The sequence below is a fragment of the Bos indicus x Bos taurus genome, chromosome 22 (genome assembly GCF_003369695.1).
Source record: "Bos indicus x Bos taurus breed Angus x Brahman F1 hybrid chromosome 22, Bos_hybrid_MaternalHap_v2.0, whole genome shotgun sequence".
NCBI lineage: Eukaryota > Metazoa > Chordata > Mammalia > Artiodactyla > Bovidae > Bos > Bos indicus x Bos taurus.
The window spans coordinates 57,384,398-57,456,486 of record NC_040097.1 but is presented as its reverse complement, the minus strand read 5'-3'; the positions used below and the strand labels follow the sequence as shown (position 1 = coordinate 57,456,486).

The 72,089-nt window shown below is 41.5% G+C and overlaps 1 pseudogene; it reads right to left on the bottom strand.

Annotated features, from left to right (window-relative positions):
- Positions 1-37,281: 37,281 nt before the first annotated feature.
- On the bottom strand, positions 37,282-38,193 carry LOC113880474 (annotated as a pseudogene).
- Positions 38,194-72,089: the final 33,896 nt, after the last annotated feature.

Sequence of the window (72,089 nt, the reverse complement as noted above, 5' to 3'; positions counted from 1 at the left end):
GTTTCCAGCAGTTTTTCTGACTGTTTACTGACAGATACACCTACATGGCACGACCCATTTCATCCTTTTGTTTCTCTAACAGCAGCATTTCATTTTAGAAATATTATGTGAATATTTACAGGATCACCTGCTGAAAGCTGTGAGATTTATTCTCTTGAGTTGGCCTGGTGGGTGGTAATCCTTTTTATACCCTTAGCCCACTCAGGATAATTACTTTTCTTCTTTGTGACTCATCCTTTAATCCTTCCCTTTCAACCTGTGTTTATTACAAAAACCTTTGTCTTTTCTGTCTGCAATATAATGAGCTTATTGGCTTCTGTCTTTGAAAGTCCCTCCACCAGTTCTCAGCCTGATGTAGAGGATGCAATTGCAGCTCACTTCTGGATTCCAGCCTTGTATCTTTCTCTGATGTTTGGTGTCAGCAGAACATTCAGAAAAAAATACTGAGTCATGTATTTATATTAATACTTGCTATGACTACAATGGATCATTTCCTATTTGTTTTCCAAACACCATTTGCAAACCTTAGATAGACGCACACATAGATACAGTAATGGGTAGATCAGTATACACGACAGGCACCTACTCATTTGAAATTAATATCATCACTTTTCCTTCATAATTGTTATCATCACACTTAACATTTATTGAGCACTCACTATATGGTGTCTGCTAATTTATTTACATGTACTATTTCATTAAGACTTTCACTGTCTCTAGGATAGAATGCAGTATTTTACAAATGAGGGGACTGACAGCCTGAAACTTTAATTAACTTATCCAGTAACATAGGGCTAGTTTCATCAGATTCCAGGATCCTAGGCTTTTAACTGGTGGGCAATACTATTTCTAATGTATTTAAACTAATTTAAGGCAACTGAAAAGCATTTTAACAAATAGTTCCATTTTGAGCTGAGCAGAACACAACTTTTTGGCCTCTAGGTACTATTTCTCCTCTGAAATGATTTTGCATGGTTAAGGGTTTTTTTGTTGTTCTTGTTTAAATAGGGTCTTATACCCACTATTTGCAAATAGGCAACATCTAAAGCATAGACTATAAAATATTAATTGTTTTAGTTAAAAATGCACCATTGCATCTTTCATTTGGAATAATCTGAAAACATATTTGTAAGAAGGAAGTGAATTCTCCCATTGCTTTGCAGTTTGTAAGGAACACACATAAAGTTTTACATGCTTTGAAAATATCTACCAAATAAAAATCATTGTATGTTGCACTTTGAATAAAGGAAACAGACAAATGAGAATGGTGGCTGTCTTCAAATCTGGAATATGAAGTGATAAACTGGAAGTGTGATCATTTTTTAAATGTATATTGTGAACTTCTCTTTAGAAAAAGTTCAACCCTCCCATTTAATTTTCCCTCTCGCATTCAGAACATTTCTTCTAAATATCAAACAGCTATCCGCCTGTGATTTAGAAATAGAAAATTTTTTTCTTTGGGTAATTGTCACAAATCCAAGCATTCTGTCTTAAAAAATGTCAGTGTAAAGTTTTGGGCAGAATGATCAATTGATGAATTGATGACACTTTAGCTCTTTTGTTAGTATTCTGTGTGTGTGGTTTTCATCCTGTCTGTCCTCTGATGGATAAGGAAAAGAGGCTTAAGGAAGCTTCCAGATGGAAGAGATTGACTGTGGGGGAAACTGGGTCTTGTTCTGATGGGCTCAGTTCAGTTCAGTCACTCAGTCCTGTCTGACTCTTTGTGACCCCATGGACTGCAGCAAGACAGGCTTCCCTGTCCATTACCAATACCCGGAGCTTGCTCAAACTCATGTTCCTTGAGTCAGTGATGCCATCCAACCATCTCATCCTCTGTCATCTCCCTCTCCTCCTGCCTTCAACCTTTCCCAGCATCAGGGTCTATTCCAGTGAGTCAGTTCTTCACATCAGGTGGCCAAAGTAGTGGAGTTTCAGCTTCAGCATCAGTCCTTCCAATGAATATTCAGGAATGATTTCCTTTAGGATTGACTGGTTTGATCTCCTTGAATACAGGGACTTTCAAGAGTCTTTTCCAATACCACAGTTCAAAATCATCAATTCTTCAGTGCTCAGCTTTATTTATAGTCCCAACTCTCACATCCATACATAACTGCTGGAAAAACTGCTTTGACTAGATGGACCTTTGTGAGCAAAGTAATGTCTTTGCATTTTAATATGCTGTCTAGGTTGATCATAACTTTTTTTCCAAGGAGTAAGCGTCTTTGAATTTCATGGCTGCAGTCACCATCTGCAGTGATTTCAGAGCCCCCAAAATACAGTCTCTCTCTGTTTCCACTGTTTCCCCCATCTATTTGCCATGAAATGATGAGACCAGAAGTCATGATATTCATTTTTTGAGTGTTGAGTTTTAAGCCAGCTTTTTCACTCTCCTCTTTCACTTTCATCAAGAGACTGTTTAGTTCCTCTTCACTTTCTGCCATAAGGGTGGTGTCATCTGTGTATCTGAGGTTATTGATATTTCTCCTGGCAGTCCTGATTCCAGCTTGTGCTTCATCCAGCCCAGCATTTTGCATGATGTACTCTGCATATAAGGTAAATAAGCAGGGTGACAACATACAGCCTTGATGTACTCCTTTCCCAATTTGGAACAAGTCTTTTGTTCCATGTCCAGCTCTAACTGTTGCTTCTTGACTTGCATACAGATTTCTCAGGAGGCAGGTAAGATAGTCTGGCATTCCCATCTCTTGAAGAATTTTCCATAGTTTGTTGTGATCCACACAGTCAAAGGTTTGGTGTAATCAAGAAAGCATAAGTAGATGTTGCTCTGGAATTCTCTTGCTTTTTCAATGATCCAGTGGATGTTGGCAATTTGATTTCTGCTTCCTCTGCATTTTCTAAATCCAAATTGAACATCTGGAAGTTCACGGTTCCTGTATGCTGAAGCCTGGCTTGGAGAATTTTGAGCATTACTTCGCTAGCATGTGAGATGAGTGCAATTGTGTGGCAGTTTGAAGATTCTTTGGCACTGCCTTTCTTTGAAGTTGGAATGAAAAATTGACCTTTTCCAGTCCTGTAGCCACTGCTGAGTTTTCCAAATTTGCTAGCATATTGAGTGCAGCGCCTTAACAGCATCATCTTTTAGGACTCGAAATAAGTCAACCAGAATTCCATCGCCTCCACTAGCTTTGTTCATAGTGATGCTTCCTAAGGCCCACTTGACTTCACATTTCCAGGATGTCTGGCTCTAGGTGAGCGATCATACCATTGTGGTTATCTTGGTTATGGAGTCCTTCTTTGTATAGTTCTTCTGTGTATTCTTTCCACCTTTTCTTAACATCTTCTGCTTCTGTCAAGTCCATACCATTTCTGTCCTTTATTGTGCCCACCTTTGCATGAAATGTTCCCTTGGTATCTCCAGTTTTCTTGAAGAGCTCTCTAGTCTTCCCCATTCTATTATTTTCCTTTATTTCTTTACATTGATCACTGAGGGAGGCTTTCTTATCTCTCCTTGCTACTCTTTGGAATTCTGCATTCAGATGGGTATATCTTTTTATTTCTCCTTTGTCTTTAGCTTCTCTTCATTTCTCAGCTATTGTAAGGCCTCCTCAGACAACCATTTTGCCTTTATGCATTTCTTTTTCTTGGGGATGGTCTTGATCACTGCCTCTTATATATTGTCACTAACCTCCATCCATAGTTCTTCAGGCACTCTATCAGATCTAATTCCTTGAAGCTATTTGTCACTTCCACTGTATAATCATACGGGATTTGACTTAGGTCATACCTGAATGGTCTAGTGGTTTTCCCTACTTTCTTCAATTTCAGTCTGAATTTGGCAATAAGGAGTTCATGATCTGAGACACAGTCAGCTCCTGGTCTTGTTTTTACTGACTTTATAGAGCATCTCCATCTTTGGCTGTGAAGAATATCATCAATCTATTTTTGGTATTGATCATCTGGTGATGTCCATGTATAGAGTCTTCTCTTATGTTGTTGGAAGAGGGTGTTTGCTATGGCCAGTGCATTCTCTTGGCAAAACTCTGTTAGCCTTTCCCTTGCTTCAGTTTGAACTCCAAGGCCAAATTTGCCTATTACTCCACATGTCTATTGACTTCCTACTTTTGTCTTCCAGTCCCCTATAATGAAAAAGACATCTTTTTGAATGTTAGTCTAGAAGGTCTTATAGGTCTCCATAAAACTGTTCAACTTCAGCTTCTTCAGCATTAGTGGTTGCGGCATCGAGTTGGATTACTGTGACATTGAATGGTTTGCCTTGGAAATGAGCAGAGATCATTCTGTCATTTTTGAGATTGTATCCAAGTACTGCATTTTGTACTCTTGTGTTGACTATGAGGACTACTCCATTTCTTCTAAAGGATTCTTGCCCACAGTAGTAGATATAATGGTCATCTGAATTACATTCACCCATTGCAGTCCATTTTAATTCACCAATTCCTAAAATGTCAATGTTCACTCTTGCCATCTCATGTTTGACCACTTCCAATTTACCTTGATTAATGGACCTAATAATCCCGGTTCCTATGCAATGTTTCTCTTTACAGCATTGGACTTTACTTCCATCACCAGTCACATCCACAAATGAGTGTTGTCTTTGCTTTGGCTCCGTCTCTTCATTCTTTCTGGAGTTATTCCTCCACTTTTCTTCAGTAGCATATTGGGCACCTACCGACCTGGGGAATTCATCTTTCAGTGTCATATGTTTTTGCCTTTTCATATTGTTCATGTGGTTCTCAAGGCAAGAACACTGAAGTGTTTTCCCATTCCCTTCTCCAGTGGATGGATCATACTTCGCAGAACTCTCCACCATGACTCGTCCGACTTGGGTGGCCCCACATGGCATTGCTCATAGTTCTACTGAGTGAGACAAGGGGTGGTCCATGTGATCAGTTTCATTAGTTTTCTGTGATTGTGGTTTTCATTCTCTCTGCCCTCTGATGGATAAGGATAAGCGGCTTATGGAAGCTTCCTGATGGGAGAGACTGACTGTGGGGGAAACTGGGTCTTGTTCTGATGGGCAGGGCCATGCTGAGTAAATCTTTAATCCAATTTTCTGTTGATGGGCGGGGCTGTGTTCTCTCCCTGTTGTTTGACCTGAGACCAAACTATGGTGGGGGTAATGAAGATAATGGAGACTTCCTTCACTAGACCATTCAAGTATGACCTAAATCAAATCCCTTAGGATTATACAGTGGGAGTGACAGACAGATTCAAGGGATTAGATCTGATAGAAAGAGTGCCTAAAGAAGTATGGACAGAGGTTCATTGTACAGGAGGCAGGGATCAAGACCATCCCCAAGAAAAAGAAATGCAAAAAGGCAAAATGGTTGTCTGAGGAGGCCTTACAAACAGCTGAGAAAAGAACAGAAGCTAAAGGCAAAGGAGAAGAGAAAAGATATACTCATTTGAATGCAGAGTTCCAAAGAATAGCAAAGAGAGATAAGAAAGCCTTCCTCAGTGATCAGTGTAAAGAAATAGAGGGAAAACAATAGAATGGGGAAAGACTAGAGATCTCTTCAAGAAAATTAGAGATACCAAGGGAACATCTCATGCAAAGGTGGGCACAATAAAGGACAGAAATTGTATGGACTTATAGAAGCAGAAGATATTGAGATGAGGTAGCAAGAGTACACAGAAGAACTGTACAAAAAAGATCTTCATGACCCAGATAACCACAACCGTGTGATCAATCATCTAGAGCCAGACATCCTGGAATATCAAGTGGGCCTTAGGAAGCATCACTATGAACAAAGCTAGTGGAGGTGATGGAATTCCAGATGAGCTATTTCAAATCCTAAAAGATGATGCAGTAAAAGTGCTGCACTCAATATGCCAGCAAATTTGCAAAACTCAGCAGTGGCCACAGGACTGGAAAAATTCAGTTTTCATTCCAATTTCAAAGAAAGGCAATGCCAAAGAATATTCAAACTACTGCACAATTGCACTCATCTCACATGCTAGTAAAGTAATGCTCAAAATTCTCCAAGCCAGGTTTTAGCAATATGTGAACTGTGAACTTCCAGATGTTCAATTTGGATTTAGAAAAGACAGAGGACAGAGATCAAATTGCCAATATCCACTGGATCATCATAAAAAGCAAGAGAATCCCCAAACAACATCTACTTATGCTTTCCTGATTATGCCAAACCTTTGACTGTGTGGATCACAATAAACTGTGGAAAATTCTTCAAGAGATGGGAATGCCAGACTATCTTACCTGCATCCTGAGAAATCTGTATGCAAGTCAAGAAGCAACAGTTAGAGCTGGACATGGAACAGACTTGTTCCAAATTGGGAAAGGAGTACATCAAGGCTGTATGTTGTCACCCTGCTTATTTACCTTATATGCAGAGTACATCATGCAAAATGCTGGGTTGGATGAAGCACAAGCTGGAATCAAGACTTTCAGGAGACATATCAATAACCTCAGATATGCAGATGGCATCATCCTTATGGCAGAAAGCAAAGAAGAATTAAAGATCCTCTTGATAAAGTGAAAGAGGAGAGTGAAAAAGCTGGCTTAAAACTCAACATTCAAACAACGAATATCATGGAATCTGGTCCCATCGTTCATGGCAAATACATGGGGAAGCAATGAAAACAGTGAGAAACTGTTTTTCGCTCCAAAATAACTCTAGATAGTGACTGTAGCCATGAAATTAAAAGATACTTGCTCCTTGGAAGAAAAGTTATGACAAAGTAGATGGCATATTACAAAGCAGAGATATATCTCTGCCTCTATGTTGGACTTTTGAAGTTCTGGGAGTTTTGCTTTTGTTTTTCCTGTTTTCTTTCTCCTTCCATTTTTTTTTCTTTTCTATAATTTTAATTGTTTGAAACCAATTATAATTTTTCTGTGTTTATTCCTTTCTTTCCCTTTCCTACTGTTCTTTTCCCATTGCAGTTAATCTTTAATGTATATAAATCTTCTTCATGTAGCTCTCTTTAACTTTGCATATCTATTCTTTCTTTCTTTTCTTTCTGTCCTTTCCTCTCAACATATTTCTTAGTTTTGTTTTCATTGCTTTACTCTCCACTTGGCACCGTGCTTTAGTTTTGTTTTCCAGTTTGTGCTTTAGTTAGTTTTGTTCTTCACTGGTAAATAAAATGTTTTCTTTACTTTGTTTGCTGGATCAGTTACTGTACTTTATTTTTGTTGGGCATTTTCACTTTGCTCATATGTATTTGTATATATTCCATTGTTTAATTATTATTTGCCTGATTTTGTAACTGCCATTTCTCTGGTGTTCATCTTTGGTTTCTCATTTTTGGATATTTGTTTTAGTATCACTTAATGACATAACAGGAGAAGGCAATGGCACCCCACTCCAATACTTTGCCTGGAAAATCCCATGGATGGAGGAGCCTGGTAGGCTGCAGTCCATGGGGTCACGAAGAGTTGGACACGACTGAGCGACTTGACTTTCACTTTTCACTTTCATGCATTGGAGAAGGAAATGGCAACCCACTCCAGTGTTCTTGCCTGGAGAATCCCAGGGACGGGGGAGACTGGTGGCTGCCGTCTATGGGTCACCCAGAGTCGGACACGACTGAAGTGACTTAGCAGCAGCAATGACATAACAAACCACTTGTGGAATCTTTGTTCCTGACCTGAGATCAAGACCTGAGCCTTTGGAGTGGGAACACTGACTCCAAGACCATAGATTACCAGAGAACTACCCCTGCTGCTGCTGCTGCTGCTAAGTCATTTCAGTCGTGTCCGACTCTGTGCTACCCCATAGACAACAGCCCTTTAGGCTCTTCTGTCCCTGGGATTCTCCAGGCGAGAATACTAGAGTGGGTTGCCGTTTCCTTCTCCAGTGCATGAAAGTAAAAAGTGAAAGTGAAGTCACTCAGTCATGTCCAACTCTTAGCGACCCCATGGACTGCAGCCTACCAGGCTCCTCCATCCATGGGATTTTCCAGGCAAGAGTACTGGAGTGGGAGAACTAACCCTGGAGAGTATCAAATAGTGAGAACTCACACAAAGGAAACCACTTGAATACAAGACCCAGCATCACCAAACCACCATTAGCACCCTGTGCAGAATGCCTCATCTAAACAGCAATTAAAATAAAAATACACATATACACCTGTGGCGGATCCATTTCGATATTTGGCAAAACTAACACAATATTATAAAGTTTAAAAATAAAATAAAATAAAAAATAAAAATATGAACCCAGTCTTTGGCAGACAGGATTACCACCTCACTCAGCCTTGCCCAACAGAGGAAAAACAAACAAACAGAAACTCAGCACAAAGCTTAAACAAACCACTGGGCCCACCTTAGGAGGGCAGAAACCAAAAGGAAGAAAGAATTCAGCCCTAAAGCCTGAGAAAAGGAGACCTCAAACACAATAAGTTAAAAAAAAATAATGAAAAGGCACAGAAATACTATACAAAATGAAGGAACAAACTAGAAACACAGAAGTCCAAATAAATGAAGAGGAAATAGGCAAACTACCTGGAAAAGAATTTAGAATAATGATAGTTCATTTCAGTTCAGTCGCTCAGTTGTGTCCGACTCTTTGTGACCCCATGAATCGAAGCAGGCCAAGCCTCCCTGTGCATCACCAACTCCCAGAGTTCACTCAGACTCACGTCCATTGAGTCAGTGATAATGATAGTAATGATGATCAAAAACCTTGAAAACAAAATGGAGACTATGCAAGAGTCAATTAACAAAGACCTGGAAAAATTAAAGAATAAACATACAGAAACAACACAATTACTGAAATTAAAAATACTCTAGAAGGAATCAATAGCAGAATATCTGAAGTAGAAGAATACAGTGAGCTGGAAGATAAAATGGTGGAAATAACTTTTGAAGAGCAAAATAAAGTACAGAATGAAAAGAACTGAGGATAGCCTCAGAGACCTCTAGGACAATATCAAACACACCAACATTCGAATTATAGGGGTCCCAGAAGAAGAAGAGGAAAAGAAAGGGTATGGGAAGATTTTTGAAGAGATTATAGTTGAAATTTCCCTAACTTGGGAAAGGAAATAGTCAATCAAGTCCAAGAGGCACAAAAAATCCCACTGAGGATAAACCCAAGGAGAAACACACCAAGACACATACTAATCAAACTAAGACTAAACACAAAGAAAGAATATTAAAAGCAGCAAGTAACGTACAAGGGAAACCCCATATGTATAACAGCTGATCTTTCAGCAGAAACTCTGCAGGCAAGAAGGAAATGGCAGGATATATTTAAGGCACTGAAAGGGAAAAATCTACAACCAAGATTTCTGTACCTGGCAAGGATCTCACTCAAAACTGATGGAGAAATAAAAAGCTTTTCAGACAAGCAAAAATTAAGAGAATTCAGTTCCACCAAACCAGCTTTACAACAAATGTTAAAAGGACTTATGTAGTCAAGAAATACAAGAGAATAAAAAAGATCTACAAAATCAACCTCAAACAATTAGGAAAATGGCAATAGGAACATATATATCAATAATTACTTTAAGATAAATGGATTAAATGCTCCAACCAAAAGACACCGACTGTCTGAATAGATACAAAAACAAGACCCATATATATGCTGTCTACAAGAAACCCTCTTCAGACCTAAAGACACATATAGACTGAAAGTGAGAGGATGGAAAAATATATTCCATGCAAATGGGAAGATGGGGTAGCAATCCTCATATTAGACAAAATAAACTTTAAAATAAAGAAGATTACAAGAGATAAAGAAGGACACTACATAATTATCAAGGGATCCATCCAAGAGGAAGACATAACCATTGTAAATATCTATGAGGCAATGGCACCCCACTCCAGTACTCTTGCCTGGAAAATCCCATGGATAGAGGAGCCTGGTAGGCTGCAGTCCATGGGGTCGCTAAGAGTCGGATGCGACTGAGCGACTTCACTTTCACTTTTCACTTTCATGCATTGGAGAAAGAAATGGCAACCCACTCCACTGTTCTTGCCTGGAGAATCCCAGGGACGGGGGAGCCTGGTGGGCTGCCGTCTATGGGGTCGCACAGAGTCAGACACGACTGAAGCGACTTAGCAGTAGCAGCAGCATGCATCCAACATAGGAGCACCTCAATACATAAAACAAACACTAACAGACATAAAAGGAGAAATTGACAGTAATAGTAGGAGACTTTAACACCCCACTCACAGCAATCATTAGATCATCAAAACAGAAAATTATAAGGAAACACAAGTCTTAAATGATGCATTAGATGAGATGCATTTCATTGATATCTTCAGGACATTCCATCCAAATGCAGAAGAATACACCTTCTCAAGTGCACATGGAACATTCTCCAGAGTAGACCACATATTGGGTCACAAATCAAACCTCAGTAAATTTAAGAAAATTGAAATCATATCAAACATCTTCTCTGACCACAACACTATGAGACTAAATATCAATTACAAGAAAAAAACTATAAGAAACACAAACACATGGAGATTAAACAACACATTTGTAAATAACCAACAGGTTGCTGAAGAAATCAAAAGGGAAATAAAAAAAATTTCTAGAAATAAATGACAATGAAAACACAACAACTCAAAACCTATGGGATGCAGTGAAAGCAGTTCTAAGAGAGAAGTTTATAGAAATACAATCCTACCTCAAGAAACAAGAAAAACATTGAATAAACAACCTAACTTTATGCCTAAAACAACTGGGAAAAGAAAAACAAAACAACCCCAAAGTTAGTACAAAGAAAGAAATCGTAAATATCTGAGCAGAAATAAATGAAAAGGAAATGAAAGAAACAATAGTAAAGCTTAATAAAACTAAAAGCTGGTTCTTTGAGAAGATAAACAAAATTGACAAGCCTTTAGACAGACTTATCAAGAAAAAAAGAGAGAAGAATCAAATCACCAAAATTAGAAATGAAAAAGGACAGGTTACAACAGAGAATGAAGAAATACAAAGGATTATAAGAGACTATTATGAACAACTATATGGTAATAAAATGGATAACCTGGAAGAAATGGACATATTCTTAGAAAAGTTCAATCTTCCAAGAGCGTACTAGGAAGAAATAGAAATTATGAAAAACCCAATTACACACACTGAAATCAAAGCTGTGATCAAAAATCTCCCCAAAAACAAAACCCCAGGACCAGATGATTTCACAGGAGAATTCTGTCAAACATTTAGAGAAGAGCTAATGCCTATCCTTCTAACACTCTTTCAAAAAATTGCAGAGGAAGGAACACTTCCAAACTCATTCTACGAGGCCACCATCACCCTGATACCAAAACCAGACAAAGACAACACAAAAGAAGAAAACTAGGCCAGTATCACTGATGAACATAGATGCAAAAATCCTCAACAGAATTTTAGCAAACAGAATTCAGCAACACATCAGAAAGCTCATACACAATGATCAAGTTGGGTTTAATCCAGGAATGCAAGGATTCTTCAATATATGCAAATCAATATAATACACTATATTAACAAATTGAAACTTAAAAAGCATATGATCATCTCAATAGATGCAGAAAAAGTCTTGGACAAAATGCAGCACCCATTTGTGATGAAAACTCTTCAATAATGGGCATAGAAGGAACCTACCACAACACAGAAGAGGCCATATATGATAAGCCTACAGCAAACATTATTCTCAATGGCGAGAAACTGAAACCATTCCCCCTAAGATCAGGAACAAGACAAGGGTGTCCACTGTCACCACTACTATTCAACACAGTTCTGGAAGTCCTAGCTACAGCAATCAAAGAAGAAAAATAAATAAAATGAGTCCATATCTGAAAAGAAGACGTAAATCTGTCACTGTTTGCAGATGACATGATACTGTACATAGAAAACCCTAAAGATAGTATCAGAAAATTACTAGAGCTAATCAGAGAATTTTGCAAAGTTGAAGGATACAAAATCAACACCCAGAAATCACTTGAATCTCTATACACTAAGAATGAAAAATCAGAAAGAGAAATTAAGGAATCAGTCCCATTCCCCATTGCAACAAAAAGAATGAAATATCTAGGAATAAACTCACCTAAGGACACAACTGAGCGGCTTCACTTTGACTTTTCACTTTCATGCATTGGAGAAGGAAACGGCAACCCACTCCAGTGTTCTTGCCTGGAGAATCCCAGGGACGGGGGAGCCTGGTGAGCTGCCGTCTATGTGGTCGCACAGAGTCAGACACGACTGAAGCGACTTAGCAGCAGTAGCAGCAGCAAGGAGACAAAAGAACTGTATACAAAAAATTATAAGACACTAATGAAAGAAGTCAAAGATGACATAAACAGATGGAGAGATATTCCATGTTCCTGGGTAGGAAGAATCAATATTGCGAAAATGACTGTACTACCAAATGCAATCTACAGATTCAATGTGATCCCTATCAAATTACTAAATGCATTTTTCACCAAACTAGAACAAAAAATTTCACAATTCATATGGAAACACAAAAGACTCTGAACAGCCAAAACAGTCTTGAAAAAGAAGAATGAAGCTGGAGGAATCAACCTTCTTGACTTCAGATTATAGTACAAAGCTACAGTCATTAAGACAGTATGGTGCTGGCACAAAAACAGAAATATAGACCAATGGAACAAGATAGAAAGTCCAGAAATAAGCCCATGCCCCTATGCATATCTTATTTTTGCAAAAGGAGGCAAGAATATACGATGGGGCAAAGACAGCCTCTTCAATAAATGGTGCTGGGAAAACTGGAGAGCTACACATAAAAGAATGAAATTAGAACACTTCCTAACACCTACACAAAGATAAACTCAAAATGGATTAAAGAACTAAATGTAAGACCTGAAACTATAAAACTCTTAGAGGAAAACATAGGCAGAACACTCGATAACATAAATCAAAGAAACTCCTATATGACCCACCTCCTAGAGTAATGGAAATAAAAACAAAAGTAAACAAGTGGTACTTGATTAAACTTAAAAACTTTTGCACAGCAAAGGAAACTGTAAGGAAGGTGAAAAGACAACCCTCAGAATGGGAGAAAATAATAGCAAATGAAACAACCGACAAAGGATTAATTTCCAAAATACATAAGCAGCTCATACAACACAATGTCAGAAAAACAACCCAATCAAAAAGTGGGGAAAAGACTTAGACATTTCTCCAAAGAAGACATAAAGATGGCTAACAAATACATGAAAAGATATTCAACATTGCTCATTATTAGAGAAATGCAAATCAAAATTACAATGAGATATCAGCTCACACCAGTCAGAATGGCCATCATCAAAAAGTCTACAAACAATAAATGCTGGAGAGGGTATGGAGAAAAGGGAACACTCTTGTACTATTGGTGGGAATGTAAAGTGATACAGTCACTGTGGAAGATGGTATGGAGATTCCTTAAAAAACTATGAATAAAATTACCATATGCCCATCAATCCCACTCCTAGGCATATACCCTGAGGAAACAAAGGGTTGAAAAAGACACATGTATCCCATTGTTCATTGCAGCACTATTTACAACAGCTAGAACATGGAAACAACCTAGATGTCCATTGATGGATGAATGGATAAAGAAGCTGTGGTACATATACACAATGGAATATTAAACCATAAAAAGGAACGTATTTGAGTCAGTTCTGATGTGGTAGATGAACCTAGAACCTATTATACAGAGTGAAGAGAGTCAGAAAGAGAAAGATGCATATTGTATTCTAACACATATATATGGAATCTAGAAAAATGGTATTGAAGAATTTATTTACAGGACAGCAATAGAGAAATAGACATAGAGAATAGACTTATGGACATGGGGAGAGGGGAGCAGAAAGTGAGATGTATGGAAAGAGTAACATGGAAACTTACCTTACCATATGTAAAACAGATAGCCAACAGGAATTTGCTGTATGGACCAGGAAACTCAAACAGGGGCTCTGTATCAAACTAGAGGGGTGGGATGGGGGGGAAGATGGGAGGGAGGTGCAGAAGGGAGGGGATATATGTATACCTATGGCTGATTCATGTTGAGGTTTGACAGAAAACAATAAAATTCTATAAAGCAATTATCCTTCAATAAAAAAGTAAATTAAAAAAAAGCAGAGATATTACTTTGCCGACAAAGGTCCATCTAGTCAAAGCTGTGGATTTTCCAGTAGTCATGTATGGATGTGAGAGTTAAAGAAAGCTGAGCACTGAAGAATTGATGCTTTTGAACTGTGGTGTTGGAGAAGACTCTTGAGAGTCCCTTGGACTGCAAGGAGATCAAACCTGTCAATCCTAAAGGAAACTAGTCCTAAATATTCATTGGAAGGACTGATGCTGAAGCTGAAACTCCAATACTTTGGCCACCTGATGTGAAGAATCCACTCATTGGAAAAGACTGATGCTGGGAAAGATTGAAGGCAGGAGGAGAGGGAGACAATAGAGGAGAAGATGATTTGATGGCTTCACTGACTTGATGGACATGAGCTTGAGCACGATCCGGGAGTTGGTGATGGACAGGGAAGCCTGTCTTGCTGCAGTCCATGGGGTCACAAGGAGTCAGTTACGACTGAGCAACTATTCAGAACTATCCCTTTTGTGGACTTCCCCAGTGGCTCAATGGTAAAGAATCAGCCTGCCATGTAGGAGTTTGAGGAGACATAGTTTCCATCCCCAGGTCAGGAAGATCCCCTGGAGGAGGGCATGGCAACTCACTCCAGTATCCTTGCCTGGATAATCCCATGGACGGAGGAGCCTGGTGGGCTACAGTCCATGGGTTCACAAAGAGTCGGATATGAGTGAAGCAGCTTAGCATGCACACAGATAGCCCTTTCATAAACTTGGTCTTTAGTAAACCATGGTAGGTGAGAACCTTACAGTTAATCTCCTTAATATGGAAAACCAGTGAATCAAAAAGAAAAGATATGTTAAGAAGTAACAATTGAGAATTCAACCAGGTATCCCAGGGTTGTCATTTTCAGTGGCAGATAAAACTGACAGCATTTAAGGGTGAGAGCAGATGTCCGAATGATCTGAAGAGACTGGTGTTACAGGAAGGAAGAAAGAAGCATTTCATTTATTGTGTTTTTGTTGTAAGAGAAGGAAGAGATCTGGTGATACACGGCTACAGTGAGTGTTTTTCCTAGATCATATATTGTTCTCATACCTGCCTATGAAACGCCCTGTGCTCAGTTTGTGGCTGAACTCAGTCCTCAGCTCCTGACATGTCTACGGCATGAATGAATAGACACACTATAGGAAATGCTGGAAGGAAGCTCTCAGCCATTAGTTCCCACCTTCTCCTTCCCTGAGGCTCATCAGAGCTGATAAACGGGGTAAAACACATTTCTCTTCATCACTGGTGTTGGTTTTTATCACTGTGGTGGGAGGAGAGATGGCCAGGGGCCAGGAGAACCCATACTCCCATCCTGGTCATTCTGATGTTGTATGCTGATGTTATCTTCATGATGGACCAGGCAATCCATGATGTGGGGGATGAGGGGCTGGGGTAAGAGAGACTTGCTGTTGGGAGGGGCTCACAGTGAGCTGTGGCGTTGGGTTGGGAGGTTTTGGTCAGAGGCGAGGAGGTGGGTTTACTCTGGAGTGAGTGCTTCTGGGAGGTGAGGTTACATTGTCTGGGGAATGTTTGGTTCGTTTTCTGATGTGGATAGTGGTTTTTATTTTCCTCTCTGCTTGGATCTAGTTATGGAGTCATGTTGTTTTTGTCTTATTCAGTAATGTTTACAGAGGAACCTTGTCTAATCTGAGTCATTTTCCTAAGTAAGGAGCTCATTGGCCTTGCAAGTAATGCTAAGCTGTGAACGTTAGATGGCTGTATTACATGTACCTACAGACAGACACATACTCACACACACACATACACATATACCCCACACATACACCCACACTCGCACACACTCCCCTATACACACCCACTTCCATATTCACACACACACCCAACCACCCACACCCACCCCAACCCCAAACAAAATTATTTGTTTGATTGTGTATGTGAGGTAGAAACCTTGATCTACCCTCTCTAATCCTTCCATTCATCCTGATACTTGCATTCAGATATTTGACTATCTGGCCAGAATAGCAAAGTGATGTTCTTAACTAGAGTTGACATCCTAGCATTTTAAATCCAGAGATCAGGGAACCTGATACCGGTTCTTATGCATTTGCAAACTGTCATGGCCTCCACAGTTTCTTTAAAGGATAAGGACAAAACTGTGGGGAAACAAACTCGACCAATATAAACCTTACAAATGTGGACTTGCGTTTGAAAATGAACTATTCAGAGTATAGGAGGTTAGGGTCTGATTAGCTAAAAGGTCTGGTGAATGATAGCTTGTCTCTCAACGTGGCCTCCAGTGAATCAAGCCTCCCAGTCCTCACACCTCTGCCTTCCTTCCTCTCTTGAGCTCAGCTGGCCCTCTCTCGCACCTTTGACCAGTGGGGTGCAGTGTAGTGAGACTGTGGGGCTTGCAAGCCGAGGTGCTAAGAAACCTTGCAGTCTGGGCCTTACGCTTTTGGAATGCTTACTCTAGAAGAAGCTGTCTGTCACGCAGAGGCCCCATTACCCTAAGATTACAGACTATGTGGAGCCTGGATCACCTTGTGAAGAGGCTGCATGAAAAGAGAGAGATGGCCAGGCAATCGCCACCTGGTCCCAGTGTCTTGCAGAAGTAGTGAACCTGGGAGAAAAGATGCCTTCAGATGATGCTAACTCTTGCCACCGTCTAACCGCAGGGAAAGACCCCACGTGAAACCACCCAGCTGAGCCTGGCTGGTAGTTAGCTGTGCAGACAAAGGTAACTAAGGCTTGCTAGGTGGCTCAATGGTAAAGAATCCACCTGCCAATGCGGAAGATCCTGGGTCATCTTCTGGTTCCATCCCTGTGTCAGAAGACGTGTGTTCAATCCCTGGGAGAAGGAAATGGCAACCCACTTCAGTATTCTTGCCTGGGAAATCCCATACAGAGGAGCCTGGCTGGCTACAGCACATGGTGGGTTGCAAAGAGCTGGACTTGAGAGCGACTGAGCACGCACTTATGCAAAAGGTAGCTAAAGTCATCACTGATGTTACAATAAACATGACTGTTGTCCATGGCAATGGCTAGGAAAGTGTTGTCAGTTACAAAACTCAGCTCTGCTGCTTTGAGTGAAATGTGTTAACGTTCATTTGATGAATCATGCCTCCTATATGAAAGTAAAACACTAATTAGTGATTTACAAAGTTAAAATTTCACCCTGCAATCTTCTTTTCATTATTCATTGGCGAACAAATATGTCCCAAACTGATCAATGCCATTTTAATTCTCATTTGGCGCTCAGCTCAGACTCTTAGGACTTAAGACCCCAGAAATCATGAGCCTTACTTTTTTGCAGTGTTGTCCATAGGGTATGTTTGGGAGACAGTGATACTAACCAGATATTCCGCTTGCTTCCCTGCATTGCTCTTCCCTGCGCCTTCGGATGGTACCACAAGACAGATTTCAGCTGAAGTACTGGTGCAGATGGCATGCCGCTCACGTGTGGAGGCTGTGTGACCTTGCCGCTTCCATCTCCCACACAGGGCAGAGGGACCACGTGTCTCAGTTACAAGACAGTGGGGTCCCCGTGGTCTGGGTCTCTCAGTGAGTGAGAGGGGCAGATCACAAGCCAGAAACAAGCCCTTAATTATTCTCAAGCCATTGCGATTTGGGGTTTCTTTGAATCTGCAGTACAGTCTCATCTCTTGGGAGTAATACAGGAGGCTTTAATGTCCCATAAGCTCTCCATCACAACCATCCAAGCCATTCAAAATCAACTTGAAATCTAAATAAAAATAATGTGATTTCTGTGTAAACAGATCTTCAAGACAGACTTTCTGATTATTTCTCCAATTAGATTCGTATCCCTAAAGCCCTCAATTTAGAAATTCTGGCAACAACAGTTTATTTACTTGGGTGATTGGAGAACACTTGACACGCAAATCATTCTCAAATCAAGTTGTTATCCTTTTTATTTTTCAGAGTGATTTTATGGCAGATTATTAATAAAATAATATTCTAAAGGACTTAAATATTTATTCAATTAATATAATACCAACAAAAACATCTAAGTTTTTTTTTTTACTTTTATAAATGGTTATTACAAAATTTCCAAATGCATGAGAGTAGAGAGAACAGTGAAATGAACTCCATGTACCTCAGCAGTGATCAACATGTGGGCAGTTTTTCAAAGAGAGTTTCTGGCTACACACAATTTTATTCTGACTGATTACCCTTTCAAATATCAGAAAATAACTACTTTTCCCCTCCACCTCCAAAAATAGACCTGAATTTTCTATGAACACATGCGCTTTGTAGTCATCTTCCTCATTTATTTCCAGCTTTGCCCTTTAAGAATAACTTGAAAATGTTTTGCTAGAATGACTTATTTAGAGGGTGACCTTTTCTCCCAGCCTGACCGGGAGGGTCACAGTTCACACTTGGTGTGTTGTTTCTTACTATTAGCACCCACTTACATTCTCATTCGTAATTGCTGGAGAGAAAATTACATAGTTATCCTTGTTATTAAACAGATGGGCCCATTCCTCTGTCAAATTTGTCTGTTATTTTTTTACTGTTTTCCAACAGGTCTAAACCAATCCTAATCAATGGAGCCTTATCCCAACATGCATGGGTCCTTGCAATATCTTCAGTGTTTGAAATGTCTCTGGCATCCATAATGGCCAGCACATAATGGCCACATAATTCCTGGGGCCCGGTGCAAAATGTTAAAATATTGAGAATCTCAAGATGGTGACAGCAAATCATTAACCCAAGTGTGGTATCCTTGATTTAATGGTAGCAGCAAAGGTGGCTCATCTGCAAAGCCAGCCCTGGGCCCGCTACCTGAGTCCCCAGGTTGACCAGTTTCAGGATGTGTTCCTGTACTTGACCCTCTGCTGTACGTACGGTCAATTTATCCTCAGTCCTTCTCAAGGACTTCCCTGGTGGTCCAGGGGTTAAGAATCCACCTTCCAATTCAGGGGGTGTGGGTTTGATCCCTGGTTGGGGAACTAGATAGGACCCAACGTGCTGCAGGATAGTTAAACCTGCATGCCACCACTGCTGAGGCTCCACACACCACAACTGGAGAGGAGCCTGTGAGGATAGTTAAGCCTGCATGCCACCACTGCTGAGGCTCCACACACCACAACTAGGGAGGAGCCTGTGCATTGCAACAAACAATCCCAAGTGTCCAACTGAGACCTGGTGCAGTCAAATAAATACTTTAAAAAATTCCTTCTGAATCGTTCTGAACGCTGGCCTTTCTGGTTAGTGTTACCATTGTGATCATTTGCTATTACTTATGAGCAGCAGAACCAGAATCCAACACAAATGTGCTTGATTTCAGAAGGAGGGATTATAATTTCTCCTGTTCTGACACTTAACCCTCATGGCTTAGCTAACTCTTGGCAGGGTTCCAACCAAGACTCCTGTCTGGATTCCCAGGAATAAAAGCTGGTCATTTATGAACAGACGTCCAGGGACTACGGTGCACTTTCGCGACTCTCTGCATTCCCATCTGTCTCCTTGGACTTCTCTCTGATGGGTGCACTGGCTCAACTGTACCTTCTCCCCTAATTACTGTACCTACCAAGAAAAGCCTGAGCGTGAACTCTGAGGATCTCCTGGCTTACCTCTGGATCTAGCTTAGTTTCATCCACTTTAAAACTTCCTTCATGGTCCCACATTCAAGGTGTTGAATGTATTGAGAAATATGTATTGATATCCAACGTGATGATTTACAAAGGGAATTTCAAGGGTTGTTTTGATAACATTCAGTTTTGCCTTCTGCTGTCTATGGAACTGTTAAGGGAAGTCTCTACTCACTTCAATATAAACATATTTATTCAGTTTAAAGAACCCACATGGGCCAAAACTCCTGTGAGTTCTTTGAAAATAGTTACTGTGGAAGACAGAAGTTATTGAGGGAGCAATAACTTTGGCAGTCAAATAGTCAACTATTTTGTTTTAAGGAGTAAGCTTAGATTTCTTCTTGATTATTTTGTGTCAAAGAAAGGAATAAGATTTCTGTACAAGTTTTACGATGCATCATTAATATGGAAATGAAAAATGAGACTTGAAAACAATGAGGCTCTCATATCCTTTCTATATTGTTATTGTTCATTTCCTCACAAAAACAGATCCTACAGCGTCTGTTACTAGATCAGGGGTGAATGGGGCTATTACTGGAGCATGAGTGGGTGTTAAGAGACCACGTGATATAAATATAAATTAAAAACATTTATTCTTTTATGAATAAATGTTTGCTGTGGGAAAAAGCCATGAGCAGAACAAGAAGAGGTTCTGTGTCCATCTGATATTGACACGTCCACATTAGTGTGATGGACTGTCTGCTGGAGCACGTGACTTCTTCACTTCCACCTCAAGGGAAGCATGGCTACCTCAGTGGTCAGTGGTGCATTTCAGCCTTGGGGGAATTCTCCGTGGAATAAATGGAGAGACATCTTGATGTTTTGGGGACTGTGGAATATGAAATAAGTTAGTGATCTTACTTCTCTATAGACCCACTCATCCGTATTGTTGCTGATATTCAGTCGCTCAGTCATGTCCTGCTCTTTGTGACCCCATGAACTGCAGCACGCCAGGCTTCCCTGTCCTTCACCATCTCCCACAGCTTGCCCAAACTCGTGTCCATTGAGGCAGTGATGCCATCCAACCATCTCGTCCTCTGTCATCCCCTTCTCCTCCTGCCTTCAATCTTTCCCAGCGTCAGCGTCTTTTCTAAAGAGTCAGCTCTTCGCATCAGGTGGCCAAAATATTGGAGCCTCGGCTTTAGTCTCAGCAAATTAAATGCCCATTAGCAAATTAGATATGAATTCCTGAAGGACAGAAGCCTCTGCCTGATGTTAGCAGGGAAAAAAGCTGGAAAATGAGACACGAAAAGCCAGGTAGTTGTTCTTAGTGACACGTGGTTCAGTGGAGATGGACTTGATGTCTTTCTTCTCTGGTTACTGATTGCTATGTGGAAGCCCAACAGTGGCCTCACTGGCTTTGCTGTGCTGCACTGCAGTCTCTGCTCTGTCACTGAAGCTGCTTCCTATTTTCTTTTTTCCCTTTAATTTCTGTCATCAGTGTTGTTCTGGGTTTTGGTGGGATGATATGGGAGAATGCCACTGAAACATGTATAATATCATATGTGAAACGAATCGCCAGACCAGGTTCGATGCATAATACAGGGTGCTTGGAGCTGGGGCCCTGAGATGACCCAGAGGGATGGGATGGGGAGGGCGGTGGGAGCGGGGTTCAGAATGGGGAACATGTGTACACCCATGGTGCATGCATGTTGATGTATGGCAAAACCAATACAATATTGCAAAGTAAAAAATAAATAAATAAATACAACTGAAAAAAAAATCTATTTTTATTTGTTTATTTGGCTGCACTGGGTCTTGGTTGTGGCATGCAAACTCGTAATTGTGGCGTGTGGAATCTAATTTCCTGATGAGGGATTGAACCCAGGCATCTTGCATTGGGAATGCAAAGCCTTAGCCAACCGGACCACCAGGGAGGTCCCTGCAGTTGCCTTCTTAATGGAGCACGATACCCTGTCGATCTCTTTCAGGGCTGCAGACTCTCAGAGTGTATCTCTTTGGAATTTGGGGGAAAAGATACAAGACTTGACCTCAGAATGATATGATTAGTATGAAAAGCCTTTAGTTCCATAGTGAGATATGGCTCTATAAGATGAGAGATCTTTTTGCTTTATGGGGTGTGTGTATATTTAACATCTTGCGTACTAGGGGGAGAAAGAAAATGATGAGACTGGTGGGCTTGTTGTTTTGGGTGGCAAAGGCAAGGAGTTCTTGAGGCAATAATGGTTAAGCACTGGGACCCTGAGACATGCAAAGCTAGATTCCTCTCCCAAATCTGTCACTAGCTTGATCTTGGGACGTCTCTTAGCACTTGCTTTTGTATCTGTAAAATGGAGGAAATGATTGACGTTAACTCATAGAGGGTTATGAGTATTAAACGTTCAGTCAGCAAAACCCTTAGAATTTTAGTTTTCTATGAGAAGCATGCCATGAGGATAGCTAAGCCATTTGCACAGTTTGGCAATGAATGGGACTTTGGTGCGTAAGGGTTGTTGTATGAGCCGCTGCTCGTGCCCATAGCGCTAGTGTTTCTGCACAGACCATCTGAGACTTAGACCCACATTCACTTGTTACTATTTGAGATTGGGTTGGAATCAGTTAATTAATCCAAGTGGTGAATCCTTTTGAGCCACAGGTTAGCTTAACTAGACACTTAGAATGACAGTCACTTTCCAGAGTGTGTCTTCTGACTGGTGAATGTCTGGTGATGCTCATCTCTGTAACTGAGGACAGAAAAATGCAGACTGTTAAGGAGACTAAAAGATTTAGTTGATGCTGAGCATACCTAGAGAAGAACTCTCCACATCAATATTTATCGTCTTCTTTCAAGCTTATATTGACAGAGTTGACACTTTTCTTTGTGGCCAACATGAACATTATGACTACTATAAGTTCTAATTTATATAAAATATGTTAAATTGGATTTCCATCTCATACTAACCATACTCTTTTTCTATAAACATTTGGAAGAATGTTCATTACTTTGCTTTGAAATCATTTCACTACAAGAACAAATACAATTTCTAAGGCGCTCTCATTTCTCAGTTACTGTGCATGCATGAGCATTCTTGCAAAGTGAGAAAAATTGAATCTAAATTATTTTCAAATGTGAGGATATTTTATGAATACTAAATTTAACCACTGGTGAAACGGCTGGTTTTAAGTTTTATTGATATTTGTGGTCTACATTTTGTAGATTTGGTGTTATTGAAGGTTAAAGCAGTTTGAACCATGAAAAAAATAAATCTCGGCGTTACCCCTCCCCAACTCCTCACTGGTAACCGCTAGTCTGTACTCTGTATCTGTGGGTCTGCTTCTTTTTTTAATATTCACTGGTGCGTTGTACTTTTTAGACTCCACACATAAATGACATCATACAGTATTTGTTCTTTGTCTGTCTGACTTAACTTCACAGAAGTCCATCCAAGTTGCTACAAATGGCAAAATTTCTGTTTTTATGGGTTAGTAGTATTCCATTATATCTGTCTGTCTGTCTGCCTGACTATCTAGCTATGCCACTTTTTTACCCGTTCATCTATTGAAGGACACTGAAGTTGCTTCTGTATGCTGGCAATTGTAAATAATGCTGCTATGAACACTGGGCTACATACATCTTTTTGGTGGTGTGTTTTTTTTTTTTTTTTTCAGATAGATGCCCAGGAATGGAATTGCTAGGTCACGTGGTAGTCTGTTTTCGTTTTTTGAGAAACCTCCATACACTCTTCACAGTGACTGTACCAGCTTAGACTCCCACCGACAGTGTAGGAGGATCCCCTTCTCTTCACACCCTCTCCAGCATGTGTTATTTGTGTTCTTTTTGATCACGGCCCTTTTAATAGGTGTGAGGTGATATGTCTTTGTGATTGTGAGTGGATGTGCACTTCTTTGATGGCTATTGATGTTGAGCATCTTTTCATGTGCCTGTTGGCCATCTGCATTTCCTCTATGGAAAACTATCTATTCAGATCTTCTGCCCATTTTTAATTTTTTTTGATGTTGAGTTGTAAGAGCTATTTATATTTGTTGAATATTAATCCCTATGACCAGATGTATTGATACTTTAAAACTCAACTTTTTTTACTTTTAGAAAGTTAAAACAGCTTATATTCCATATACTTTATAACAGTCCTGAAAGAGTCTTGAACAATGTCCTTAATCAATCACATTAGCATGGGGCTAAATAAATAAAAAGCTTCAGATTATGTCAGGTCAGTTTTCACCACTAAATCTGTTCATGTCAGATAAATTCTTGTTGTAAAATGCCTTATGAAAAAAAGTTTGCCCAGCATTTTGAATTTTGGAATACCTTTGAGGAATTATTGACCTATGACCTCTAGCCTATTACTGGAATTAGATAATTTTATATGGCTTATAGATTAAAAAGGAATATCATCTTCATTTTATGGCTGGCTAAATTGAGATACAGAGTAAATTGATAACTTTTTTCTAGGTGACAGAGCAAGAATGTTATCAAAACAGAGATGGCATCAAAATGCTCTGAGGTACCCCCATCCCCAGGGATCCTCTTAATTTTTAACATGATCCTTAGTTATTCAAATGGCTGTTTCATTATAGCTTGCTTGAGCCTTAATGACACTAGTTTCTACAGATAGGTGAGGACCTCAGCCCTTCTCAGCATCACTGTGCCACACCGTTTCACTGAGTTTTGCTGCACTGGGGCCCTGGTTGTGTAATTGTGCTATAGAAAACCTCTAGGGCTCACACACCAAAATATACATGTGTGACATTGTTGAAGTGGAGTGAAACTCACTCAGTTATGTCTGACTTTGCGATTGCATGGACTGTAGCCTGCTAGGCTCCTCTGTCCACGGAATTCTCCAGGCAAGAATACTGGAGTGGATTGCCATTCCCTTCTCCAGAGGATCTTCTGGACCCAGGGATCAAATCTGGGTCTCCTGCACTGCAGGCAGGTTCTTTACCATCTGAGCCACCAGGGAAGCCCCTGTGACATTGTTGGGATGGGCTAAATTAGGTGTTATCTGTTCCTTGCAAGGTTCATTTGCTAGTGTTTTCCTGGCCTCTCTTTGCTGAAGTCAAGAGGATTGAAGCTAGCTTCCTGCTGTATCTCCTCCCAGCTGTTAAAATTTCCTGCTCTGTTTCGCAGGCACAACCCATGTCAGGATCCAGGCGTGTTTCCTTGCTGCTGCTTTACTCACTTATTTTCGTCAGCACAGAGCTTAGTCTCAGAAATGACAGCTTAAAATAATTCATTTGATGTTGTCTTCGTGGACATGTGAACTCTGAATGACTTCACAATACCTGGTATGCAGAGAAGCCTATTGTGACACTCGTGGTATCTTTAGCAGAAGCTAATATTAGCATTCAGGTTTTTTTTCTTTGCATGTAGGCATTCATTCATTCCTTTGTTTTCAGTTTATCCAGGAAGCATATATTAAAACCCTAGGAGGGAGCTAGAGCTAGGAAGGTCACACGAAGATCACTGTACAGCTGTCTCTCTGGAAATACAGTGAGGAGGGAATGCTTTTCCTCCCTGGCACAGCTAGGTCATAAATTAGCCGAAGCATTCACAACTTTCCAGTAGAGTGAGCCAAGACTTCATTCGTTTTTTACAACCACACATAAGAAGCCAGGCAGGGCAGTTTAATGTCATGGGTTCGCAGCACTGGGCTTTGGTGACATATGGCTGGGGTTCAAAATCTGACAGACCACTTACCTTTACTTTTTTTGTTTGTTTGTTTGGATTTTGGATCCTGCTACCCTGCTGAGTCTGTTTATCAGTTCTTAGTCTGTGCGTGGAGTCTTTAAGGTTTTCTCTGTGTAGTATCAAGTCATCTGACAGTTTTACCTCTTCCATTCTAACTCAGATACATTTTCTTTCTTTCTTGTCTAATTGCTGTGTGTCAACTTTCAATACTATTTTGAGCAGAAATGATGTGAATGGGCATCCTTGTTCTAGATTTAGAAAGAAGGCAAAGTGCTTTTCACTGTTAAGTGCCATATTGGCTGTGGGTTTGTCATAAATAGCTTTTAGTATGCTGAGATATGTTCTCTCTGTAGTCACTTTTGTAACAGTTTTTATCAGGAATGGATGTTGAATTTTATTACACGGTTTTTCTGCGTCTACTGAGCTGGTCATGTCACTCTTGTCTTGTTTGTTGTTGATGTGGTGTATCACATTGATTGATTTGCATGCACTGAAACATCTTTATGAGCCTGAGATAAACTCAGCATGGTCATGGTGTATGACCTCTTCTATGTGTTGTTGTATTTGGTTTGCCAACAACTGGTTAAGAATTTTTGCATCTATATTCATCAAAGGTATTGGCCTGTAATTTTCTCTACTGGTGACACCTTTTTTTGGTGGTGGTATCTTTATCTGATTTTGGTTATCAGAGTGATGGTGGCTACATAGCATGTCTTGGGGAGGTGTTTCCCTTTTCTTCAGTCTTTTGGAGAAGCATCAGAAAGAATATGTGGGTCCACCTGAGAATCCCCTGATTTTGGTTCTGTGGTCTGTGAAATGAGGGAGCTTAATGAAGCCACTGGTGGGTGTGAATTCACCCGATGCTGACCTGAGCAGTAGATAGTTTTCTTTCCCTTCGTTGCTGCCCTGTAACCTGTTTTCTGATATCTCTCTCAACTGTCTCTCGATGAGAAATTTTCTCACTGCTTATTGCCTTTTACAATAAGAATAGTATTAATTTCAGGCATTGAAATTTACATAAACAAAAGAGTGAGATGAGTTATTTCAAATATATATAATTATATATTAATTTATATGTAATAGTATTAGTTTATATATATAATTATATAATATATTAGCATATTGTATATGCAAATATGTATTATATATTGTGTTGACCAAGATGTTCATTTGGGCTTTTCCATAAGATGTTATGTAATATAAATTATATTACATATTTTCCATATTTCATAAATATAAATTTATTACAAATAAATATATATTTGTATATTATATACATTATTGATATGTAACTATAATATATGAATCTATTATATATTAACCATAATTGTGTTTGTTAAAATAAATACATTTAATATCAATATATTAATTTAATACACTTATACATTATATGTTTATATTAATATATTTATATATAACAAATCTGTATTTATGAAATATCTTAAAATTACTATAATTTATATCATATAATATAGTGACATATATTGCTGTAATGTAAATTATCTATTATATACATTTATAAATAAAATGTATTATATATAAACACTTTAATATAAATATATAATATATGAATATATGTTTATAATATATATGCTATATTAATGTGATTGTCACTCAAAGTGTCTGACTCCTTGCAACCCATAGATTATATAGTCCATCAGGCTGCTCTGTCCATGGGATTTCCCAGGCAAGAATAGTGGAGTGGGTTGCCATTCCCTTCTCAAGGGGATCTTCCTGACCCAGGGATCAAACCTGCATTGCAGGCAGATTCTTTACTGTGTGAGCCACCAGAAGCTAACACAACATTGTAAATAAACTATACTTCATTAAAAAAAAAAAGTTTTTTAAAAGGGTTTAAAAAAAAAAAAGGAGAGAATTCTGCTAGGAGAAACCTTTAGACTCAAAATGAAGCATCAGCTGCTCCCTGGGTTTGCAGGCTAGAAATGGCAACCCACTCCAGTGTTCTTGCCTGGAGAATCCCAGGGATGGGGGAGCCTGGTGGGATGCCATCTATGGGGTCACACAGAGTTGAACACGACTTGAAGCGACTTAGCAGCAGCAGCAGCAGCCGTCCTTTGCAAATTTTGGACTTGCTACATTCCACAATTACATGAACTAAAACTGCTACTGTAAGCTACGAGCTAGGAAATGGACTAAACGCTGAAAAAACAAAAATATACAAGCTGTGAACTTGAGCTTCAAGTATCTTCCCTTTGAGGACGGATAGGGACCAATCACTTCCTTCTTTATCACTATTACCTGAAGGCAGAAGGTCTTCTCTCTGGAACACATATTAAACATATATTGACTCCTGTAGTTGCTTTTGGGCAATTGGTTGTCTAAGGAATACATCCGAAAGTCAATATATTTATGTTAAAAGGGCATAACGTTGCTGCCAGGAGGGACACACACAGAATATTAAAAGTGAATGTAAACCAAGATCACAAGTTTAACTCCATGTCATGTTACCTGGAGTCTCCTGGTTCTTACAATCTAGAGGAGATTGATCCCAACACCTAAGTTCGTGGTTTTTAAGAAATTCAAAGTTCTTTTTCTTTCACATTGAATTTTTTTTTTAATTTCAAAGAATACTTTTGTTTGATATAGGATCCTTTGTTGATAATTTATTTTTCTTTCGGGAATTTAAATCTGTCATCCCACTAAAGCTCTTCTTAAGCGTTCTCTCTTGCTGCCGCTGCTTAGTCGCTCAGTCGTGTCTGGCTCTTTGTGACCCCATGAACCGCAGCCCACCAGGCTTCTCTGTCCATGGTATTCCCCAGGCAAGATACTGGAGTGGGTTGCCATCCCCTCCTCCAGGGGATCTCTCCGACACAGGGAGGGAACCTGCCTCTCTTACATCTCCTGCATCGGCAGGTGGATTCTTGACTTCTAGTGCCACCCGGGAAGCCCAGGTGTTCTGTCTTATTCTATTTCTATTATGTGGAAATGGGGATTTTTCATCTTCCACGTGGCATATCTCCTAATCCTCCCTCCAAAATAACTGCAGATCAAGAGTTTTATTGTATGTTGTAGGGTTTATGTGGAAGGGCTACATTAGATGGTATGGAACAAATAACTAGAGTATTAAAAACAAACAAACAAACAAAAACCTCTATTAAAACATTTTTTTTCCCCAGCACCACTTTATCCTATAGCACTTGGAGCAGAAACCTCACCATCTTCCTGGTTCCTCTGTGGGCTGTATTAACATCCTCCTTGTCTCTTAGTGAGGATTTTATCACTCAGCTTTTGTGGTCTCTGTTTCTGCCAGCCCACAGGCCCACAGCCATCTTCTGCACCAGTAGGGCTAATTTCTCAAGTAAAGATATCTCCTCCTTACATCTAGTCCTGCACCCACTCTGGCCAGAAATTGTTTATAGTCCTCACCTAGGAGAATAGCCAAATCCAGCCTTGGAGACCATTTTCTTCATCCTAGCTCGTTTCCATTCCCCAAAACATCTTTTCAGGAAAGCAGAAAAGTTGAGTTTGATTCCAGAAGGCTTGGCCACAGTTTCTCAGTGATTATTAGAACCAGAGGAATAAGGGGTAAAATATTAAGAATTTGTTGAGACTTGAGAGACAAAGTGGCCTTCTTTTATACTCTAAGGAGGGACTTTACATCTTTACATTTTAAGTTTGTTCTCTCTGAAATGCATTCCCAGACTCCTTTCTACCTAGAAACCCATTTCTTCAGCTCCTCCCCTTCCTCCTCCTCCTCCTCCTTCTATTTTGGTGTTTCTTCTGTTACAAACAACTGGAGAAACCTTTCAAAATTAGCACCAGAAATTTCATCACTTCTAGCTCTTCTTTCTCTAATATAGTCGTTACTTTAAGACTGTACAATTTGACTGTGTCTATCTTTCCTACTAAACTGTGAATTATTTGCAATTTGGGACAGGATTTGTTCTGAAGCGATGTGTGTTTCTTAAAGTGGTTGGTAAATTAAGGAAAGATAGCATTTAAGAGGAAGTTGTGTTGATTCCTATGCGAGTTGGCCCAGAATGTTCATGTTTTGAAGTGATCAGATATAAGCTTTCTTATAATTAAAGAAGAAAATTTAGCTGCATGTAAGAAAAACACCTAAAACTTTGGCCAATGTACCTTTCTTTACCAAGAAACAGATGATTTAGTGGCTTCAGGAACTGCTAACTTCTGCTATGTTAAGTTATTAAGCGATTCATACATTTGTTCTCTACATCTGTGTTTTCTGGGGTGGGATAAATTGGGAGATTGAGTATGACATATATACACTACTATGTATAATGTAAAATAGATAACCAATGAGCATCTATTGTACAGCACAGGGAACTCTACTGCGTGATCTGTGGTGACCTAAGCAGGAAGGAAATCTAAAACAGAGGGGTTGTATGTATAGGTATTGCTGATTCACTTTGCTGTACAGTAGAAACTAACAAAGTTGTAAAGCAACTATACTCCAGTAAAAATTTTTTTTAAAGAGAGCAAAAAAACAATCAAGGGAAGTATCCGTTTGGGTCTTCCTCCCACTTTTTGGTTGGGTTGTTTGTTTTTCTGATATGGAGCTGTATAAGCTGCTTGTATATTTTGGAGATTAATCCTTTGTCAGTTGTTTCATTTGCAATTATTGTTCTCTAAATTTAATTTTATTTTTGTTTGGAGGATAATTACTTTACAATATCGTGTTGGTTTCTACCATATATCAACATGAATCAACCATAGGTATACACATATCCCCTCCCTCTTGAGCCTCTCTCCCACCTCCCACCCCTCCTACCCCGCTGCATTGTCACAGAGCCCTGGATTTGGGTTCCCTGCATGACACAGCAAATTCCTGCTGGCTATCTGCTTTACATATGGTAAGGTAAATGTTTCAATGCTATTCTTTCTCTCACTCCTTCCCCTACTGTGACCACAGTCTGTTATGTTTGTGTCTCCTTTGCTGCCCTGCAAATAGGGTCATCAGTACCATCTTTATAGATTCCATATATATATGCGTTAATATATGATATTTTTTTCTCTTTCTGCCTTACTTCACTCTGTGTAATAGATCCTAGTTTCATCCACCTCATCAGAACTACTCACATGCGTTCTTTTCTCATTTGCAATCATTTTCTCCCATTCTGAGGGTTGTGTTTTCATCTTGTTTAGAGTTTCCTTTGCTGTGCAAAAGCTTTTAGTTTAATTAGGTCCCACTTGTTTATTTTTGTTTTAATTTCCATGACTCTAGGAGGTGAGTCAAAGAAGATATTTCTGTGACTCATATCAAAGGGTGTTTTGCCTATGAGAAGTTGGGACACATATCTACAAGGGAATATTACTCAGCCATAAAAATGATATGAGTCAGTTCCAGTGAGATGGATGAACCCAGAACCTGTTACATAGAGTGAAGTAAGTCAGAAAGAGAAAAACAAATTTCATATATTAACACATATATACAGAATGTAGAATAATAGTACTGATGAACCTATTTGCAGGGCGGGAATAGAGATGCAGACATAGAGAACAGACTTTGGACACAGTGGGGGAAGGAAAGGGTGGAATGAATTGAGAAGATAGCATTGACGTATATACACTATCATGTAGGAAATGGATAGCCAGTGGGAAGCTGCTGATTGAGCAGAGGGAGCTCAGCCGGGTGCTCTGTGACAACCTAGAGGGGTGGGATAGGGTGGAGAGTGCGGGGAGGTTCAGGAAGGAGGAGACATATGTGTAACTGTGGTTGATTTATGCTGTTGTATGGCACAAGCCAACACAATATTATAAAGCAATTATCCTCTAATTAAAAGAAATTTAAAAAATCAAGTGAAGAATCTATCTATTGCTTGAGAACAAAGCAATCTCTATCTTTATCCTTATTCAAAGGAAAGACTTCAAGAGTCAATAAAGATGTTGCAAAGATATTTTAAAAAAAAATTGTGAGTGCAGAATTTCCGGTTTTTAGTGAAGCTTAAGACTTTTCATCTATCCTCATAGGTTGTGTGCAGAGGCCTTCAAGTTAACCCTACAAAAGACAGATCAACAGGAGAAATACATGCATATTTTACTTGATGTTAATATTTTATGTAGCCTGAAAGCCTTCATAGAGAAGAAAAATGGTGTAGGAATGCGATAGACCTGGGAACTTCCATGCCATGTTAACAAAGAACAGTTCACTGTGGAGATCATTCATGGCGAAGGGGCTGGGCTGGGGATGCTAAATTTTGGAAAAGTTAGGAAATATGTGGAGAAGGCAATGGCAACCCACTCCAGTACTCTTGCCTAGAAAATCCCATGGATGGAGGAGCCTGGTAGGCTGCAGTCCATGGAGTCGCACAGAGTCGGACACGACTGAGTGACTTCACTTTCACTTTTCACTTTCATGCATTGGAGAAGGAAATGGCAACCCACTCCAGTGTTCTTGCCTGGAGAATCCCAGGGATGGAGGAGCCTGGTGGGCTGCCGTCTATGGGGTCGCACAGAGTCGGACACGACTGAAGCGACTTAGCAGCAGCAATGAGAGGTAAAGGTTATTTGAGTAGGTTCGTTTGCACAGACTCATTGTGGCATCCACATTTCATGTCTGGACAGAAAAATGTTCTCTTCTTCTTAGTGCATGGTGGGCACTTTGCTCACAGGAAATCCTATGTCCTATTTTTAGGTAGAATGAGGGTGATCAGAGAGCCCTTCCTGCATCTGCTGTTTGTCAAGTACTTGCAGCTCAAAATCATCCACATGGCAGGGTGGCAATTTGGGGCTGGCATGTTCTGATCCCCTTCAGAGTGTAAGGATTTTTCCCCCCAAATCACCACCACTATAGTTATTTGAGGGAGAAAAGATCAAAATCTTATTAGGAACTTTTAAACTGGATAGGGCCAGAGAGCTTGATCTGCCTAATATCTGGGTGTTCACAGCTGCATGGGAGACCAAGTCCTGCACATGAGGTGTCATCATTAAAACAATGAATGGAGGACATTCTGAGCATTCACATGATGTTCCATTCAGAAAGTGCTGCATTTTTATCAGAAAAGTAGTGTTGAGAAAAATGAAGGCAGAACCTGACCAGAACTTCAGCACAAGCCTGGACATGATGGTGGCTCTTGAAAGGGGGTCACATGCTACTTACAAAGCAGGAGAGCAACATTCCCAGCCAAGCTGTAGGATGAAATCCAGGGCTGGCTGGAGGGGTTTGAATGGGATCGTGGCACCTGATCCCATGAGTTTTTGCCTGACAAGACCTGCCCCGACACAAGGCAGACTTGGTAAATCTTCAGATAAGGGGAAAGTGAAAGTGTTAGTCATTCAGTTGCGTCCGACTCTCTGTGACTCCATGGACTGTAGACTGCTGGGCTCCTCAATTCAGGGACTTCTCCAATAAAGAATACTGGAATGGATAAATTACCTGCAGGGGATCTTCCCAACCTAGGGATTGAACCTAGGTCTCCCACATTGCAGGCAGATTTAAAACAATACCCAGCTGTGGATGTGACTGGTGATAGAAGCAAGGTCCGATGCTGTAAAGAGGAATATTACATAGGAACCTGGAATGTCAGGTCCATGAATCAAGGCAAATTGGAAGTGGTCAAACAAGAGATGGCAAGAGTGAATGTTGACATTCTAGGAATCAGTGAACTAAAATGGACTGGAATGGGTGAATTTAATTCAGATGACCATTATATCTACTACTGCAAGCAGGAATCCCTCAGAAGAAATGGAGTAGCCATCATGGTCAACAAAAGAGTCTGAAACGCAGTACTTGGATGCAATCTCAAAAACGACAGAATGATCTCTGTTCGTTTCCAAGGAAAACCATTCAATATCAGAGTACTCCAAGTCTATGCCCCAACCAGTAACGCTGAAGAAGCTGAAGTTGAATGGTTCTATGAAGACCTATAAGACCTTTTAGAACTAACACCCAAAAAGATGTCCTTTTCATTAAGGGGACTGGAATGCAAAAGTAGGAAGTCAAGAAACACCTGGAGTAACAGGCAAATTTGGCCTTGGGATATGGAATGAAGCAGGGAAAAGACTAATAGAGTTTTGCCAAGAAAATGCACTGGTCATAGCAAACACCCTCTTCCAACAACACAAGAGAAGACTCTACACATGGACATCACCAGATGGTCAACACTGAAATCAGATTGATTATATTCTTTGCAGCCAAAGATGGAGAAGCTCTATACAGTCAACAAAAACAAGACCAGGAGCTGACTGTGGCTCAGATCATGAACTCCTTATTGGCAAATTCAGACTTAAATTGAAGAAAGTAGGGAAAACCACTAGACCATTCGGGTATGACCTAAATCAAATCCCTTATGATTATACAGTAGAGGTGAGAAATAGATTTAAGGGCCTAGATCAGATAGAGTGCCTGATGAACTATGGACTGAGGTTCGTGACATTGTACAGGAGACAGGGAACAAGACCATCCCCATGGAAAAGAAATGCAAAAAAGCAAAATGTCTGGGGAGGCCTTACAAATAGCTGTGAAAAGAAGAGAAGTGAAAAGCAAAGGAGAAAAGGAAAGATATAAGCATCTGAATGCAGAGTTCCAAAGAATAGCAAGAAGAGATAAGAAAGCCTTCCTCAGCAACCAATGCAAAGAAATAGAGGAAAACAACAGAATGGGAAAGACTAGAGATCTCTTCAAGAAAATTAGGGATACCAAGGGAACATTTCATGCAAAGATGGGCTCGATAAAGGACAGAAATGGTATGGACCTAACAGAAACAGAAGATATTAAGAAGAGGTGGCAAGAATACACAGAAGAACTGTACAAAAAAGATCTTCATGACCCAGATAATCACGATAGTGTGATTACTGACCTAGAGCCAGACATCCTGGAATGTGAAGTCAAGGGGCCTTATAAAGCATCACTACAAACAAAGCTAGTGGAGGTGAGAATTCCAGTTGAGCTCTTTCAAATTCTGAAAGATAATGCTGTGAAAGTGCTACACTCAATATGCCAGCAAATTTGGAAAACTCAGCAGTGGCCACAGGACTGGAAAAGTTCAGTTTTCATTCCAATCCCAAAGAAAGGCAATGTCAAAGAATGCTCACACTACCGCACAGTTGCACTCATCTCACATGCTAGTAAAGCAATGCTCAAAATTCTCTAAGCCAGGCTTCAGCAGTATGTGAACCGTGAACTTCTTGATGTCAAGCTGGTTTTAAAAAAGGCAGAGGAACCAGAGATCAAATTGCCAACATAGCAAGAGCATTCCAGAAAAACATCTATTTCTGCTTTATTGACTATGCCAAAGCCTTTGACTGTGTGGATCACAATAAACTGTGGAAAATTCTGAAAGAGATGGGAATACCGGACCACTTGACCTGCCTCTTGAGAAATCTGTATGCAGGCAGGAAGCAACAATTAGAACTGGACATGGAACAACAGACTGGTTCCAAAGAGGAAAAGGAGTATATCAAGGCTGTATATTGTCACCCTGTTTATTTAACTTATATGCAGAGTACATCATGAGAAACACTGGACTGGAGGAAACACAAGCTGGAATCAAGATTGCCGGGAGAAATATCAATAACCTCAGATATTCAGATGATACCACCCTTATGGCAGAAAGTGAAGAAGAACTAAAGAGCCTCTTGATGAAAGTGAAAGTGGAGAGTGAAAAAGTTGGCTTAAAGCTCAACATTCAGAAAACGAAGATCATGGCATCCAGGCCCATCACTTCATGGGAAATAGATGGGGAAACAGTGGAAACAGTGTCAGACTTTATTTCTTGGGCCTCCAAAATCACTACAGATGGTGACTGCAGCCATGAAATTAAAAGACGCTTACTTCTTGGAAGGAAAGTTATGATCAACCTGGATAGCATATTCAAAAGCAGAGACATTACTTTGCCTACAAAGGTTCATCTAGTCAAGGCTATGGTTTTTCCTGTGGTCATGTATGGATGTGAGAGTTGGACTGTGAAGAAGGCTGAGTGCCGAAGAATTGATGCTTTTGAACTGTGGTGTTGGAGAAGACTCTTGAGAGTCCCTTGGACTGCAAGGAGATCCAACCAGTCCATCCTAAAGGAGATCAGCCCTGGGATTTCTTTGGAAGGAATGATGCTAAAGCTGAAACTCCAGTACTTTGGCCACCTCATGCCAATGAGTTGACTCATTGGAAAAGACTCTGATGCTGGGAGGGATTGGGGTCAGGAGGAGAAGGGGAAGATAGAGGATGAGATGGCTGGATGGCATCATTGACTCGATGGACGTGAGTCTGAGTTTACTCCGGGAGTTGTTGATGGACAGGGAGGCCTGGCGTGCTGCAATTCATGGGGTCGCAAAGATTCGGACACGACTGAGCGACTGAACTGAACTGAAGTAGAAAACAGCAGTGGCTACGGCACTGGAAAAGGTCAGTTTTCATTCCAATCCCAAAGAAAGGCAATGTCAAAGAATGTTCAAACTACTGCACAATTGCACTCATCTCACACGCTAGCCAAGTAATGCTTAAAATTCTCCAAGCCAGGCTTCAACAGTATGTGAACAGAGAACTGCCAGATGTTCAAGCCGGATTTAGAAAAGGCAGAAGGACCAGAGATGAAATTGCCAAAATTTGTTGGATCATAGAAAAAGCAAAAGAATTCCAGAAAAAAATCTGCTTTATTGACTAGGCTAAAGCCTTTGACTGTGTGGTTTACAACAAACTGTGTAAAGTTCTGAGAGAGATGGGAATACCAGACCATTGTACCTGCCTCCTGAGAAGTCTGTATGCAGGTCAAGAAGCAACAGTTAGCACCAGAAAAAGAACAACAGACTAGTTCCAAGTTGGGAAAGGAGTACATTAAGACTGTCTATTGTCACCTTGTTTATTTAACTTATATGCAGAGTACATCATGCAAAATGCTGGGCTGGATGAAGCACAAGCTGGAATCAAGATTGCAGAAAGAAATATCAATAACCTTAGATATGCTGGTGAACAGTACCCTTATGGCAGAAAGCAAAGAGGAACTAAAGAGCCTCTCTCTTTATGAGGATTAAAGAGGAGAGTGAAAAAGCTGGCTTAAAACTCAACATTCAAAAAACAAACATCATGGCATCTGGTCCCATGGCAAATAAATGGGGACACAGTGGAAACAGTGAGTGACTTTATTTTCTTGGGCTCCAAAATCTCTGCAGATGGTGACTGCAGTCATGAAATTAAAAGACACTTGCTCCTTGGAAGAAAAGCTATGACCAACCTAGATAGCATATTAAAAATCAGACACTTGATTTTACCACCAAAGTCTGTATAGTCAAAGCTATGGTTTTTCTAGTAGTCATGTATGGATGTGAGAGCTGAACCGTAAAGAAAGCTGAGCACCAAAGAATTGATGCTTTTGTACTGTGGTGTTGGAGAAGACTCTTCAGAGTCCCTTGGGCTGCAAGAAGATCAAACCTGTCAATCCTAAAGGAAATCAGCCCTGAATATTCATTGGAAGGACTGATGCTGAAATTGAAACATCACTACTTTGGCCACCTGATGCAAAGAGCTGACTCATTGGAAAAGACCCTGATGCTGGGAAAGATTGAGGGCAGGAGGAGAAGGGGATGACAGAGGATGAGATGGTTGGATGACATCACCAACTCAGTGGTCATGAATTTGAGCAAGCTCTGGGAGTTGGTGATGGACAGGGTAGCCTGGTGAGCTGCAGTCCATGTGGTCACAAAGAGTTGGACAAGATTGAGCAACTGAACTGAACCGAAGGGGATTCTGCCCCAGTTCCCCAGCCCTACTTGCTTCCCCAGGTGTAATGGTGGCCAAGCCACTTGAGCTCAGGTTAACCCCCACCCAGCCCCTGCTTCTGTGCAGGCACAGGGCAAATGTGGAACCTGGAGACCAACTGGGCTGGAGGTCTTCAAGGTGCTCAGAGAGTATCAGACCTCATTCATGGTGGCCAGGCTGACACTGTGGGTTTGTCTGTATGTGTACTAAAAAAAAAAAAAAAACTTGAAATAGAGTCAATTTACAATGTTATGTTTCAAGTGTATAGCAAAGTGGTTCCATTATATCCATGTATGTATTCTTTTTCAGACCGTTTTCCATTATAGTTGATTACAAGATATTGAATTAGTTCCCTGTGCTTTACTGTAGGTCCTTATTGTTTAGGGGCTGCAGTGTTTTTTCAGGTGGTTCACGTTGTTCTGGGCAAAGCAGGATTCTGATGACACTTGGTGGTAGAAAGGTGTGGGGGCAGGGGGTGCTGCAAAAATGCTGGCCCCACACCCTCCGGTCCTTCCAGCCGTGGATCCAGACTTGAACCCTGTGAGTGAGAGGGGAGGCCCTGCCTGTGGCCCACAATTGTTCACAGCCATGAGATCCACCCACCAGCAGGAAGAGAGAAGTCAGCATGCTCACTGGCATCCCCATCACAAATTTGGGTTGGCTCCCGCTGGTCAGTCCATGGAGCGATCATCCACCAGGGATGGTGGATGCGGAGGGGCACTGAGGGAGGGGCCAGCAGGTTATAGCCTCGCAGGAAAACTGCATCTCCCAGGAGGTGAAGGACTAAGCTGACAGAGAATCTCAGCAACCCCCTTTGAAAATATTGCCAATGGAGCTCAACTCTCTGCTGTGCTTTGCCTCTGACCCCATGAAATGGACCAAGCAGCTGTTGACATGACACCCGGGGGGCGGGACAACACACAGGACATGGTCTGTATCAGCATCATCTGGGAGGTCTCCTTCTCTCCCCTCTTCAGAGAAGTCCCCGAGTCATCCTTGTTGGACAGCTTCTCCATCTCATCTGGAGGAAAAACCTTCATGCTGCCCAGGTCAGTGGAGAGGCTGGTAGATGTCTCAGCAAAAGGCTCAGGCCTTGGAAGAGCCTATCTTCCCATCCACTTGCAGTGTCCTCGGCATAGGTGAAGAAGTCTGGAGGGTAGAGGACCTCCCTCCCCAGCACACTGGTCCCAACGGTGGGGGCTCACGACCCATCTGATGAGCAGCTTCACGTAGAGCAGCAGGGGACTGAGCACCATCATGGTGGTGCCCAGCGCCATGAAAAGACCTTGGTGGGTAGGTCAGGGACTGGTCCCCAAAGCCCAGGTCCCCAACACATGGTGCCTCCTGCAGGCTGAGGGTGGGGGTGTGCAAGGCTGCTCAGGGATGCATGGGTATGGATTGAGAGCAGGCCTGAACCCCACCTCGGCTCCTGCTCTGGCTCCCACCACCCTTGGGTAGCCCTGGGCACCACTGCAAGCCCAGGGCCCAGACTCTGGTTTTCATTTTGATTAAACTAGCCTCTTAAATGTTTTCAGGCCCTACATCTCTGAAGAGGATGTGGGGGAGGAGAACAAACTCCAAGGTACAGGGCTTGTGAGAAAGGGTAAGTTCAAGTGATGCTGGGGCTTAACTTCCACTAGTAACTTTTATTAAGATTATTAGTATGTGTGTTAAAGTTCTATTCCAAAGTTTCTTAAGTTTTGATTAAATTTCTCCCACTCCTATTTTTTTCCCCCATAATACAGGATGCAAAGTTTTTTAGTAAAGTGTGTTTAATGTTAGAGCAGAAATGTGCGTATCTGCAGTTCTTAGCAAAAAGAAAGTTCTCAAAAATATTTGCTAATTGGGCAGGAAATATAACGATGAGGATAGTCCCAGAACATTTTACCTGAGTGTCTCTTATTTATAGCTGAGCTCACCTTATCTCAGATTCCTAAAAAATTATCTACCTTGACAGCCCCAATTCCTCTGTGAAATAAACCATTTCTGTTTCTCGTTATGCCTTATTTATTCTCCTCCCAACACGAACTCTTAATTACCTGTGTGTCTGTGTTCCCCATTAGACTATGAGTTCTACCAGACTGGGTGCCCGATAGGCGCTCCACAAACACAAATTGTTGAATGCATGAATCAGTGTCGGGCGAATGTTTGTGTCAGTTGTCAACCTAGAATCTTAATTTCTCTTGGGAGAGATAGAAAAATGACAAAGTGTATCCATCAACAGCAGGAAAGCTATTTCTAATAATGTCTTACATTTATTAAGTAATACATATGGACAAATGATTTAATATAATCCTCGTAACTATCATATCAGGGCTTCCCTGGTGGCACAGACGGTGGTAAAGAATCTGCTTCAATATGGGAGATTCAGGTTTGATCCTGGGTCAAGAAGATCCCCTGGAGAAGGAGCTGTCAACTCACTCTAGTATTCTTGCCTGGAGAATCCCATAGACAGAGGAGCCTGTCTATACAGTCCATGAGGTTGCAAAGAGTTGGACATGACTGGCAACTAACACATACATCATATCAAAGAGTACTATTTTGCCCTCACTTCATAGATGAGGCTTACTCCTTGGAAGAAAAGCTATGAAAAATCTAGACAGTGTATTAAAAAACAGAGACATCATTTTGCCCAACAGGTCCATATAGTCAGTGCTATGGTTTTGCCAGTAGTCATGTACATATGTGACAGCTGGACCATAAAGTAGGCTGAGCACCAAAGAAATGTTGCTTTCAAACTGCGGTCCTAAAGAAAACTCTTGAGAGTCTCTTGGACAACAAGGAGATCAAACCAGCCAAGGCTAAAGGAAATCAACCCTGAATACTCATGGGAAGGACTGATGCTGAGGCTGAAGCTCCTATGCTTTGGCCACCTGATGTGAAGAGCTGACTCATTGGAAAAGACCCTGATGCTGGGAAAGATTGAGGGCAGGAGGAGAAGGGAGCAAAAGAGAACGAGATGGTTGGATGACATCATCGACTCAATTCCATGGGGTTGCAAAGAATTGGACATGACTAAGTGACTGAACTGAATTGAACTGAACTGAACTTTGCTTCTGAAATATCATAATCTCATATAGATTGAGACATGGAGAAAATTTAGTCAAGGAGAGACAAAATGACATAAGATAATGCTTTATAAATGCAGAGTCCAGGAACTTCCCTGGTGATCCAGTGGTTAAGAAGGACTCTGTGCTTCCACTGCAAGGGCTGTGAGTTCAAACCCCAGTCAGGAAGCTAAGATCCCACATGCCTTGGTGCCAAAAACACAAAATACAGAACAGAAGCATCACTATAACAAATTCAATAAATCGAGTTTAAAAATGGTCCACATTAAAAAAAATGCAGAGTCCAAGTTCTTTATAGGAGTGTACAGTCATCAGAAGCAGGTCAGCAAAATGTTGCCTCATGAAGGCCCTTTGAGAGCCTGTTCTAAAGGAAGGACTCAAAATTAACCAATTCACTGATGATTTATAAATAGTTTCTACTCCAGGGTGTAGTGGTACTGAAAAAATTAGAAAATTAAAAAACATTTTGAAAACAGGTTATACTGTTAAGTAAACTAAAATAGGCCCATACTCAAATTATCCCCTAAGTCATAACCTCAAAATTATCTGGGTTATTTCATTTATTTTCAGAGCCAAGTTTTTATCCATAACTTTCTGTTTCATTCTTTCCCAAGTAATTGAAAATTCAATACTTGAAAGCCTGTGGTCTTAAGGTTTACTCTATCTGTTATACAGAAAGTACAGTGTGTGTAAGAGTTGACTCATTGGAAAAGACTCTGATGCTGGGAGGGATTGGGGGCAGGAGGAGAAGGGGATGACAGAGGATGAGATGGCTGGATGGCATCACTGACTCGATGGACGTGAGTCTGGGTGAACTCTGGGAGTTGACGATGGACAGGGAGGCCTGGCGTGCTGCATGCAATTCATGGGGTCGCAAAGAGTCGGACACAACTGAGCGACTGAACTGAACTGAACTGAGAGAGTGTGTGTATGTGTTTGTCAGTGAGAGCAGGCGTAGGAACGCATATGTATGCATTCTTATGTGTATGTCATGTAGATTACCACATTCCATGCAAAAGTATTCTTATTAAAAAGAGGAAAACTGGAGAAACACATTTATGTAACTCCCCTATGCATAAAGAGATTTTTTTTAATTTGTCAGTTTGCATATTTGTTTTCTCTGTATATCTGAATTGTTTTGTGATAGCTATTCAAAGTTTATTTGAACAGTTTGGCTGAATAAATGAGGAAAGAAGAGTGAGAATAAAGACAAGTGGGTATAGCTTGATTTTGTGAAAAACCAGAAGGCAACTTTAAAAGATTTTTCTCAATTCTGGATGGATAAGCAAATGGTGCCCTTTACAATTTGCTATTCTTTGAAGCTGGTATTGCAGAGAATATTTTTTTGTGCTTTAAATTGGATAATTTATAAATGAATGCTCCCAAAGGAACTATTAAAATCAAAGAAAAAATAGGCTGCTGGAAAATTGATTTGTCACCAGTACATTTTAGCCTAAATATTTTTCAACTTTGATAATGACTTGATTTAAAATTTCATTCGTGGAACATCAGGAATATGCAAATAATGTAGATGGGAGGGATGGATGTGGTGAAGGTATCTCCTGGGGAAATGTTTCAGCCACATCTCTCATATCATCTAATGGAAATAGATCATTACTTGCAGTTGTACTTATATACCTCAAATTTAATATGTGATTCCAGTTGGAAAAGGAGGAAAACAACATTCATGCTGAGGTTTCTGATCATCAGGTGCTGTGTTTGGTGTTTTCTGGATGTCTGGGCAGATCTGATTTAATTCTCAAGGCAATCTTGAGAGCAAGGTGATACCCTGATTCTACTGATGGGAAAGGTGAGGCAGAGAGGCTGGAGGGAGTCATTCACAGTGAAGGTCTTTTAATAAGCATTTTTAAATTGAAGTGTGGTCAATTTGCAATTGCTGTTACTTTGCCAACAAAGGTCTGTATAGTCAGAGCTATGGTTTTTCTAGTAGTCATGTATGGATATGACAGCTGGACCATGAAGAAGGCTGAGCACTGAAGAATTGATGTTTTTGAACTGTGGTGTTAGAGAAGACTCTTGAGAGTCCCTTGGACTGCAAGAAGATCAAACCTGTCAATCCTAAAGGAAATCAACCCTGAATATTCATTAGAGGCACTGATGCTGAGGCTGAAGCTCCAATACTTTGGCCTCTTGATGTGAAGAGCTGATTCACTGGAAAAGACTCTGATGCTGGGAAAGATGGAAGGTGGGAGGAAAAGTGGACAACAGAGGATAAGATGGTTGGATGGCATCACTGATGCAATGGACATGAGTTTGAGCAAGCTCCAGGAGGTGGTGAAGGACAAGGAAGCCTGGTGTGCTGCAGTCCATGGAGTCACAAAGAGTCGGACATGACTGAGTGACTGAACAGCAACAATTTACAATGTTGTGTTAGTTTCAGGTGTATAGCAATGTGATTCAGATATATATCTATATCTTCCCTGGTGGCTCAGATGGTAAAGAATCTTCCTGCAATGCAGGAGACCCAGGTTCAATCCCTGTGTTAGGAAGATCCCCTGGAGAAGGGAATGGCAACCCACTCTAGTATGCTTGCCTGGAGGAGGAGCCTGGTAGACTACAGTCAACTGGGTCGCAAAAAGTCAGACACAACTGAGCATGCACGCACACAAATATATAACACAAAAAATATATATGTTTTTGTTGTTATTATAGTTGCTAAGTCGTGTCCATCTCTTTTACAACCCTATGAGTCTTGAGAGTCCCGTGGACTGCAAGGAGAGCCAACCAGTCCATCCTAAAGGAGATCAGTCCTGAGTGTTCATTGGAAGGACTGATGTTGACGCTGAAACTCCCATACTTTGGCCACCTGATGAGAAGAACTGACTCATTTGAGAAGACCCTGATGCTGGAAAAGTTTGAGGGCAGGAGGAGAAGGGGACGACGGAGGATGAGATGGTTGGATGACATCAACGACTCAATGGACATGAGTTTGGGTAAACTCGGGGAGTTGGTGATGGACTGGGAGGCCTGGTGTGCTGCAGTCCATGGGGTCGCAAAGAGTCAGACATGACTGAGCGACTGAACTGAACTGACTGAGCTGTAGCCCGTCAGGCTCTGCTGTTCATGGTATTTCCCAGGCAAGAATACTGGAGAGGGTTGCCGTTTCCTTCTGGAGGGGATCTTCCTGAGCCAGGGATTGAACCTGCATCTTCTGCATCAGTAGGCATATTCTTTACCACTGAGCCACCAGGTTACATATGTATGTATATATGTGCATGTGTGTGTGTGCACGCGTGTATATATACACACACTTTTTCAGATTCTTTTCCATTGTAGGTTATGACAAGGTGTTAAATATAGATCCTTGTGCTATACACCAAGTCCTTGTCCCTTATCTATTTTGTATATAGTACTGTGTATCTGATAATCCCATGCTCCTAATTTATCTAACATCCTCCCTAGCTGTCCCCTTTGGTTACCATAAGTTTGTTTGTTTTCTTTGTCTACGAGTCTATTTCTGTTTTGTAAGGAACTCTGCTTACACCATTCTTTGAGATTCCATATGTAAGTGGCATCGATATGATTTATCTTTCTCTGACTAGCTTCCTGAGTATGAAGACGTCTGGGTCCATCCATATTGCTGAAAATGGAACATTTTCCTTGTTTCTCGTGGCTGAGTGGTGAAGTAATGAAATTTTAAACGGTTTTTATGGCTCCTTCCAACTTCTTCCACTGCAGAAGCAGTTCTCAGGCTTGAAGGGGCATCACAGTCCCCTGGAGGGGGTTGCTGGGCTCCACCCTCAGACCTGATGATCCAGGGGTCCTTTGGAGCAGTCAAGACTGCATTTCCATCAAGTTCCCAGGTGATGCTGCAGCTGATTCTGGGGCCACACTTTGAGAACCAGTATCCTGTCCCAGAGGATGGGGTCTCAAAACCCACATCAATCATGCTCTGTTAATAAAAACTGAGTCTCCAGGGCCTGATTGAAATCTGCAGCCTGATGTGCTTTACTGCGCCTCAGATACATGGTGTGTGCCCTTGGGGAATAAGGTGGTTTGCCCGGGGGGGTCCTCAAAGCTACAAGGTAAACACCATGCATCTTCCAGGACCACTGGTTTTCTTTGATGGTAAACAGTTTAACATGCAATTTTTATATTAAAACACACACACACACAGCTAGGCTCTGGAGGAGAATACAAATTGATATGCATTCCTAAATAAAGCTGTAGATTTCAAAGCAAGTCTGCCCTTGTGGTAAGCAGCTTTAAGCTGTGCTTGAGTCTCAGAGGGTGCAAGTTGGCTGTCCTCTGGCAATGACAGGATTTAGCCGAGGAAAAAAAGAGGTCACTTTATGTCGATATTAAATACTTTCTTGAGCTGTGAGTTTTTGTTTCTGGGTTCATATTCTAGTCTCTCCCTGACCTGATATTCCTTCAGGACCAGGTACATAGGCCTTTTTCTGAGGACATATAGAAACTTGACATTACTGTTTTTCAGAACTGGATGGTATAAACTTCAAATTTAAAAAAATTATGTGTGTGTGTATATATATGTGTGTGTGTGTGTACATATATATACATATACATATATATACATATATATATATATATATATATATATATGCTGCTAAGTCGTTTCAGTCGTGTCCGACAGAGGGCAGCCCAGCAGGCTCCCCCGTCCCTGGGATTCTCCAGGCAAGAACACTGGAGTGGGTTGCCATTTCCTTCTCCAATGCAGGAAAGTGAAAAGTGAAAGTGAAGTTGCTCAGTTGTGTCCAACTCTCAGCGACCCCATGGACTGCAGCCTACCGGGCTCCTCCATCCATGGGATTTTCCAGGCAAGAGTACCGGAGTGAGGTGCCATCACCTTCTCCAATATATATATATGTGTGTGTGTATATGTGTGTGTGTGTATATATATATATATATATATATATATATATATATATAAATAAAACAGCGGCACGGGGAACTGTATTCAATATCCTATGACAAAACATAATGGAAAAGAATATGAAAACGAATGTATGTAACTATATAACTGACTCACTTTGCTGTACAGAAGAAATTAACACAACATTGTTTATCAATTATGCATGTGTGCTAAGTCACTGAGTCGTGTCTGAGTCCTTGCCGACCCCATGGGTTATAGCCCGCCAGGCTCCTCTGTCCATGGGATTCTCCAGGCAAGAATACTGGAGTGGGTTGCCATGCCCTACTCCAGGGAGTCTTCCAGACCCAAGGATTGAACCTTGGGTCTCTTAAGTCTCCTGCATTGGCAGGCAGGTTCTTTACTATTAGCACCACCTGGGAAGCCCAATATCAAGTATGGTTCAATAAAATCTAAAAAGAAATTAAGGAAATTAAATATACTTTAAACCTGTTGTCTTCATGGAGGAAAATAATTCAAAGTCAGCCTGGGTGATGTTTCCCTTCACTGGGGGTCTTAGTGAAACCTGGGGTTCATGGCATGGGCCTCTGGATGATACCCAGCCCCCAGCATAGACACAAGTACCAAGTCAGGGCCCTGTCCCAGGCTCCCCTGTCCATCAGGAGTGAGCGTCCTGCTCCGCCAGGCATGAGCAAGAGGCCCTATCTTTGGTCCTGAGTTTGCAGCTTGGCTAAGGGTGGTGACACTTACTTACTTCCTCCTGAAAGTTCTCTCACTACCAGTTTCATTTGGCCCACAAGTGGAGAGTGGTTTTGGTTTTAAATGGCCAAAAAAGATCAAAACAGGAATAATGTTTCATGGCACATGAAAATGACAAGAAATTAAAATTTCCATGCTGGGAAAGGCAGTTTCCATAAATAAAGTTTTATTGGAACACAGCCACGCTCATTCCATTTTATTGTCTACAGCAGCTTTTGGCTGCCTTCCCACTTCAAGGACAGAGATGAGTGGTTGTGACAGAGACTTTGTAGCCCACAAAGTCAAAACAAAGAAACTTTTCTGCAGAAACTGTATATGGATTCCTGCTCTAGACTCTGCAGGAGATAAGTGCATTTTGCATGTCTTAGATCCAGAATCAGACAGGCCCCTTCCCCTTGTCCTCCCTAGAATAGATTGTCTCTTCCTTCTGTCCTTCCCCTAAGGAAAACTTTGGTAGCTGGTGGTTGTCTGCATGCCTGACAACTCTGCAACAGAAAAGTAATGTATCCTTACAATGGGGTACGTTACTCAGGCTCAGAACTCAAGGCCTGTAGAGATGAGGAAGGGAAAGTATCCCTTATTTATTCCTATCCCAGGATTTAAAAAAAACAAACTCTAAATTAATGTCAGTACATTTTCTTACCCTAATTCTTTTTTTTTTTTTTTTTAATTTTATTGAAGGGCTTTCCAGGTGCTGCTAGTGGTAAAGAACCCACCTGCCACTGCAGAGATGTAAGAGATGAGGGTTCGATCTCTGGGTTGGGAAGATCCCCTGGAGGAGGAAATGGCAACCCATTCCAGTGTTCTTGCCTGGAGAATCTCATGGACAGAGGAGCCTGGTGGGCTACAGTCTATAGAGACGCAAAGGGTCAGACACGACTGAAGCGACATGGCACACAGTTGATTTGCAACGCTGTGCTAATTTCTGCTGTACAGCGAAGTGATTCAGTCATATGTGTGTGTATATATATATATATATATATATATATTCTTTTCATATTTTCTATTACGGTTTCTCATGGGATGTTGAATACAGTCCCCTGTGCTCTACAGTAGGACCTTGTTGTATATACTAGTTGGCATCTCCTAATCCCAAACGCCCAGTCCATCCCTCCCTCAACCTGCTCCCCTTTGGTAAGCACAAGTCTCTTCTCTATGATCTAAGTCTGTTGTTTTTTTTTTTTGTAGATAAGTTAATTTGTGTCATATTTTAGACTGCACAGATAAGTGATATCATAATTGCCTGGTTCATAAAGTCTTCAAGAGGAAAGGCTGTGAGAAAATAGGAATGGATATGAGGTTTGCTCTTTATCCCATTGATACAAGAAAGTAAAGCAGGCAAAAACCTTGAGTGTCTCCCTAGGTGACTATGTTGGTAGTGGTACCACCTGTTCACTTTTTTCTCCAAGGAGAAATGTACTCACTCACAGACACCTATGTCCATCCTGCCTTCTTCCCAGAAAGCAAAGTCTGAATCAGGGCTTGCATGCAGGTAGTTCGTTATGAAGGGTGATCCAGGGAATAGACTGGAGAGAAAGGAAAATAGGATTAGAGGAAAAGCCAAGACAAGGGTGCAATTCTTTAGTGTCTTTATTCTTAAAATAAAAAAAGCCTTTTTTTTTTTTTTTGCAGATATAATCCACATAACATAAAATTCCTCCATTTGAATATATAATTTCATAGTTTTTGTGTATCCAAAGTTGTTGTTTTGCAGAAAGTTTTCACTTTCATCTCAGGTTCAAAGGATTTGTTAACAAAATAAGCCCCTCATTATACACAATACCAATATTTATTAGAGAATTAGAAATAGAAACAGCAGAGGATATATCACCAAATTGGGTTCTGACCAACATCCAGACTCAAGCAGTGCTGGGAAGTCCTGTGTCACAGCATATCTGGAGTCCCAGTTTAGAAAAGGTCCCAAGAACCCCATCTACGCCATGGGTGAGACTTTTAAAACTGCAGTTCAGGGTTCCTGCTTGTCATCCCAGGGTGCAATGTGATATCATCATCAATCTGTGAGCAATCTGCCACTCTGGTTTCACGTTAATGCAATTTGTTCTGTCCTATAAAACTTGGAGTGTCAATCCTGAGGCTTGGTTGGCCAGACCCCCTCCAGGGTCTCAACCGTCTCAAGATTCCTCCCCTATCTTATCTATGGTGCACTCACAGCAGGCAGGCAGGGCACTCACGGTGCAGTCTCCAGGCAGGTTAGAAGCAAGGTCGGAGGCCTGCTCTGCTTTGTCTCTGAAGCCTAAAGAAGACTATTTAATTTCCCTAACAGTTGTGCAGCCTTCACCTCAGTCAAAGTTTAGAACATTTTCAGTATCCCAACAGAAGCCTTGTTTCCTTTACTAATCCCTTCTCCCGGGTCCTGGTAACCACCAATCAACTTTCTGTCTCTATGTGTTTGCCTATTCCATGTAGGGGAAAGCACATGAGACCCGCTTTTCACTGAGCATGTTTTCAAGGTTCAGCCAGGTTTCAGAATGTGTCAGCCCTGCACATCTTTTTATTGTCAAATAACATTCTCTTGTATGAACAAACCACATTTTAATTATTCATTCACCAGCTGGTGGGCATTAGTGTTGTGCCTACTTTTTGGCTATTAAAAGGATGCCAGGAACTTTGGTACAGTATATAAGGTTTTGTGTGGACCCGTGTTTTCAGTTTTCTTGGGTGTATTCCTAGGAGTGGCATTTCTGGGTCATATGGCAACTCTATGTTTAACCTTCTGAGGAACTTCTGGCCTGTTTTCCAAAACGATTATACCATTTTGCATTCTAACGTGCAATGAATGAGGGTTTCAATTTCCCTACATTCTCGGCAATGCTGGTTATCATCTGTTTTTTTTTTTTTTTTTTGGTCCGTTGTAGGAGGTGTGAATTGATATCACATTGAGCCTTTGGTTTGCTTTTCCTGGCTAATGATGGTGAACACCTTTTGTGTGCTTATTGACCATTAGTATATCTTTGGAGAAAATGTCCATTCAGACCCTTTCTCTATTTTTCAATTATTTGTCTTTTGATCACTGAATCATCAGAACCTGATTATACCATGGAAGTGTGCGTCCTTCAGTCTATCAGCGATGAATTCTGCCACATCCCTCTGAAGGATCAGGTGTTTCAGAACTGTCCGCCAAAAGGACAGAGAGAGGAGTATTTTTCTATCCACGCTTCCCATCCCCCACCTCTCATGTTTCCTCGTAAAGTGTTAGCGCCCTTGCATTTTCAGGATTTCCATGTGTGTGTTCCAAGTGAGTTCTTGCAGCTGGTCTATACTGCAGATTCAGGGGAGGAGCCGGGCAGCTGAAGTGATGTGCTCTTATGTGTCGTGGCAGGGAAAGCTTCTAGGTAGAAGCCTGTTGTTGCGCCAATGGCTGGAGTAAATGGTTTGATGGAAGATGTGAATTAGGGTACAAAGCTACTCAATATACTGTGTCCACGGAAGTACCTCAATCTCCTCATGCTTTTCACCATCTTTAACATTCACAGAGATTTCAAAGCTGTGGTCACCCCTCCAAGTCTACAAAATGCTTAAACATGAGGATCTGTGGAATTAGCTTCAGCTGTTACTTCTGCAATTCCTTCTGGGGCCGCAATTAACATTCATTGCCTCTCTCTCTCTCTCATTATTGATTTCCTTCACCTTTAGTCAGCACTTCAGTGCAGACAAGTTGCTTGGTAGGGTAGCTCAGAGCTTCATCTCTGAGGGCTGTAAGTCCTCAATTGTTTTACCTTTCCTGAACTGTGGTTTCTGCAGTTTCCCATTTACAGTTATTATGGAGCACAAAAGCACTAAACGATGCCCCAGGGAAGCCCCGAGGTACCGTACTGTGCTCCTTCCTGCTCATCATTGTAACAACATCCTTCCCCTACGTGGTAATGGGATCAGTTAGGACTGCCAACATAATAATGCCTTTTCTCACTTGATGTTCTGCTGTAACGAGGAGCCCCCAAATGGCAAGGTGGTAGCTGTAGGTTAAGGTTATGTGGAATCCGACCCAGTGGAATCTAACATTTTAGGGACAAGAAGAACACATTTCAGAAACCAGAAACTGGGCATGGGAAGTGTTCTCTACCTGGCTTGTGCCCCTTGGTGCCATCCAGGCCACTGACTCTGGCTTTTGGGGACATAGCACCATGAGGATCAGCCACGGCTTCAGCACCAAGCCTCAGAGCACGGTGTCCAAGACTCCTAGGCTGTTGTCCCTGAGGTGGGCCTTACGGGAGACTTCAGTGAGCCATTCCAATGCTGTCAGGCCGATTGCTTCTGAGTGATGTGATATATGGTGGATCAAGTGATCAAACGCCCATCACCATAAAAAGTGTCTTTTAGTTGGTGGTGATGGGTATCATAGGCAGCTGTAAAGATGTTCTGTAAGTCTGTACATAGTTCCAACAGAGGGACTGTAGGCCAGGAAGGCAATCCCGTGTCTGGAAGAGGTATCAATTCTAGTAAGTAATATTCTAAATGTGCTGTGTGTGCGCTGTCACTTCAGTTGTATCGGACTCTTTGTGATGCTAAGGACCATAGCCCACCAGGTCCCATTGTCCATGGGATTCTCTAGGCAAGAAAAGTGCAGCGGGTTGCCATGCCCTCCTCTAGGGGACCTTCCTGACCCAAGGATCAAACCCACGTCTCTTCTGTCTCCTGTAACAGCAGGTGGGTTCTTTACCACCAGCACCACCCGGCAAGCCCAAAGCCTGACTTGTGAGGTTCCAGCAGAGGGACCAGGCCAGGAAGGTGATTTCATGTCTGGAGTAGGTATCAATTCCGGTAAGTATAGGAGTCATCTAATAAATCAATCTACCAGGAAGTGGCTGGCAGCTCTCGTCAGGAGACAGTGCATCAGACTCTGCTCTCGGCAGGCTGAGTATTCAATAGTGACCGTGGTAAGAGGAGCTCCTTGCTGTGTGACCCACGCACCACCTCCATGGCTGTCACCATCACATAACAACTCTGTTCCTGGGCCCTTTGCCCAGGCTCTGGGGCAATGGTCACGTTAGAGTGAGCTCCAGCACGAAACACAGATGAGCTTGTTTTGCGTCCTTTGCAACAAGTTCACCCCATGTCTGTTTCTGCTCTTCTGGTCCCACTCTTTCCTGGCAGCTGACCAATAAGAAGAGACATTCAGCAATGCCCAGCATTGGGCATTGTTGTACATTTCAACTCGGGTCATTTCTTTCTCCATACAAAGCAAAGACCACATTTCCTGTTCTTACTTTTGTCCACTGGGAGGATTTCCCTCCAGGTCACCTCAGACCAGGCTTCTGTAGGGCAGCAGCATCAGCACCGATACCCAGAGCCCATCTGTCAGGGACCGGACCCACGTGTCTCCTTCTAGGATCAATGTCCCCCTGAGGACGTAACACATGAGTTGAGAGATGGGCCACCTCCTCCTGTAAGTTCTTTGTGCCTCCAAGACCCGTCTGTGCCTGATCCTGGAGGCACTGTTTCATAATATGAAGGACTGCTGCAGCCACTCTACATTATGGTTTGATGGATTTGATAGTATCAGTTCATAATGAGCCACCCAGACACATGCTTTCTTGGTGTTCTCTGGTCAGGCTGTTAAGATTCTCCTAGGGCTTCAGAATCTGCCTTCAGTCCAGGAGACCTGGGTTAGATCCCTGGGTTGGGAAGATCCCCTGGAGTAGGAAATGGCAACCCACTCTAGTATTCTTGCCTGGAGAATCCCATGGAGAAAGGAGCCTGGAGGGGGTTGGTCACAAAGAGTCAGGCATGACTGAGTGACTCACACTTTCACTCTCAGGGCTTCTTAGCACTCTAGGAACTGTTTTCCAACAGTTTCTCCTACTAAAAACATGGCCTTATTCTAGAATCCAAGGTATATGCACTAGACTCTTCTATAGAGGCTTGTCAGGGATGATACACTGCATTTTTATTAAGCAAGAGTGTCCCTAACACCATGACATCTGTTAGTCTTATGGCCTCAGTGGCAGGACAGCTCGCCCTACACCCTGGAACAGCTGCACAATCTTCTCTTGCCCTGAACACCCCTTTCGGCATCACCTGATAAATGGCTCAGAGCAATATTCCCAAGTGTGGTATGAGTTGCCTCTAAAATTCATAGAGACTCACCAAATGCTGTACATCATTTTTAGAGCTATGGAATAAGGGCAGCGATGCCTTCTCTGCTTAGGGGAGGCTGTCCTGCCATGCCAGACCCTGTTCCTGAGATACTGTGGTCTGTGCTCTGTAGTCACAGATCTTCATGGGTCAAGACTCCCTGGTTGCTACTTTGGCTTTGTTTTTCCTCACAGTAATTTCATCCATCCTGCCTCTGTCTGTTAAGTAATGCCACATGGCCTCTGTGATCATGGATCCCACTGTCCTTATTGATGCTATAAATCCCAGCCTTTGTCAGCATCTTCTACTGTTAATGTTGTCCTGCAGGACCCAGCAGCAGGGAGCCTGGAAAAGATGCTGGAGTTCCCCTCATGAATGGAGTGTCCACCTGCTTACTCTGTGCTGAGCTTATTTGTATGTTCAGTCTTGGGGTGTTACTGATTTTTGAATGTTCTACATCAGTCTTCTACCCAAATCCCTGTAAGTGCCTGGAGATCAGTTCCTCATATGCCCCGCTGTGGCTTCCTCATGTCCTGACCACACCTGGGACCTTGGGAAACTCCTGTGTTCAAAAACCTCAGAGTATATCCACAATCAAGCCATCTATTTTCAGAAGTACCCACAATTTCAAGACTCATTTCACATACTTCCTCTACCTGGGGTCTAAATCCAAGAGGATTGGAAGTGACACAAATTCCTTACGGGTTCCTGCTCTTTCTTATTTTCCTGAAATCCTGTTTGTTTTCTCCCCAGCTCAGAGCGAGTTTGGGCCTCGCTGAGGAGTGTGTGGAGGTGTGGGAGCCCCTGTCAGTGCTCACTGATACCTGCTCCCCTTTCTCTTTTGGGTGAACTAGCAACATAACTTCTGCAATGAGGCAGAGCCAGATCACTAGTTCCCATGGATGGTCTGGGGTCAGATACATTGTCTGTCACCCTGGAGCTGAGGCAGGTGCGTTATCAGTTAGCTCAGGCCACCAGGACAAAACACCACAGACTTCGGAAACTTCCCTGGTGGTCCGGTGGATAAGACTCCACCTACCACTGCAGGCATGAGGGTTCAATCCCTGGGTGGGGAGCTGAAATCCCACATACCTTGTGGCCAAAAATAAAAAAATAAAAACGACTGAAACAGAAGTGATATTGTAGCACATTAAGTAAAGACTGTATAAATCATCCACATTAAAAAAAAAGTGTGGGACATTAAAAACAATACAAAACAAAAAATAAATGTCTCTTTCCTCACAGTCATGGTAAAAGGAGCTGGGAAACTGGGTTTCGGGAGAGAGCTGTCCTCCTGGCTGTAGCTGGTTACCTGCTTGCTGAGGCCTCGCTGTGCCCACAGGTGGGCAGAGCAGGAGAGCCAGCAAGAGTCTTCGTGCTGTATCTGCTCCTTATCAGGACACCATCCTCATCAGAGGCGGGCCCATCCTTAGGACCTCATTTCATATTAGCCAAACTAAGGGTCCTGCCTCCAGATACAGTCACAGGGATGCTAGGGCTTCAACTTGTGCATTTTGAGGAGACACAGTTTGATCTGTAACAGCAGGGCACATCTTCTGGGTCATCCTTCAACTTGCCTGATCAACCCTGGAAGCTCTGTGCCCAGGTGGCACAGCTGTTCCAGATGAAAGGGAATTGAGTGTTGAACCATGGCTCTTGGAAGGCACTACCTTGGCGGACAATGGGACTGGAGAGAACTTGGGTGAAGGAACAATGTCTGTGTGGTCAGAGCTACGGGGACTGTTTTGTTACTGCAGCACAACCTATCCTATACTGTAGGGTAATAAGGGAAATCAGTTTCTGATTAATAAGGGAAACTGTACTCCTGGTATACACATGCTCCCTAATTCCATTTTGCCTCATGGCTAGTGTCAGTCAGTCAGTCATTTGGTTCGGTCACTCAGTCATGTCCAACTCTTTGTGACCACATGGACTGCAGCACACCAGGCCTCCCTGTCCATCACCAACTTCCAGAGTCTACTCAAACTCATGTCCACTGAGTCGTGATGCCATCCAACCATCTCATCCTCTTTCATACCCTTCTTCTCCTGCCCTCAATCGTTCCCAGCATCAGGGTCTTTTCAAATGAGTCATTTCTTCGTATCAGGTTGCCAAAGTAGTGGAGTTTCAGCTTCAGCATCACTCTTTTCAATGAACACCAGGACTGATCTCCCTTAGGATGGACTGTTTGGATCTCCTTGCAGTCCAAGGGACTCTCAAGAGTCTTCTCCAACACCACAGTTCAAAAGCATCAATTCTTCGGTGCTCAGATTTCTTTATAGTCCAACTCTCACATCCGTACATGACTACTGGAAAAACCATAGCCTTGACTAGATGGAACTTTGCTGGCAAACTAATGTCTCTGCTTTTTAATATGCTGTCTAGGTTGGTCGTAACTTTCCTTCCAAGGAGTAAGCGTCTTTTAATTTCATGGCTCCAGTCACCATCTGCAGTGATTTTGGAGCCCCCAAAAATAAAGTCTGTCACTGTTTCCACTGTTTCCCCATCTATTTGCCATGAAGCGATGGGCCTGGATGCCATGATCTTAGTTTTCTGAATGTTGAGCTTTAAGCCAACTTTTTCACTCTCCTCTTTCACTTTCATCAAGAGGCTTTTGAGTTCTTCACTTTCTGCCATAAGGGTGATGTCATCTGCATATCTGAGGTTACTGATATTTCTCCCAGCAATCTTGACTTCAGCTTGTGCTTCATCCAGCCCAGCATTTCTCATGATGTACTCTGCATATAAGTTAAATAAACAGGGTGACAATATGCAGCCTTGACATACTCCTTTTCCTATTTGGAACCAGTCTATTGTTCCATGTCCAGTTCTAACCATTGCTTCTTGAGCTGCATACAGATTTCTCAAGAGGCAGGTCAGGTGGTCTGATATTCCTATCACTTGAAGAATTTCCCACAGTTTATTGTGATCCACACAGTCAAAGGCTTTGGCATAGTCAATAAAGCAGAAATAGATGTTTTTCTGGAACTCTCTTGCTTTTTCCATGATCCAGAGGATGTTGGCAATTTGATCTCTGGTTCCTCTGCCTTTTCTAAAACCAGATTGAACATCTGGAAGTTCACAGTTCACATATTGCTGAAGCCTGGCTTGGAGAATTTTGAGCATTTCTTTACTAGCGTGTGAGATGAATGCAATTGTGTGGTAGTTTGAGCATTCTTTGGCATTGGTGTTCTTTGGGATTAGAATGAAAACTCTTCAAGTCCTGTGGCCACTGCTGAGTTTTCCAATTTTGCTGGCATATTGAGTGCAGCACTTTCACAGCATCATCTTTTATGAAATATTTCAACTGGAATTCCATCACCTCCACTAGCTTTGTTCATAGTGATGCTTCCTAAGGCCCACTTGACTTCACATTCCAGGATGTCTGGCTCTAGGTGAGTGATCACACCATCGTGGTTATCTGGGTCATGAAGATCTTTTTTGTACAGTTCTTCTGTGTATTCTTGCCACGTCTTCTTAATATCTTCTGCTTCTGTTAGGCCCATACCATTTCTGTCCTTTATTGTGCCCATCTTTGCATGAAATGTTCCCTTGGTATCCCTAATTTTCTTGAAGAGATCTCTAGTCTTTCCCATTCTATTGTTTTCCTCTATTTCTTTGCACTGATCACTGAGGAAGGCTTTCTTATCTCTCCTTGCTATTCTTTGGAATTCTGCATTCAAATGGTTATCTCTTTCCTTTTCTTCTTGCTTCTCTTCTTTTCACAGCTATTTGGAATGCCTCCTCCAACAGCCATTTTGCCTTTTTGCATATCTTTTTCTTGGGGATGGTCTTGATCCCTGTCTCCTGTACAATGTCATGAACCTCCATCCATAGTTCATCAGGCACTCTGTTTATCAGATATAGCCCTTAAATCTATTTATCATTTCCACTGTATAATTGTAAGGGATTTGCTTTAGGTCATACCTGAATGGTCTAGTAGTTTTCCCTGTTTTCTTCAATTTCAGTCTGCTGCTACTGCTACTGCTAAGTCGCTTCAGTTGTGTCTGACTCTGTGCGACCCCATAGACGGCAGCCCACCGGGCTCCCTGTCCCTGGGATTCTCCAGGCAAGAACACTGGAGTGGGTTGCCATTTCCTTCTCCAATGCATGAAGGTGAAAAGTGAAAGTGAAGTCGCTCAGTCCTGTCCGACTCTGAGCGACCCCATGGACTGCAGCCTACCGGGTTCCTCTGTCTATGGGATTTTCCAGGCAAGAGTACTGGAGTGGGGTGCCATCACCTTTTCCGCAATTTCAGTCTGACTTTGGCAATAAGGAGTTCATGATCTGAGCCACAGTCAGCTCCCAGTCTTGTTTTTACTGACTGTATAGAGCTTCTCCATCTTTGGCTGCAAAGAATATAATCAGTCTGAATTTGATGTTGACCATCTGGTGATGTCAATGTGTAGTCTTCTCTTGTGTTGTTGGAAGAGGGTGTTTGCTATGACCAGTGCGTTCTCTTGGCAAAACCGTATTAGCTTTTGCCCTGCTTCATTCTATACTCCAAGGCCAAATCTCCCTGTTACTCCAGGTGTTTCTTGACTTCCTACTTTTGCATTCCAGTTCCCTGTAATGAAAAGGACATCTTTTTTGGGTGTTAGTTCTAAAAGGTCTTGTAGATCTTCATAGAAGTGTTCAACTTCAGCTTCTTCAGCATTAGTGGTTGGGGCATTGAGTTGGATTACTGTGATATTGAATGGTTTGCCTTGGAAATGAACAGAGATCATTCTGTCATTTTTGAGATTGCATCCAAGTACTGCATTTTGGACTCTTTCGTTGACTATGAGGACTACTCCATTTCTACTAAAGGATTCTTTCCCACAGTAGTAGATAGAATGGTCATCTGAGTTAAATTCACCCATTCCAGTCCATTTTATCTCACTGATTCCTAAAATGTCAATGTTCACTCTTGCCATCTCCTGTTTGACCACTTCCAATTTGCCTTGATTCATGGACTTAACATTCCAGGTTCCTAGGCAATATTGCTCTTTACAGCATCAAACCTTGCTTCCATCACCAGTCACATACATAACTGGGTGTTGCTTTTGCTTTGGGTCTGTCTCTTCATCCTTTCTGGAGTTATTTCTCCACTGATTCCAGTAGCATGTTGGGCAACTGCTGACCTTGTGAGTTCATCTTTCGGTGTACTATCTTTTTGCCTTTTCATACAGTTCATGGGGTTCTCAAGGCAAGAACACTGACGTGGTTTGCCATTCCCTTCTCCAGTGGACCACATTTTGTCAGAACTCTCCACCATGACCTGTCCCTCTTGGGTGGCCCTGCATGGCATGGCTCATAGTTACATTGAGTTAGACAATGTGTCCATGTGATTAGATTGGTTAGTTTTCTGTGATTGTGGTTTCAGTCTGTTTGCCCTCTGATGCCCTCTCTCGGCACCTACCGTCTTACTGCGGTTTCTCTGACCTCGGACATGGGGTATCTCCTCATGCTGCTGCTCCTGACCTTGGACGTGGGGTATCTCCTCTTGGCCACTCCAGCACTGTGCAGCTGCTGCTTCCACACCACATGGTTAGTGTAAGGTCCTTTAAGTCTAGGAAATCTTATTTGCATTTTTCTATGTAAGAGTGGCCATGATTTCAAGAACAGGTAATATTTTATGTACTGCTTTCCATCCCATGTCATCATATAGTTTCCATAAGGATCATTTTATTGGCTCCACAATACCTTCATTCAAAAGCTGAGTACTCTAATTTTGAAGACATTCTTTTCATATAAGTTATTATTTTACATCTAGTTTTGTTTGCCAATGCAAAGCTTTTCTTCCAGTGCCTTTCCTGGAGTGAATTACCAGAGTTTAAAAATATAGTTTATTTGTTACATTAATTTTTATTTGAGTACAGTTGCTTTACCATGTTGTGTTAGTTGCATGTATGCAGGAGAGTGAGTCAGCCATACGTATACATTTATCCCCTCCGTTTTGGACTTCCTTCCCATTCATGTCACCATAGAACATTGAGTAGAGTTCCCTGTGCTATATGGTATATAATTCTCTTTACAGAATTAACACACAACTAATTCTCATTACGGAGAAGGCAATGGCACCCCACTCCAGTACTCTTGCCTGGAAAATCCCATAGACAGAGGAGCCTGATAGGCTGCAGTCCATGGGGTCGCTAAGAGTCGGACACAACTGAGCGACTTCACTTTCACTTTTCACTTTCATGCATTGGAGAAGGAAATGGCAACCCATTCCAGTGCTCTTGCCTGGAGAATCCTAGGGATGGGGGAGCTTGGTGGGCTGCCGTCTATGGGGTCGCACAGAGTCGGACACGACTGAAGTGACTTAGCATAATTCTCATTAGTTACCTATTTTATACATGGTATCAGTAGGGTATATGTGTCAATCCCAATCTCCCAACTTTTCCCCGACCTATTTCCCCCTTGGCATCCATACATTTGTTCTCTATATCTGCATCTCTATTTCTGATTTGCAAATAAGATCATCTATATCGTTTTTCTAGATTCCACATATATGCATTAGTATGCAATATTTGTTTTTTGCTTTCTGACTTACTTCACTTTGTATGATAATATACCTTTGTTTTAGTTTAAAATGAATGTGATGTTCAGATTCATGAAGCCATGGTATCGTTCACTTTTCAAAACATGACATTTTTGTCTACTCTCTTTTGCTTTAGTTCCCAAGTAGTTTTATTTATGTGCTACTCTCGAGGTACACAGAGCTGTCTCAGATAATGTAGTGTGTCGTGCAAAGAACAGAAAGTTCCTCCCCTAAGGAGCTTGGAGTCAGCAGGCAGGTTACCTAATCCAGAATGCAGAATAAAGAACAAGCGCTGTGTGAGGGGTAGGGCTGTGTCTGGAAAGATCAGCAGCACGGTGTTTTTTTTAGCCTTGCACACAATTGATGCTATGGTTCAATAATTTATCAGGTAAAAGGAGACATTTAACAATGAAACAGGTCATTAGGAAGTCACCAGTGGGTCATTGCAGGAGGCATTTCCGTTTTAAGGATAGCCTCAGCCTTGTTGCAGGGAATGACACAGAAATGCCTACCCTTGTGGAGATCTCAGCATGGCTAAGTTATTTTTTAACTGTATGTCTGTGGTCTCTGAAGGGAACATAAGAGGATGGAGGAGCAAATACAGTCAGCCCTCCATCAGCACCTGTGACAATACCATCTCCAGTTATAGCCCTGTCTGAGATCGCTGGAATCGTGTTTCTGAAGTGGTCATTTATTAAAGGCTTAGGGCTCTTCTGATAAATAAACTGGGGGGGTCTGTCATTCTCTTCTCAGAGCCGAGGGAGCCGGTGCTGGGGCTCAGTGTACCATCAGGACCGTGTGGGCAGAGGAGGGGGTGAGGTGAGGCTCAGGCCTGTGATTCAGCACCTGAGTAATGAAGTGACAGTCTGGAGGCGACTTCATGGTCTGCAACTCGGTGGCCCCATCCATCTAGAAGTGAGAACCTGGTGAGGGGGCAGGCAGCGTGTGATGGGAAAGGAAGTAGCAGGAGCCACAGAGCAGGAGGTCTCAGGAGTGAAGAGAGGTGCGTGTGGATCCTGGATAAACAGGAGATTAAGGACAGGCTATTCAGCTTCTCTGAGCCTCGACTTCCCTGTCAGTAAAATGGGAATGAGAACAGTGCCTTACGTAAAACCTGTGGTACGTAATCAACAATATAATGTGCAACTGAATCACTTGGCTGTCCAGCAGAAATTTACACAACATCGTAAATCAACTAAACTTCAGTGAAATATTGAAAAAGTTAACAAAAAAATAAATGTGGATTGGAGCTTCCTGGCAGTCCAGTGGTTAAGATTCCATGCTTCCACTGCAGGCGGCATGGGTTCTATCCTTGGTTGGGGAACTAAGATCTCACATGCTGTGCAGTACAGCAAAAAATAAACATTTTTATCAAAGTAATGTGGATTAAAATACTGAGCCTAGTACCTGAAAACAACCACAGCAATAATAACAACATTCACTTCTGTGACCACGTGCTGGGTGCCTGTAGATATAAAATCATATACAATCTTCCACTTAAGTTTAACAAACCTCTGCAAGGTACCACACTCATCTTTGTAGGAAACTGAGGGGAAGTGAAATTTGTAACTTGCCCAGGGACTGAGGCGGGTAGCCTAGATTCAAACCTAGAGTTTTTTAGCAGAAAAACTGGCCATCTTTGCGCTGGGCCACCCTACAGACAGGCTGAATAAACATGTAAGACAGCTGGGCAGACACTGTTAGCTGAAGAGGGATATAGAATAAAAAATTATGTTCCTTGTAATCCCTACAGAACAACTTGAGTATCTCAACTACTTGAAAGGCCAATTGGTCTTAGGAGTATGGTTTAAGGGGGAGATTGCAGTGGATGTTTCAATGTGTGCGTTGGGATGATAGAAATATTTATTATTTTCTTCAAGTATGTGGACAAGATAATTTAGATAGCTACGCATGCTATAAAATACTAGGCATAATTAACTAGAATTATTTGATACAGATTCTATGCATGCTAGAATTTCAACTGATTTTTCTAAAATTAGATATTCTAAGCTTCCTTCATCCCCTGGGGCCTGTTTGGTTACATCAAGGAGCTGGAATAAATGTTTTATATGAGGATTGTTTGTGTGCCAATAGGCCAAATGGGTGATATAAACATAACTTAAAAAAGAATGGACTTCCATTCTAGGTGTGATGTTGCTTCAGAGCACTGAAGGCGGCTGGGGCAAGAGCCGGTAGATGTAACTCCTCACCATGGCTCTATGCTTCCTTAGCTGTGTCCACATTCATCAGTAATCTATTCATGGGTTACTGGATCCAAATTTGACTAAGACTCAGTCTTTGCACCAAAGCTAATCATCTAGTAAAGAAGACAAATTCATAAGCACATAAGAAAATCTCTCCCAGAATAGACATGAAAGAGTATACAGTCATTTCAGTTTCGAAGGGTGAGGTGAATTACCTACCTGGGAAACAATAAAAGGATTTTAATGGCACCATTCACTTCTGTACACATTTTGAAGTGCCTGCTATATGTGAGGAACTGTGCTATTGACTGAAGTTATGGGTAGAAAAAAATCAAAGTGATGCCTGCCCTCAAGGACTTCACAGGAGAGAATCAGGTATATAAAATATGAATCGCCATAGTATGGGGTAGACACAATAATAGAAGCCCAGACTTTAGCATTAGGGAGGAGAACCATTGACAAGACCATTTTGTTAATGAGGTTTTTGGTGGTAAGCAACAGAAATAATTTGTGGGTCCTTTAAACTGAAGAGGAATTTTGTAAGACCCCATTAGATAGATCACTGAACTGCTTAGAGGAATAGAAAACTAGTTGGCAAAATAGCAGAAAATGGAAGCCAGAAACACCAGACCAAATCCTTGCACTGAGTCCATCTGCTGAAGACAGAGTGGCTGTCCCCACTGAATATCAGCACTGTCCTCAGCTGTTACAGCCACCAGCCCTGGGTGCTGCCCATCGATCCACTCTGGACTCAAGGCTTCTGCCACCTGCGCCGGTTTGATAGAATGTAGGTCTCCTCCTTTCTCTCTTACTGCAAAGGGAGCAGGGGAGTGAGTCTTGGGCAGCTTCTAAAATTGGAGTAGGTCTCTTTTTCCCTTGTATGTATAAAATTTATAAAGTGAGGTGAATTCTCCAAAGGTAGGAAGGGATTTCAGACACTGGCCAGCCAAGATCACGTGTTGCAGATAGTGGAAGGTATCATCTTCATCTTTGCTGATTTTCTTGTGAAAGTGTTAGTCACTCAATCATGTCCAATTCTTTGTGACCCCATGGACTGCAGCCCACAAGGCTCTTCTGTCCATGGAATTCTCCAGGCAAGAATACTGGAATGGGTTTCCATTTCCTTCTCCAGGGGATCTTCCCCACCCAGGGATTGAACCTGGGTCTCCCACAGTGCAGGCAGACTCTTTACCAACTGAAGCATCAGGGAAACTTGTTGTGCCTATCGGTTAAAAAAAAAAAAAAAAAAGAATCAGACACAACTTTATGATTGAACAACAACAACATCAGTAAAAAGCAAGTTGATATAGTATCATTTCATATTTATGGATGGATATAAGTAAGGCTTCCCTGGTGGCTCAGCAGTTAAAGCGTCTGCCTGGAATGTGGGAGAGCCGGGTTCAATCCCTGGGTCAGGAAGGTTCCCCTGGAGAAGGAAATGGCAACCCACTCTAGTACTCTTGCCTGGAGAATCCCATGGATGGAGGAACCTGGTAGGCTACAGTCCATGGGGTCGCAAAGAGTCGGACACGACTGATTGACTTCACTTTCATATGTAAGGCTACCATAATATGTGCAGTAATTGATCATCAAAAGAAAATCTCCTGTATCTATACCTCCATAAGCTGTGCATTTGTTCCTTATTTATTTCCAAGCCAAGCATAAGATGTGCACTTACACAAGCCCCCCACCTTGAATCATGGCTCTGTACCAAAGAACTAATAAGTAAGCCCAGGGTTCTTTTGTTTTCTGTGTTTTTTGAATAATTACTTTCCCTATTTTTTTCTTACCAATCCAGGCAATATACTTTATCTCAAGGAAATTGCATTTGCTCATGTAGGTGTGTGAATAAGCAGAATGACGAGAGCTTGTTTCAGCTAGAATTAGATATTGTAATTATTTGGAGAAAGAACGTTTCCCTAAATTCAGCTATGAATCCTCTACAGATCAAAAACAAAGACCACTTGAAAGATGGTTCTCTTGCCTTAGTACATATTATATTTTGTGAGCATATAACAACCTCTTACGATGTGCTAAAATATCCTTTTTGGCATTGAGGGAAACAAATATATTCTGAATTTCATCATAACAGGGAGAACAGATAAGGTGAGTTTTCTGGGTCAAAAAACAGGGGATTATGAGCTTTTCAAGTGTGCGTGATAAAGACTGAAAAGGAACTGTCATGGATGTTTTTGCAGCTCTAAAGAGCTGCAACCTGGCGTCTCCACTTAGGATTATAACTAGAGTTTCCTTTCCTGGCCATGTTCTGCCAGGCCCTGTTACTAATGGATCTGGACCCTCTGGGCCTTCCTCCCATGTCCTTAGCCTTCCTTTTGTCTGTGGAGAAACTTTAGCCAAACAATAACTTTAATCAGAGAAGCAAGAAAATGCAGAGACACAGGAAAACAGTCCAACAAGACCAAATAGTAACAGTTTAGTTACTAAGCAAAGTCAAGGACTTTTATTTCCACAAGGGCTATAGATAATATTCAGAAACATGTCCTGTGAGCTATCTTATAGATACTGAAACCCCTGCAGGTGGAAGAAGTTAGCTACATGATGACCAGACTGCGACCCCATGGACTGCAGCCTGCCAGGCTCCTCCATGGGAAAGTCCATGGGATTTTCCAGGCAAGAGTACTGGAGTGGGCTGCTATTTTCTTCTCCGGGGGATCTTCCCAACCCAGGGATCGAACCTGGGTCTCCTGCATTGCAGACAGGCGCTTTATTGTCTGAGCCACCAGGGAAGCCAGTAGCCATGACAAGCTGCTACAATTCTGAAAACTGGCTCCGAAGAAACGGGAACAGACTGACCCTGGAACTGAAGGCTATACTTAAAACAGTCAAGATGACACTGATCAGACCACTGATGACCAATTTCAGGATGACCATCAGAGCCGACTGTGAAGTTTCTGCATGTAGCCCCCTTCCCTCATCCTGAAAAGCTCTTGCTTACTGATTGGTGGGGGTGGAGTCAGCCCTTGGATGGAAGTTCCCCTCTCGGTTGCAGGCCTTGGAAATAAAGCAAACTCTCCTTTCCACTAACTTTGCCTCATTAGCTTTGGAGCCTCAAGCTCCTGAGCCCACTTTCGCGAATAGATTTTGGCGCCCACGTGAGGCTGTGCTCTCGCAATGTCTGGCTGAGGGCGGGGGGAACCAAATGGAGCTGCCGGCATGATGATACACCTGGGGGGCTGTGAGGAACAGCAGTTCGTGGCTCACTGGCACTGAGGGGGGCTTTGGGGGTCTTTCCCAGCAGCTGCCAAAACCATTTATTTTGGGGATCCTCCCTGTTTCTCCCCTGCTCAGCACTGAGTGCCAGCCTGTGCTTTTCCTTGGTCAAACGGACAGACGCCTCTGGACAAGGTGATGAGGTCCAAGACCCAGTAAATCCACCGGTGTGTGTCCAGCTAACTTCTCTTTTGAGGGCGAAGTACTATTTGGGCATTTTTGCCAATTGGTTCTGACGTGTCCCTGCTGTTAAGGACCCTTTATGAACACTGAGTGTCATTTGGGTGTCTTTGCTGGCCGGTTCTGACGTGTATCTGACATCGAGGCCCATTTCTGTTGGGAATTGTTTGTTTGGGACTCCATATTCTCTGGGCTGCTGCTGCTGCTAAGTCGCTTCAGTCTTGTTCTACTCTGTGCGACCCCATAGACGGCAGCCCACCAGGCTCCCTGGTCCCTGGGATTCTCCAGGCAAGAACACTGGAGTGGGTTGCCATTTCCTTCTCCAGTGCATGAAAGTGAAAAGTGAAAGTGAAGTCGCTCAGTCGTGTCTGACTCTTCACGACCGCATGGATTGCAGCCTACCAGGCTCCCCCGTCCCTGGGATTCTCCAGGCAAGAACACTGGAGTGGGGTGCCTTTGCCTTCTCTGCCATATCCTCTGGGGGTTTGTGACAATTCCGTCTTCTGGTTTGTGATTGTGTATTCTATTTGTGTGACTGGTATTCTTGCTGCCTTCTGTAAAATGGGAACAATATATGGCAACAGTATTATTTAGACTGGAGAAAATTCATTAAGGTGAAATTCTTTTGAAACTCCAAAAACTGATTCTTTTTGCATATGCAGTTAGAGAAATCTGACTTAATAAAATATTTTTTTCAGAATCCTTACCCCCAGAGAGCAATGTTTCTTTCAGTATGTTTCTTCAATGTTGCTTTCAGTAACATCAGGTGCCCCTTTTAGGGTTTCTGTTACCAGCGCATGAGCTACTCTGCTCCAGCATCTATCTCAATTTTTAGTTTGCTTGTTTCCCTTTTTTTTTGAGGGAAGAAACTGTATTCTTTCTCTCTAGAACTCTTTGCTCTTTTCATGGCTCTACCAGAATCTAATGACTTGAGCATAATCAGGTGAATAGTGTCATGGAATTAAAGTAGATATTTATGTTTTATTCAGAGTCATATTCCAGTCAAATAGTAGATTTTGAGTATGTACTATGAGCCCAGTGGTGTGTTAGGTAAGGCTACTAGATGTGACATGTAACAGACGTGATCTATCTTCCTTGGATCTTGGAATCCAGAAGAATGTGCTTCTATTGACAAATAATGTAAAATTATATATGGCTCAAGGGGTAGAGAAGAAGTTCCAAAATGCATTTCTGGCCAGATGATTTGTGAATTATCTTAATGAGCAAAGATATTAATGTGCTATGTAGAGATGCTGCTGATACAGGTTTTAAAATCATTATACAGTTTTTATTTAATATCTGGTCTGGTTAGCAAACAGTGATGACACTCTCTCTCTGCTTGTCTATCTATACATGAAAAATTACATGTATTAAATTAAGGATAAGGAAAATCACATCCTCTAATATGCTAGAGCAAAGAGGGATGGATAAAACACAAAGGTGAAAATGTCACAAATGGTGCTATAAATATTATGAGTTTTCCTAAGATATTTTTTCATGAGCAATAATCAAGGACTTTTTGATGATGGCTGTTCTGACCTGTGTGAGGTGATACCTCATTGTGGTTTTGATTTGCATTTCTCTAATGAAGTGAACTGAACTGAATGAAAGTTACTCAGTTGTGTCCAACTCTTTGTGACCCCATGGACATGGATTATACAGTCCATGGAATTCTCTAGGCCAGAATACTGGAGTGGGTAGCCATTCCCTTCTCCAGGGGATCTTCCCAACCCAGGGATTGAACCCAGGTCTCCCTCGTTGCTGACAGATTTTTAACCAGCTGAGGCACTGGGGAAGCCCAAGAATACTGGAGTGGGTAGCCATTCCCTTCTCCAGGGGATCTTCCCAACCCAGGGATTGAACCCAGGTCTCCCTTGTTGCTGACAGATTTTTTACCAGCTGAGGCACTGGGGAAGCCCAAGAATACTGGAGTGGGTAGCCTATCTCTTCTGTAGTGGATCTTTCCACCCCCGGAATCGAACTGGGGTCTCCTGTGCTGCAGGCGGATTCGTTACCAGCTGAGCTACCAGGGGAGTCTCATTTCTCTAATAATGAGTGACAGTGAACATCTTTTCACGTACACATTGTCCATCTGTATGTCTTCTTTGGAGAAATGTCTGTTTAGGTCTGCTGACAGTTTTTTGATTGGGTTGTTTTGATGTTGTTGTTGATGATGTGCGTCGACTGTGTATTTTGGAAATTAAGCCCTGGTTGGTTACATTGTTTGCAAATATTTTCTCCCATTCTGTAGGCTGTCCTTTTGCTTTATGGTTTCCTTTGCTGTCCGAAAACTTATAAGTTGATTAAGTAAGTTGATTGAAGAACAAATAAGTTGATTAAATCTTATTTGTTTATTTTTGCTTTTATTTCTGTTTCCTTGGGAGACTGAACCAAGAAAACATTGGTACAATTTATGTCAGAGAATGTTTTGCTTATGTGCTCTTCTAGGAGTTTTATGGTATCATGCCTTATATTTAGGTCTTTAGGCCATGCATAAAAATTACTATTGATTTCTTTTTTGATAGACTTTGAGATCAGGTGATTAAAAAAAATCAAGGTTTTCATTAATTTCAGCAAGACATTTAACAGTTTTCACTGATTTCCTGTTGACAAATTGCTACACTGTCAATAAAGAATGTGGTCATGAAGCATTTCTCTGAGGGTGGCCAAGGGATGCCCAGTCTCCATGCCCTATGCTAGTCCCTGACCCTTTCGTAAAGGCAAATGTGGATTGAAAAGGTGTGCAAATGACTGAAAACCGAGGATTGCATAGCATAGCAAATGTGGAGTTCAAGATGGTTTAGGGAGGTTGGAACAAACAGCCCAAACCAAGACAACTCCACTTATCATGATTAAATTCAGATACAATTGTTGGGGTTAGAAAAAAAGGAAGAACAGAGGTGAGGCGACCTATCTGGGCTGCTGTCAACATATACATGAACAGATTTTTATGCAAATCAATTCTCCTGTAAGGGAACAGAAGGATGTAGCTGTTAAGAATTCTGATTACTCTTTGGATGGCATCAGTCACAGGTTAACATGAAGTCCAAGGGATGATCCTTTCCTGCATGCTGGGCTTCCCAGTTCACACCAGAGAATGGTATTAATATCTAGTTGTTGCTTCAGTGATAAGCCAAAAGGAGAGTGATCAGAGACTTTCCCTGAAATTAAAACAAAAACCAAAACTTCTCTGATGGTACTCTGGTTATTTGGCTTAAGGGAGAAAGATTTAGGGATGCTCTGATAACAATTTTTATTTATAAAGGGCTTTTATATAGAGCAAAGAATAATTTTGCGTTATTCTAGTAGATGGTAGAAATCATAATAAGTGTGGAATGCAATTCATCACAAAGAACTTATTAATTATTAGAGCTGTGTGAAACTAGGGGAGAAAGCCTTAGGAGGCCTTGAGCTCCCATGGTTGTTAGTGCTCAGACGTGTAACTGACAGCTTTCCAGGTGGGGATTTTTATTTGGAGTGAAAGTTAAATGGTAATCTAAAGACTTCTAACTCTGAGGTGGTCTGAGCTTATAATTCTGTTTACTTTTTAACTCCAGAGGCTAACTTAATATCTTAAAATCACCCTTATATTACAAGATGCCTCACTAAAGATAGTGGACAGACTCCATTGGGAGGAGACACACTGCGTTTGACTTGCTGTTCTTTGATAGGTCTTAGCTGAGGTTGACAGTAACCATGGCATATATGTGAGTCAGGTTCTATCTCTATTCTTGGTTGTTACTTTCTGCTTGTATACAGTGCTGTCACTCTTCGCATATTCCAATCTTTCTTTTAACTCCCCTCAGAGTTAGCTCTAGCAATAAATAAAAACTTTAAATCATTACCTTTCAGTATGCTTTTAAATAACTGGAACAAGAGTTCTGAATTTGAATTGAATTGTAATTCTAAGTGGCACACGGATTGTTAGTGTAAACTTTCATAGCCTAGGCACATAGACAACATTGTTAGGCACATTTATCCTCTACATTAATGCTGTAGTTATTGTCATGTTTGTTGTATATTTCATCCTTTGATGGACACACTTATGGTCACTTTATGTGCTTTATCTTGTTTAATCCTTACAAAAATTTTAATAAGTAACACTCCTGCCTTATGGATGGGAGACTACTATTTAGAGATTGTAAGCTATTTTTTATGGTGACTGAGAGCTGGTTTTGACCATGTTATCACCATAGTATAGCAAGATTTATTTTGCATACACAAGAATCTGCAGTTTCATTCCACTCACCCACTTCAGCCACTCAGGAGCAAACACTTCTGAAATTTGCTTTAAACTGACCATCCCCCCTACTTTTTGATATTCATGAAAAAAGTAAACAGGCTTTGGCTTTTTGTCTAATTATTTCTTATACCCAGCCTATTTACAAAATTTAGTTCTAAACATTTAGGCCTGCTTCCAAAGTGTAGTTTGTGAGATTTTTGCACTCAGGTCATTTTAAACTATGCAATGTTCCCAACCATCATCTTCCCTAAAAATGTCTCCAAGTTTCACCTACAACAGTCAATCAACTGGGACCACTAGATGGAGTCTGCAGTGGGTAGAGTCATGACCTAGTTGCCATGGAGAGTAACCCAGGGAAGAGAAGATTTTCAGCCTGCTGAAACACAAAGTCATGCAAGCACACATTCAGAAGGATATACATGGAGCAGGGATAAATTGATCACGCTGTAGGGGTCAACTAGCTAATCTGTTGTATTTCTATGGAGCATTGATGACCATGGCTGAGTGTGTTATTTAAAGGTTTCCAATGCAAATATTATAAAAGGCATTATTCAGTCAGAGCAGACTCCCTACATTTTCATTCGTTCCAGCCATGCAAGATTAGTCATTGATTTCAGCAACAAGGACTACATACAATATCATCACCTGCTGTTGATTGCCTTTCTCTTGTTCACTGAGCAGGCGACAGGAGACAGCAAGGTTACTTAGTGGGATATATTAATTCAGCCAAGTATCTGAATACACAGCCAAGCTATTGAGATAAGGCTGTGACATATCTGTAGCAATTTTCTTCCCTTTTCTTGTTTATATGACTGAATTTGCTTTCCTCATGGATAAATCCTTTGAGAGTCTCTTTAATTGGGTACCCTATTACAAAGGGGTCAGAGATATATCTAAGTCATTAGTTCTTTTCTTTTTGTTTAAGGGTCAACTCAACTTTATTCTCCCAATAATTGCAAGGCTTTCTTCACCAGCAGAGTGAATTTTCTTAGGGGGAGGAGAACAGAACAGAGCAAATCCAGAATGAGTAATTTTAATTTTTTTATACTTTAAAAAAAAACCTTAAGTAAAAATATGTTGTTGATATAATATATATATAATATATAAAATAAAAAGATATAAAATATCTTTTTTCATAACTGGTATGTTTGTTATTATTGTTTAGTCACTGAATTGTGTCTGACTCTTTGTGACCTCATGGACTATAGCCCACCAGGCTCGTCTGTCCATGGGATTTCCCAGGCAAGAATACCGGAGTGATTGCCATTTCCTTCTCCATAAGTCCTTAGTTCTTTATTAGCTTGGAGACCATAGGAAAAATACTTTAGTGAAAACCTCTCTCTCTCCTTCTCTTTCTCTTTATCTCTCCCTCCCTCTCTTCCTGTTTCTTATATATTCACTCTTATATCCCTTTCTCAGTTAAAACAGAATTTGGTGTCATTAATTGGCTCCTAAAATCAGAGAATGGAGAAGTTCTTTCTATGCTATAATTCTTTAGGGAGATGGATTGTAAAAAATAAATAAATAGTAATTTTGCTGTGTGGGTGCTCCAGATTTCCATTGGAAAGTCTCTAGCCAAAAGTCTCATGCTTATTCAGAGACACAATTATCTGATTGGATGCAGGACTTGGCAGAAGTCATGTTTTAGCTCAGACATGGGATGGCGACAGAGTTGCATTACGTTAATTTTATTTACAGGGCAGCCCAGTTTCCTGTGCTGTGTGCTGGGTGCTTATTCAGCTGCCTCGGCTTAGGTGGGTTTGCAGTACAGCATATTTTTGTTTCCAAACCATTTTGGCCCTGGAAAGATGTCTGGCCTCGTTTCACTGTCATAAACTCTGATGAAAGCCACAGAAGATTCCAGGGAGTCAGAGCAGGCCACTTGTGGGGCCCACCCTTGCTCTGTGTGAATGGCTGCTGGAGGGTGGGTTCTCATCATAAGAGGCCCCTGTTTCCTGAGGCTTGTATCTCTGCTAAGAAAGGAATGTTGTCACCAAACGTTGTGTAGACCTCTCTGTGCCACACTTCCCAAGCTGGGCTGAAAGCCACTGAATCAGCTCCTTTTCTAAGTAGATATGGGGTCTTATTACACCGCTTGCCCTCACCCAGGATGTTCTGTGTTCATACTTACTACCTAGGATATGGAAAAATGGGGGGAAAAAGAGTCTGGATATGGTTTTGAGGCTGCTACTTCTGCTTTTGTTCCATTTGTTTCTCCAAGTATTAATGTTTTTACACATTACCAAGTACCTACGCATATACTTTCTCATGTAAGCATCACAACACATGGATGAAGGATGTGGAAACAGTGATGTTATTTCATAGAATAGGCTCAAAGGGGCCATTGATGCAGGTCACCCAGCTTGAAAGTGCTAGAGCTGGAATTTAAAGTCTTGGACAAGTAGTCAATGATTTCTTTCTCAGGGATGGTCCTCAACTGCAGAAATCATTAAATTTATTAGGATAGACTGTATCACATTTAGAAAGTAATGATAAATTAGATAACTCATATCATAAGAAGATATTGATGGTTGCTGAGGAATCAAATCAGACCTAAATTCACACTTAAATTCACACTTTCGACAATAAAAATTCAGTTGTTTCAAAATACACAAAACCGTATTTTGTGTTGGGTGTGGCTACATTGGTTCAGCTGTAAATACAAGGGAATGAGGTTTCTTTATGTAGGAGTGCTGACAGAGGGCTTCAACCAGCCCTGTTTTTATGATACAGGCTTAGTTGGTCCTGAAACTGATGTATTTGCCCTTTAGGACCAATGCACGTAGTTATGCATATATAGGACAAGAACTGTTCAGAGTTCATCCCAAATTAATTGAGACCAATAGCTCCTGTGTTCCAAGCCCCTGCTGTCTCTGGGTCCTGTGCTGGATGCTTGTCACTACCCAGTAGGAGGTTAGGGACCGTTAGCAGGTGGACACAGGGGTTCCCGAGTGTAAAGCACTGCATCTAGTACCTGCATCTCCCACAGCCACTGCCCCAGGCACCTGGCAAGGTCTCCTGCTCTTGCCTTCCTGGGACATCTTAACCTAGAGCTTCATAAGGGCTTCAGTGACATGGAAGCATGAGAGAGAGAGCCCCTGTTCTTATCTGCCCCTTCCCACAGGAAGCAAGAAATAGGGGCTTTCAACAATTATTTTTATCTTTCATAAGAAAGCAAGCATTTGCTTCAGTGAGTGAATGTAAAAGGTTAAGATGCTTCTCTTATCCTGAAAGATCTTAGTAATTGCCTCAATTTTCTACTTCTCTTTTCGTGGGGAGGTATTGCCTTGGTTTTTTTTTTTTTTTAGAGTTTTTGCAACCAATAAGGTTCCAATATATTTGAAGTTTTAATTATCTCATAGAATGTAATAAGATCTTTTTCTTTGGGGTCTCTTGTAAAAATACTGCGTTAGCCAAAAAGTTCATTTGGGTTTTGGTAAGATGTTATGAAATACTTAAATATTTTAAAAGGATTTTTAAAATATGCATACTTGGCTTAGCACTGTTAGCAAACGTTCACATCACTTCAGTGGTAGCCATTTTTAGGAATGATAGAAACTGCAGAAATTAGAATGACAATAAACCATGAAAACACTAAACATTAAATATAAACATTGTTCTGCCTCCTTCCCACCTCTTAAAAAAATTAAGCTGAATTTTGTATAACATCTCTGTTGTTATTTTAAGAATGTAATTATCTTGATTCTTCTCAGAGACTCAAAATTAAGTTTCTGGTTTTCTAGATTTTTAAGGTTGACAGATTAAAACAGGATATTTTAGAACTGACTTCTTCAGCAGCTGAGACTGTTTCCTGTAACATTTTGTTCAAAAAGAGTTTCCATAGTAGAATCATCAACCAGAAAATCAGGACTGATACGGAGAAAGCTATAGCCAGATGGGGACCACAGTCGGGTGGCAAAGTGTTTGGAATATAAAGAAGAAATAGTCTGTAAATTTCATAATGGGGAAATTGGATGAGCAGTTCAGATTTATGATCTCAGTCCTGTGATGGAGCCAAAGGCAACTCTTGATATT